At 39.3% G+C, this 72,089-nt stretch overlaps 2 protein-coding genes across 4 annotated transcripts in view; one reads left to right on the forward strand and one right to left on the reverse strand.

Annotated features, from left to right (window-relative positions):
- The first annotated feature begins 325 nt into the window (after positions 1-325).
- Positions 326-45,273, forward strand: DECR1 (2,4-dienoyl-CoA reductase 1). 2 transcript variants are annotated; one of them, XM_005888295.3, is made up of 10 exons: positions 326-466; positions 20,996-21,198; positions 22,377-22,434; positions 22,557-22,643; positions 23,580-23,727; positions 35,256-35,355; positions 40,542-40,614; positions 42,475-42,621; positions 43,102-43,164; positions 43,267-45,269. In XM_005888295.3, exons 1-10 carry the CDS (start codon positions 416-418, stop codon positions 43,324-43,326), a joined length of 990 nt encoding a protein of 329 aa, XP_005888357.1. In that variant the 5' UTR covers positions 326-415; the 3' UTR covers positions 43,327-45,269. The 2 variants fall into 2 exon arrangements, with proteins under 2 accessions (XP_005888357.1, XP_070239028.1); XM_070382927.1 differs by lacking the exon at positions 326-466 and adding an exon at positions 5,778-5,942 and having other exon boundaries at positions 43,267-45,273.
- A 10,728-nt stretch (positions 45,274-56,001) lies between these two features.
- The window catches only part of CALB1 (calbindin 1), a 21,589-nt gene continuing 5,501 nt past the window's right edge, over positions 56,002-72,089 (reverse strand). For both annotated transcript variants that reach the window (XM_070382814.1, XM_005888294.3), the window contains 8 exons: positions 63,620-63,703; positions 63,457-63,513; positions 59,949-60,026; positions 59,218-59,273; positions 59,089-59,128; positions 58,908-58,961; positions 57,969-58,040; positions 56,002-57,625 (listed from right to left, as the gene is read on the reverse strand). In XM_070382814.1, the coding sequence (XP_070238915.1) occupies positions 57,512-57,625; positions 57,969-58,040; positions 58,908-58,961; positions 59,089-59,128; positions 59,218-59,273; positions 59,949-60,026; positions 63,457-63,513; positions 63,620-63,703 (555 nt within the window). In that variant the 3' untranslated portion in view covers positions 56,002-57,511. The remainder of the gene's footprint in view (positions 57,626-57,968; positions 58,041-58,907; positions 58,962-59,088; positions 59,129-59,217; positions 59,274-59,948; positions 60,027-63,456; positions 63,514-63,619; positions 63,704-72,089) is intronic.

Here is a 72,089-nt window from a genome sequence, read left to right on the forward strand (position 1 = left end):
AAGTGCCTGTCTGGTTCTTTTTTCCGAACCTAGCCTTCTCTAACTCCCTTACCCTACCACCACAGTGCACAGGGGTGCCAAAGAGTCAGAGAGGACTTAGTCGCTAAATACACGTGTATCCATGTCTTGCATTTCTGCAATCTTCGGACTTTTCTGGCACAGTAAGTCGTGCACTCAGAGGGACAGATGAACCTCCATTAAATACCCTATTAAAACAACAACAACAATGGGGAAAATAAAGGTAATTAGAGCACGAAAAAAGCGTAGTTGAGGCCTGGGCTCTGACCCGGGGGGCGGGGAGCCCCAGCCGCCCAGGCGGGTCGGCTCCCTGGCCAGCCCAGTCTTGCCAACTTGGGGCTCTCTGACCCGCCTCCCTTCGCGCGCGCATTTCCGGCCAGACCTAGGGAGGCCAGACATGGCGGTGCTAAACCAGCTTCTCTTTTCTTGGGGCCGCGGTTCCCGGCGGGTAAGGCAGCGCCGAAAGGGCCGGGAGCCCTGCGTGTCCCCTGCAAGATCCCCGTCCAGGGAGCGCAGACCCGGCGTCCCGGGCGCGGGGAGGAGCGCCGTGGGGCCCCGCGGTCCCGGTGCGGGGAGCTAGGCGCGGGCGTCCTGCAGACGCGGGGCCGGGGTAGGGGGCTGTGGCTTCCCGGGACTGGGATGAAGAGGGGCGGTCACATCCAAGCTGCCCTCGGGAGAAGCCCTGGGGTACGTTTGTGCCCGTGTGGAGGGGCACGTTGAACGCCTGCGTGGTTCTCACAAGTTGCACATTCTTGTGAGTTTCCAGTGAAAGTCGGGCTTCCCTGGTGTCTCAGCTGGTGAAGAATCCGCCTGCAATGCAGGAGACCTGGGTTCGATCCCTAGCTTAGGGAGATCCCCTGGAGAAGGGAAAGGCTACCCACTCCAGTATTCTGGCATGGAGAATTGCATGGACTATATAGTCCATGAGGTCGCAAAGAGTCCAAGTTGCATGTAAATAGAGAGAAGGGCCCTGCACACACCTGCCGGCCTGGGGACGAGGGGGAAAGGGAAGGAGGGGTGGGGAGCGGGGCCCAGAGGAAACATTGGCCTTAGCTGGAGTCCTTTTTTTTTTAAACGAAGAAATTCGTTCTCCTGTTTGTTGTTCAAAGATCAATACCAACCTGGCGTGCGTGAGTGCTAAGTCCCGTTGGACTCGTTGCGGGCCCCATGAACCGTGGCCTTCCAGGCGCCTCTGTCCAGGGAATTTTCCAGGGTCTTTCCTGAGTGGGTTGCCATTTCCTACTCCAGGGGGTCTTCCCCATCTGCGGAGCAGAACGCGCCTCTCTTTAGCCTTTGCCTCCTGGATTGGCAGGTGGATTCTTTACCTCTGCACTACACCTGGGAAGCCCATATGAACCTATTCACATAAAAAAAAAAAATAGAAAGCAAATCGAGCTGTTTAAATTTCCCTGCCTGCAGTTAATGCTGGGAGCGCTGCATCTCGGGCTGGCTTCCACAGCTTTTTCTCTCCTAATTTTGTTTGGTTTTGTCAACATCTCTCCACTAGTCTGATAGTCTAAAGTGGTCAAGAGGAAACAGCTAAAGAGGGAAAGAAAGAGAAAGGAAAAAGAGACTAATGATATCCAAGACAACCCCTTTCCTCAATCAAATGAAAAGAAACCTTAGTGAGCTAAGCGAAACTAAACCTGAATTCACAATTTCCTTAGCCAAGTAGAAAAATCAGTGTGCCAATTGTGAAAAAAACTTTTTTCAGTTAGAATGAGTAGCCATGTTTTTATCTTTTTTGAAAAACATGGACAAATTTCAAATTCCAGTTCTGAACACAAGGGAATACTATGAGTCTATGACGTAAGAGAGAACTTCCTTTTAAAAAGTGAGATTTGTTCAAGGCCAGGGTGTTGTTGATAGTATTTTCTCTTACAAAGATTTGGGTTGTAGGTTGTAAAAGAAGGCTACACTGTCTGATGCTTCTTAAAGAACTCTTCATTTGGATCCTATAATGGCTCTGTAAAGTAGAGAAATCTTCAGAGATTTTTTAAAGAACACAAATTGTTAGAATTGTAGTAATAAGGTCACACAGACCGTGTCCACGATCTTCTGATGTCATTACGCAATATAGCATGAGAGGGAGAAAATGAACTAAAAATTAATTGTAACCTGACAGTTTGAAGTTCCTTTGCTTAAGAAAAATGGAAGTTTTGAGGATGGAGGTTTGAAGGCAAGAGAGTTCCTTGTAAGTGGTGTGTCTCCCTTTCCTGGCCCACACAAGCTTCGGTGTGAATTCCTGGGTGTAGAAAAGTTTTCACATCTGTGAAGTGGCAGGTTGTTCCTGGAAACATGATTTTGTGGGCAAATACAAGTTGTTACAATTAAAGCCCCCGATTTAAATATTTTAGTTATCAAGAATCTGAGAAATGTTTCATCCCTCATATATCTATTTATGAAGTGAGCTTCCCTGGTGGCTCAGATGATAAAGAATCCACCTGCAATGCAAGCAGGCCTGGGTTCGATCCCTGGGTTGGGAAGATCCCTTGGAGAAGGGACTGGCTACCCACTCCAGTATTCTGGCCTGGAGAATTCCATGGACAGAGGAGCCTGGCAGGTCACAGTCCGTGGGGTTCCAAAGAGATGGACATGACTGAATGACTTTCACTGTTTATGAATATGGTGATTGCAGCCATGAAATTAAAAGACTCTTACTCCTTGGAAGGAAAGTTATGACCAACCTAGATAGCATATTCAAAAGCAGAGACATTACTTTGCCAACAAAGGTCTGTCTAGTCAAGGCTATGGTTTTTCCAGTGGTCATGTATGGATGTGAGAGTTGGACTGTGAAGAAAGCTGAGCACCGAAGAATTGATGCTTTTGAACTGTGGTGTTGGAGAAGACTCTTGAGAGTCCCTTGGTCTGCAAGGAAATCCAACCAGTCCATTCTAAAGGAGATCAGTCCTGCGTGTTCATTGGAAGGACTGATGCTAAAGCTGAAACCAGTACTTTGGCCACCTCATGAGAAGAGTTGACTCATTGGAAAAGACCCTGATGCTGGGGGTGCTTGGGGGCAGGAAGAAAAGGGGACGATAGAGGCTGAGATGGCTGAATGGCATCACCAACTCAATGGGCATGAGTTTGAATAAACTCCGGGAGTTGGTGATGGACAGGGAGGCCTGGCGTGCTGCGATTCATGGGATCGCAAAGAGTCGGACACGACTGAGCGACTGAACTAACTAACTAACCAATATTGTGCTATGGGCTACTAGGGCTCAGTTCAGTACAGCATTTAATGAGAACTAGCTCTTTGCTTGGCTATGGGAATGCAAAGGTTAAAAAAATACAAAACTTGCTCTCAAGTTGCTTTCAGTTTTACTGAGGAAAACATTCACTCATTCAGTAGTTTATCAGAAAATGCTAATTAAGTGCCTACAAAGTGTTGGGCATTCTTTGACAATCTTTACTTGGAAACTATCACTACCATCCTTGAATTAATAGCTTCTTGTATATTTTTAAAGTTATGAATAATAACTCATGATTGGACCGTCAAATAATTTAGTGGAACAAAATGAGTTTAAGAAAAGCAAAATGGAATAGAATAGAAAATACAAGAATTCATCTTATATAGTAAGGTTAAGCATACAATTTGTGGAACTTTTAAAAATTTACAGTTCTTTGATATCTCTGATGCACATTGCCATCCTTTGCCTCCTCCCTGTTTTGGGGGGCTTCTCTTGTGGCTCAGCTGGTAAAGAATCCACCTGCAATGCAGGAGACCTGGATTTGATCCCTGGGTTGGGAAGATCCCCTGGAAATTTTTCAGGGGGAACTGCTACCCACTCCAATATTCTGACCTGGAGAATTCCATGGACTGTATAGTCCATGGGGGTCACAAAGAGTCAGACACAACTGAGGGACTTTCACTTTTTAAAAAAAAATAAAGAGTAATTAGTATTTTTATAAAAATGATACTGGGCCAATATGAATTCAAGTAATATATTAATAGTTAAATTAAACAAAATAATACATGTCTGCAAACTGGCCAGTCAGAAATAACCAGGGTTAATGTTTGACCAACTTCATCCCAGGCATCTGTTTGTACTGGCAAAGAGACGGCTGACTAGCCATGTTTTTGCTTGGCTGTATCACATTTGTTTTTCACATTGAATTTAATCAACATTGTTTCATTTTATTCTGATGCTGAATATTGTCAGTGAGAAGTATAAAGCCAGCTAGATTTTTTTCCCCCTTGTTTATGTTTCGAGTTTTCTTTATTTTATTTTTTTCTATCCAGAAAGCCTAAGAAATCTTTCTTTACCCAACTCAAAATTTCAGAATATAGGTTTCTTGGAGGCAGGCCTAGAATAGTGCCCAGTGAAGTGATAGTAGCTTAGTCATGTCTGACTCTTTTTGACTCCATGGACTGTAACCTGCCAGGCTCCTCTGTCCATGGAATTCTCCAGGCAACAATAGTGGAGTGAGTTGCCATTTAGCACAGAGTAAATAACTAACATCTGTTACACGACAGAATACATGTACTGTGCTGTGTGTAAGGCATATTTCATACTAGGTCCTCATCCAAAATCTGTCTGAAATACTGTATTCCAGTGGGTCATCATGAGACATCAACAGACTGTGAAAATGCAGATGTGTTATTAGAATGGACATCTGAACGAAACAGTGTGTTGCTAAAGGAGACAGGGAGGGCTTCATGAAGGAGGTGGCTCCAAGCTCACTTTTGGAATTGAGTTATATGGAGCCCCAAAGACAATCTAGATATTAATACAAGGAATTGCATGTTTCAAGAAGTGAAGGAGCATGGCCTGTTTTTAAAAAGCCAAGTGGTTTGGCACTGTGGAGTTTGTGAAGTTTTGGAGTCAGAGAGAAGTGCATGGAGATGATGAGGCTGAACAGATTGCCGAGGGCCCAAGGCATGCTGGGCTTCACTTATTTATGTGGCAGATTGAACATTTGCTATATATTAGGCACTATACTAAGCCATCCAAGCATAAGAAAGAACTGATTCTTGCTCACAAAGCTTAACAGTCTAGTAACATTATGATATAATATGGCACAAAGAAGGGGGAAATGTGGAAGCAGTGATAGAATTTATTTTCTTGGGCTCCAAAATTACTGGGGACAGTGACTGTAGCCATGAAATGAAAAGATGCTTGCTCCTTGGAAGGAAGGCTGTGACAGATGTAGACGGTGTATTACAAAGCAGAGACGTCGCTTTGCTGACAGAAGACCATGTAGCCAAAGCCATGGTTATTTCCAGTAGTCATGTACTGATGTGAGATTTGGACCACAAAAAAGGCTGAGCACCAAAGAACTGATGCTTTCAAACTGTGCTGGAGAATATTCTTGAGAGTCCCTTGGACTACGAGGAGATCAAATCAGTCCATCCTAAAGGAAATCAGACCTGAACATTCATTGGAAGGACTGAAGCTGAAGCTCCAATACTTTGGCCGCCTGATATGAAGAGCTACTCATTGGTAAAGACCCTGATTCTGGGAAACGTTGAAGGCAAAAGAAGTGGGTGGCAGAGGATGAGATGGTTAGGTTGTATCACTGACTCAATGGGCATGAATCTAAGCAAACTGGGAGATGGTGGAGGACAGAGGAGCCTGGTGTGCTACAGTCCATGAGGTTGCAAAGCATCATATAGGACTTAGCAATAATCACCTTAGGGGGAACATTTGCTTGCTGAGGGCAGCTAGCTCCCTAAGGTGATTATTGTTCACTTGCTAAGTTTTTTTTTTTTTTAATTTTAATTGGAGGCTAATTACTTTACAATATTGTGGTGGTTTTTGCCATACATTGACATGAATCAGCCATGGGTGTACATGTGTTCCCCATCCCGAACCCCTCTCCACCCCCCTCCCCATCCCATCCCTCAGGGTCATCCCAGTGCACCAGCCCTGAGTGCCCTGTCTCATGCAAAGAAGCTGGACTGGCGATCTGTTTCACATATGGTAATGTACATGTTTCAATGCTATTCTCTCAAATCATCCCACCCTCGCCTTCTCCCACAGAGTCCAAAAGTCTGTTCTTTACATCTGTGTCTCTTTTTCTATCTCGCATTTAGGGTCATCATCACCATCATTCTAAATTCCATATATATGCATTAATATACCGTATTGGTGTTTTTCTTTTTGACTTACTTTACTCTGTATAATAGGTTCCAGTTTCATCCACCTCATTAGAACTGATTCAAATGCATTCGCTTTAATAGCTGAGTAATATTCCATTGTGTATATATACCACAGCTTTCTTATCTGTTGGTTTGCTGATGGACATCTAGGTTGCTTCCATGTCCTGGCTATTGTAAACAGTCCTGTGATGAACATTGGGGTATCTCTTTCAATTCTGAACGTGTCTCTTTCAATTCTGGTTTCAAGAGGGAGAAGGTTTAAGAAGGACTACTCATGCCCTATTATTCTCTCAAAATTTTCTGGTCAGATAAACTATTTGTAGGGGGACAGAGTGAATAAAGGGGCAAAAGAAGCCTGGAGTTAAGGAGGGAAGACATCTTCCCTCCTGGGGGGAAGTGAAGCATCAGGACTGGGGAAGAAGACATTCCCACTCACAGAGGGGGAAGTGTACAGTTTTTAGGTGTATCATTTTGGAGTTTTACATTTAAACTAGAACCTGAAGGATCAGTGGAAGTTAGCCAGGGGAAGGAATAAGAGTAAGAAAGTTCTAGGCAGCAGAGTGACCTTCGTGAAGACCCAGACTAGAGTTATAGGTCCCAAGTAAGGAGGCGGGTTGTGAGAGACAGGCGGGGGAGGCCTGTGAGCCCCAGGAAGGAGTCAGAGCTTTGTCCTGAAGGCCTGAGAGCAGGGTGAGAATGGAGGAAACTTGGGCAAGACTCTCTCTGGATAAGAGACCGTGGTGGCCTCAACCGGGGAATGGCTGTACATGAGAGGCCTGAAGTCTGGTGATATTCAAGTGGTAACTGGAGAGTCCTTGCTGCTTGGTCCATGGTAGGAGGTGAGAAAGGAAGACTGGGCCAGGCTGAGGAGGCAAATGGCACCATCAGAAGTGGAAGCAGGAAAGTAATGTCATCAGGTGGGACTTGAGATAGGGATCCTAGAGTATAAGTAAAAGTGACAGGGGTCTGACCTAAGGGCAATTTTTGTTGCTATTTAGGACTAAAATGAACTCAGTGGATTGGGTGCATGGTGTGTGATGAAGTCCAAATTTCTATCATTGGCCCCTGAGCTAAGGAAAATGTTCCTCTCTGAGAGAATTTACAAGAAGAGCCAGAGAGAAGAGAGGGGTAAATGATGTATCTGGAAAATGTTAAGTGGCCTCTCAGTTCATTTCAGTTGCCCAGTCGTGTTTGACTCTTTGCGACCCCATGAACCACAGCATGCCAGGCCTCCCTGTCCATCACCAACTCCCAGAGTTTACCCAAACCCAAGTCCACTGAGTCAGTGATGCCATCCAACCATCTCCTCCTCTGTTGTCCCCTTCTCCTTCTACCCTCAATCTTTCCCATCATCAGGGTCTTTTCAAATGAGTCAGCGTTTTGCATCAGGTGGCCCAAGTATTGGAGTTTCAGCTTCAGCTTCAGTCCTTCCAATGAACACCCAGGACTGATCTCCTTTAGGATGGACTGGTTGTATCTCCTTGCAGTCCAAGGGACTCTCAAGAGTCTTCTCCAACACTAGTTCAAAACCATCAGTTCTTCGGTGCTCAGCTTTCTTTATAGTCCACATCCATACATGACCACTGGAAAAACCATAGCCTTGACTAGACGGACCTTTGTTGGCAAAGTAATATCTCTGCATTTTAATATGTTGTCTAGGTTGATCATAACTTTCCTTCCAAGGAGAAGCATCTTTAATTTCATGGCTGCAATCACCATCTGCAGTGATTTTGGAGCCCAGAAAAGTACAGTCTGATACTGTTTCCACTGTTTCCCCATCTATTTCCCATGAAGTTATGGGACTGGATGCCATGATCTTAGTTTTCTGAATGTTGAGCTGTAAACCAACTTTTTCACTCTCCTCTTTGACTTTCATCAAGAGGCTCTTTGGTTCTTCTTCACTTTCTGCCGTAAGGGGGGCCTCTAGGACTTCTAAACTGGTATACAGGTGATTTGATTAAGTTGTAGAGGTGGTGGGGAGAATGATAAGTCTGTCAGGAGTGTTAACGAAGGCCTTAGCCTTTGAATGATGCATGTTGAGTGTTGGTGGAGATCCGTTTGTGTAAAGATAGAGAGGTGGACACAGTTGGTATTTGGGGAACCTTGAATATTTTGTTTATCTGAGTATAAATTTTAAGGAGGGGAAAACAAAGGGAGATAAGGCTGGATAGATGGAGAAGAGCCAGGTCATGATGACTTGCTGTGCTGGGTGAAGCTGAGGAATCTGAACTTTATGCAGGGAATCCCAAAGAGAGAAGTGCTACAAGCAGGTTTGTAGTACTCTGGAGAGCAGTATCGCAGATGTGCTGGGTAAAGGGGGACTGGAGGGCAGAGACCACCTAAGAGATGATGTAGCACTGACCCTTAGTATTTGTGAATGGTGGAAGATAGGAGTCTTTGAAGTCAGACAGTAAGCAGAGAGGAAGGATACTGACTAGGGAGGTAGAATACGGGCAATTAGAAGGCATTTCATTAATACTTGGCAACCCTTAGTTTTTTTTTTTTCTTTTAGTTTTATTTATTTGTTTATGGCTGCACTGGATCTTCATTGCTGAATGCAGGCTTTCTCTAGTTGCAGAGAGCAGGGGCTACTCCTTGTTAAGGTGCTCAGGCTTCTCCTTGCAGTGGCTTCTCTTGTTACAGAGCACCGGTTCTAGGGTGCATGGGAGTCAGTAGCTGCAGCACATGGGCTCAGGAGTTGTGGCTCCTGGGCTCCAGAGCACAGGCTCAATAGTCGTGGCACATGGGTTTAGCTGCTCCCTGGCATGTGGGATCTTCGTGGGCCAGGGATTGAAGCTGTGTCTCCGGCATTGGCAGGCAGACTCTTTACCACTGAGCCACCAGGGAAACCCAGCCCTAGCCCTTAGTTTGTAAAGAAAATTCCGGGTGGAAAATAGTCAGCAAACTTAACTGTCCTATATTCTCTTCCTAAAATGATAACTTACTTTGACAGTAGAAATGCCTGGGTAAGTTAAGTAAGTTAAGAGTAAGGGGACAACTGTACTGTGATCCCTTCCAGAATGGGAAAACTCCCATGCTATCTTGCATCAAAAGCTGTGATAGAACTGTAGGCTTTCACAATTTGTGAAATGATGTTGCCATTCACCTTTAGCCCTGATTTATTTTGCTTATGCTTTAAAATTATATTTTTAACTCCAGATTAGATATCTCTACCTGACTATTCCACAGGCATGCCAGGTGAAACATTTCTGATACAGAACTGGTTATTTTCAATTCTCCAACTTGAGTCTTCTCAGATCAACCGAGTCATTTCAGTTACTATTTATACTATTTAAACTCTGTCATCTTCAGCTCTCCCCTTCTTGCTTCCCATTTCCAGTTGGCTGGCTTCTGAGTTCAGGCTAACCAACATGTTAAATGTGTGGAAAGTGTTGTCTTGCCTTGATTTCTGCTGTCCTCATTATTTCTTACCCAGACTAATGACTTTTGTCTGACTCATCCCCACTTCCTTCTAGTTCACCGTTAAATCTTATTCTTTCTAAAACACAAAGGCAACGCACAAAGTAGCTTCAGATACTGAGATGAAGGTGGGAGAAGCAGAAAATTTTGGTCCACCAAATAGCCTTGATTAAAGAGAGAGCCCTCTTTGTCTTCTTTTAGTGATATGGATCAAGGTGTGCTGAGGTTGGACTTTAAGGCAAGAGGAAATAGTAATTCACTGCATCTTCTTTTTCTGGGACCTTCTCACCCACAAGTAGTTTTATTTGTTGACTTCCCACTCCTCCTATGGTGGCGTTCAGTCAAGGTCGTCATCTCTTGCCTGGCCAGCTACAAAACATTACACCTACTTTCCCTGCTTTCCATTTTGCCTCCTACATTTTCTTCTCAATTTAGTAACCAGAACAAATCTCTACAAACCTAAGGCAGCTCATGACAGTCCTGTGCTCAAAACTTTGGAAAGTTTCCCACACAACTTGAGTAAGAATGTCAGTCCGTGTCGTGGCTGACTCAGCCTTTGTGATCCCGTCCTCTATGCCTCACTGACTTCACCTCTCTCCCTCTTTCTCCTTCCTCCATCTTCTTCAGCCATGCTGGCCCTCTGACTCTTCATGTGCTCGGTAGGCTTCCTTCTCAGGGGCTTTGCCTTTAGCTTTTCCTTTGCCTGAAAGAACCATGTGACCCATTCCCTCACTCCTTTTGGGTCTTTGTTCAGATGTCACTGCAGTGAGACCTTTGCTGACCACTCTATTTAAAATAGCAACATTCTACCCATATTCTATGCCTTATTTTTTTCCCACAGCAACACATTAGCTTTTACTATACTATATATTTCACTTAATTTATCTGCCCTCGTCCCAAAGATAATCTCTCTGTGGATGGAATAGTGTATCTGTTTTGCTCACCACTATATTGCCATTGGTTGGAAGAGTGTCTTGGGTATAGCATATGCTCAGTAAAAACTTGCTAAAAATAAAATGAGTTAACAGTATACCTAATTATAATATCATATTTGTCTCTAGTACTTTTTCATAGAAGCAAATTCCCAAATCACAACAAATCTCTTTCAAGCGCAGGGTTTATATTTCTTGGTTCAAAAAAGTTAGTCATATTAGTTTTGGCTAATGTGATAGGGATCAACAGGAGATGACTTGAATGAGAGGCAAGCAGGAGTGAAAACTCCACTTGAAAATTTCAAAGTGCCTATTAACTTATCTCTTTGATTTCATCTTCCTTGATTGCATAGTGTGGGTGAAACATCTATTTAGTCTACATCTAATTGCATACAGATAAGAACTGTAATAAAAATTAGCAAGTACACCCTGTAACACAGAGCAGCTACTTTTTCAAGGACTGATGTTCATCACTATGAGACATATCATCACGCAAAAATGTAATTTTTGTTTTGTAACTGGTAACAACCACATAATTCAGCCTAGCCACTGAAGCTTGGAGTCAGCTAACTTTCTTTTATATTTGCTTAGCCTTACCTTCATGTTGCTGTGGCAATGAGATCTGTGTTCTGCAGAAGATTAGAATATCAGAGGCCTCTGTGCAGTGCCCGGTTTAAGAGAAGGAGCAGGTAGAGGTGCTCAAGCAAACCACACAGGTGTGGAGTTTGAGTTTAATAAAGCCTGTGGCAAGAATGGAATGGGTAGAATTTGGGCTCTTCAATTTTGTTAAAGTTTTTAGTATACTGACACTATTGGCATTAGCAGGTGGGATGATCTCTTTATTCTGCAGGAAATAACGTCCTGTCTGCCCCTTATATTTCCAGACACTATGAACCATGTCAATTATGTGGAAGTGACAGTAGGGTCTGGGCACTGAAAAGAATGCATGCATGTCACAGGCTTATGCCTTCTAGCAACTGGATAAAATAAATTCCAAAGTAGTTATTGTAGGCTTACTCTGTTTGTGCACTATATGAATTCCTTTAGAAATGCAAAAGTGTGCACTTTCAAAGTTGCTTGACAAATAAGATTGTTTGGTCTTCACGAAATCGACATTTAAAGAATTACTTATTTCTGATTGGAGGATAAGCACTTACTGTACTGTGTTGGTTTCTGCCGTACATCAACATGAATCTACTTTAGCTGACGTGAGTGTTGCTGCACCTGCTTTCTTTTGATTTCTGTTTGTATGGAATATCTTTTTCTAGCCCTTCGCTTTCAGTCTGTATTTGTGCTTAGGTCTAAAGTGAATCTCTTGTAGATAGCGTATATAGGGGCCTTGTTTTTTGTATCCATTTAGCTAGTCTGTGTCTTTTGGTTGTAGCATTTAGTCCATTTACGTTTAAGATAATTATTGTTATGTCTGTGCTCCCCTGGTGAATGAGCAGTAAAGAATCTGCCTGCAGTGCAAGAGATGCAGGAGACATAGGTTTGGTCCCTGGGTCGGGAGGATCCCCTGTAAGGAGGGCATGGGGACCCACTCTAGTGTTCTTGCCTGGAGAATCCCATAGATAGAGAAGCCTGGCAGGCTATAGTCCACAGGGTTGCAAAGAGTCAGACATGACTGAAGTGACTGAGCATGCACACCCATGATCCTATTACCATTTACTGTATTGTATTTGCTTTTGTAGACCTTTTCTTTCTCTTGTATTTCCTGTCTAGAAAAGTTCCTTGAGCATTTGCTGTAACGTTGGTTTGGTGGTGCTGAATTTTCTTAACTTTGGCTTGGCTGTAAAGCTTTTGCTTTCTCCTTCAAATCTGAATGAGATCCTTGCTAAAAAGAGTAATCTTGGTTGTAGGTTTTTTTTCCTTTTATCACTTGAAGTATAGCCTCCCATTCCCTTCTAGCCTGCAGAGTTTCTGTTGAAAAATCAACTGTTAGCCTTAGGAGGATCCCCTTGTAAGTTATTTGTGGCTTCTCCCTTGCTGCTTTTAGTACTTGTTCTTTGTATTTAATTTTCATTAGTTCAATTAATATGTGTCTTGGGTTTTTCTCCTTGGGTTTAGCCTGTATGGGCTCTCTTGGTAGGAGAGAGCCTACCTAGCCTACCTGTCTTGGTAGGCTAGTTCCTTTCCAATGTTAGGGAAGTTTTCAACTCTAATCTCAAATATTTTTTTCGTGCCTTTTCTTTTCTTCTTCTTCTTCTGGAACCCCTATAATTCGAATGTTGGTCCACTTAATGTTGTCCCAGATATCTCTGAGACTTCCTCATTTCTTTTTATTCTTTTCCCTTTATTCTGCTTTGCTTCACTGATTTTTACCGTTCTACTTTCTGATTCACTTGTCTGTTCTTCTGCCTCAGTTATTCTGCTGTTGGTTCCTGCTCTCAGTTATTGTGTTGTTCATTGCTGATTGTCTATTCTTTAATTCTTCTAGGTCCTCTTTAACTTTGTCTTGTATCTTCTCAATCCCTGCCTCGAGTCTGTTTATCTGTGCCTTCATTTTATTTCCAAGATTTTGGATCATCTTTACTTTCATTACTCTGAATTCTTTTTCAGGTAAGCTGTTTATTTCCTCCTCATTTGTTTGGCCTTGTTTTTCTGTTTTTGTTTTTACCATGGCCCTTAAATTTGCTGCATGTTTCTGTCTTTTTATTTTATTTAACTTACTGAGTTTGGAGTCTCCTTTCTGCCTGGTGGTAGGTCATAGTTCATCTCAGTTGTGAAATCTGCCCCTTGTGGGTGGAGTTGGACCAGTGCCTTATGAAAGTCTGTTGGTTGGGGGAATGTGTGTCTGTGTTCTGGTGCATGGAGCTGGATCTTGTCTCTCTGAAGGGTAGTGCCGTTTCCAGTCGTGTTTTTTGGGTGTCTGTGCCTTGGTGCGGCTTTGGGCAGCCTTTCTGCTCATGAACAAAGTTGCGTTCCTGTTTTGCTAAAGTACTGGCATGACACGGGCTTGCTAGCTTTTGGGTGGGCTTGGTCTTAGTGTTGAGATGGGAGGCCTTTGGCAGAGCGCTCACGATTAATGTTCCATGAAGTTGGGAGTTCTCTGGTGGTCCCAGGTCCTAGACTCGGGTCTCCCACCTCGGGGGCTCAGGCTCGACCCCTAACTGTAGCAGCAAGACTTCATAGGCCATGTGGGACAAAACTCCAAGACTAATGGTGAAAGCAACACTCAGTAGCCAGTAACACCCAAAGAAACTCGCACACTTATAAAAAGAAGAGAGAAAACAGAGAAAAGGATAAAAACTAGAGTCAAAACATAAGAGAGCAATCAAGCCAATAAACAAGCCCCTAAGTGAAAATGTGTAGTAAAAACATGACTAGCAAAAATGCAAAATGAAAGCATGGCGGAAAATGCAATATAACTACATAGTACCCTCAAAACAGGAAAAAAATGAAATGAATTAAAAAAAAAATAAGATGTTTTAAAACTGGAAAAAGTAGGTTAAAAAGTGAAAGTTAAGGGAATAATAAAGAAAGGACAACATAAGAACGTATGAGAAAAAAGAGAGAAATATATGGAGAGTGGCAGTATGAAGAATATCCTTGTGATTCCTTCATTTTCCTCTGCCCACAGTTTTCTTCAGTCAATCTCCCTGCTCAGAAAGTCATCCAATATTTGTAGGAAGGTCTCTGGACTTGTTGTGGGCAGTGTTGAGTCAACTCAGACTCAGGTGTTACTCCACCTTTTGTGTGCATGCATGCTAATCAGGGTAAATTGGATGTGGTCAAATAGGAGATGGCAAGAGTGAACATCAGTATTTTAGGTATCAGTGAACAAAATGGACAGGAATGGGAGAATTTTAATTAATTTTAATTCAAGTGACCATTATATCTACTACTGTGGGCAAGAATCTTACAAGGAATGGAGTAGCCATCATAGTCAACAAAAGAGTACTTGAATGCAATCTCAAAAATGACAGAATGATCTCAGTTTGTTTCCAAGGCAAACCATTCAACGTCACAGTAAATAAAGTCTATGCCCCAGCCACTAATGCCGAAGAAGCTGAAGTTGAATGGTTCTTTGAAGACCTACAAGATCTCCTAGAACTAACACACACACACACACAAAAGATGTCCTTTTCATCATAGTGGACTAGGATACAAAAGTAGAAGGTAAAGAGATACCTGGAATAACAGGCAAATTTGCCCTTGGAGTGCAAAATGAAGCAGGGCATAGGCTAACAGAGTTTTGCCAAGAAAACACACTTGTCATAGTAAACACCCTTTTCCAATGACACAAGAGACAACTCTTCACATAGACATCACCAGATGGTCAATACCAAAATCAGATTGATTATATTCTTTGTAGCGGTAGATGGAGAAGCCCTATAGAGTCAGCAAAACAAGACCTGGAGCTGACTGTGGCTCAGATCATCAGCTCCTTATTGTAAAATTCAAACTCAATTTGAAGAAAGTAGGGAAAGCCATTCAGTTCAGTTCAGTTCAGTTCAGTTGCTCAGTCGTGTCCGACTCTTTGCGACCCCATGAATCACAGCACGCCAGGCCTCCCTGTCCATCACCAACTCCTGGAGTTCACTCAAACTCACGTCCTCGAGTCTGTGATGCCATCCAGCCATCTCATCCTCTGTCGTCCCCTTTTCCTCCTGCCCCCAATCCCTCCCAGCATCAGAGTCTTTTCCAATGAGTCAGCTCTTCGCATGAGGTGGCCAAAGTACTGGAAAGCCATTAGGACATTCAAATTGCTTATGATTATACAGTGGAGGTGACGAATAGATTCAGGGGACTAGATCTGGTAGACAGAGTGGCTGAAGAACTATGGATAGAGGTTTGTAACATTGTATAGGAGGTGATGACCAAAACCATCCCCCCAAAAAAGAAATGCAAGAAGGCAAAGTGGTTGTTTGAGAAGGCCTTAACAAATAGCTGAGGAAAAAGAGAAGCGAGAGGCAAAGGAGAAAGGAAAATATATATCCAAGTGAATGCAGAGTTCCAGAGAATAACAAGGAGAGATAAGAAGTCCTTCAAGGCTTTGTCAACATGAAACTAAAGGAAATATAATGACCAGCTTGGAAGATGACCAGATCTGCACATTTTTCTTTATCATTTATCACATTTTCAAATTTTATCCTTCAGTAACTTTTCCCCCCTGGTTTAAAAATCAAATCAGACTAATATTTATTGAATAAAATTTGAAATTACTCAAAATCAACCAACCTAACAAAAAGAACAAGTAATCTTCTATTATCCCATTACCTAGTCATACATAATGACTGTGAAAGGTAATGAATGAAGTCAGATACATCTTAGATTTGAATCTTTACTACTTTCATTATTTGCCTCTAAAAGTTAGTTACTGGACCTACCTGTTTGCTTCAGTTTTCTCATCTATAAAGTTGGAGTAACAGTGTTGTTGTTGTTTTTGTCCCCTAAGTTGTCTCCAACTCTTTGTGACCCCATGGACTGCAGCATGCCAAGCTCCTCTGTCCTCAACTATCCCCTGGAATTTGCTCAAATTCATGGCCATTGAGTTGGTGATGCTATCTAACCATCTCATCCTCAGTTGCCCACATCTCCTTTTGCCTTCAGTCTTTCCCAGGATCAAGGCTTTTCCAATCTCTTTACATCAGGTGGCCAAAGTATTGGAGCTTCAGCTTAAGCATCAGTCCGTCCAATAAATATTCATGGTTGATTTCCTTTAGGATTGACTAGTTTGATCTCCTTGCAGTCCAAGAGATTCTCAAGAGCCTTCTCTAGCACCATTATTCAAAAGCATCAGTTCTTTGACTCTCAGCTTTCTTTATGGTCCAACTGTCACATTCATACATGACTACTGGACAAACCATAGCTTTGACTAGATGAACCTTTGTCAGCAAAGTAATGTCTCTGCTTTTTAATACACTGTCTAGGTTTGGCATAACTTCCATTCCAAGGAGCAAGTGTCTTTTAATTTCATGGCTGCAGTCACTATCCCTGGTGATTTTGGAGCCCAAGAAAATAAAATCTGTCATTGCATCCACTTTTTCTCCTTGTATTTGCCATGAAGTGATGGGACTGGATGCCATGATCTTCGTTTTTTTTAATGTTGAGTTTCAAGCCAGCTTTTCACTCTCCTCTTTCACCCTTATCAAGAGGCTCTTCAGTTCCTCTTTTTATAGTGTTACGGTCCGCATATCTCAGGTTGTTGTAATTTCTCCTGGAGATCTTGATTCCAGCTTGTGATTCATCCAGCCTGGCATTTCTCATGATGTACTCTGCATAGACTTAAATATGTAGAGTGACAATATACAGCCTTGTCATACTCCTTTCTCCATTGAAGCAGTGGAGAACTCCATGAACAAGTCAGTTGTTTCATACCCAGTTCTAACTATAGCTTCTTGACCCACATACAGTTTTCTCAGGGGTCAGGTAAGGTAGTTGGTACTCCCATCTCTTTAAGAATTTTCTACAGTTTGTTGTGATCCAGTCCATCCTTTCGCATAGTCAATGAAGCAGATGTTTTTCTGGAATTCCCTTGCTTTCTCCATAATCCAACAAATATTGTCAATTTGATCTCTGGTTCCTCTGCCATTCTAAACCAGCTTGTACATCTGGAAGTTCTTGGTTCACGTACTGCTGAAGCCTAGCTTTAAGGATTTTTAACCTTAACCTTACTAAAATGTGAAATTAGTGAAATTGTACAATAGTTTGAACATTCTTTGGCATTGCCCTTCTTTGGGATTGCAATGAGAACTGACCTTTTCCAGCTGTGTGGCTACTGCTGAGTTTTCCAAGTTCACTGACATACTGAATGCAGCACTTTAGCTGCATCATCTTTTAGGATTTGAAATCACTCAGCTGGAATTCCATTACCTCCACTAGCTTTGTTCATAGTAATGCTTCCTAAGGCCAGCTTGACTTCACATTCTAGGATGTATGACTCTAGGTGAATGACCACACCATCATGGTTATCTGGGTCATTAAGACCTTTTTAGTATAATTCTTTTTTCTGTATTCTTTCCACTTCTTAATCTCTTCTGCTTCTGTTAGGTCCTTGCTGTTTCTGTCCTTTATCATGATCATCCATGCATGAAATGTACCTTTGATATCTGCAATTTTCTTGAAGGGATCTCTAGTCTTTCCCACTCTATTGTGACAATACAGTTTACCTTATAGGGTTGTAGAAAGTCCTAAGTAGACCTGGCACTTGGCAAATATCGAATCCACTACTTACTGTTGTTATTTCCTTCCAGTCATTTTTCTAAGCATGTATTTTTATTTATAGTTCAGGACATCCTGTATATTTCTCTCTCTTTTTTTTTTTTACATCATATTATAAGCATTTTCTTATTCAATTTCTACTTGTGAATAGCCTTATCCTAAGTTATTGATTATACAGTGGAAGTGAGAAATAGATTTAAGGGCCTAGATCTGATAGATAGAGGGCCTGATGAACTATGGACAGAGGTTCGTGACATTGTACAGGAGACAGGGATCAAGACCATCCCCATGGAAAAGAAATGCAAAAAAGCAAAATGGCTGTCTGGGGAGGCCTTACAAATAGCTGTGAAAAGAAGAGAAGCAAAAAGCAAAAGAGAAAAGGAAAGATATAAGCATCTGAATGCAGAGTTCCAAAGAATAGCAAGAAGAGATAAGAAAGCCTTACTCAGTGATCAATGCAAAGAAATAGAGGAAAACAACAGAATGGGAAAGACGAGATCTCTTCAAGAAAATTAGAGATACCAAGGGGGCATTTCATGCAAAGATGGGCTTGATAAAGGACAGAAATGGTAGGGACCTAACAGAAGCAGAAGATATTAAGAAGAGGTGGCAAGAATACACAGAACTGTACAAAAAAGATCTTCATGACCCAGATAATCACGATGGTGTCATCACTGACCTAGAGCCAGACATCCTGGAATGTGAAGTCAAGTGGGCCTTAGAAAGCATCACTACGAACAAAGCTAGTGGAGGTGATGGAACTCTAGTTGAGCTCTTTCAAATCCTGAAAGATGATGCTGTGAAAGTGCTGCACTCAATATGCTAGCAAATTTGGAAAACTCAGCAGTGGCCACAGGACTGGAAAAGGTCAGTTTTCATTCCAATCCCAAAGAAAGGCAATGCCAAAGAATGCTCAAACTACCACACAATTGCTCTCATCTCACATGCTATTAAAGTAATGCTCAAAATTCTCCAAGCCAGGCTTCAGCAGTATGTGAACCGTGAACTTCCATGTGTTCAAGCTGGTTTTAGAAAAGGGAGAGGAACCAGAGATCAAATGCCAACATCCGCTGGATCATGGAAAAAGCAAGAGAGTTCCAGAAAAACATCTATTTCTGCTTTATTGACTATGCCAAAGCCTTTGACTGTGTGGATCACAATAAACTGTGGAAAATTCTGAAAGAAATGGGAATACCAGATCACCTGACCTGCCTCTCGAGAAATCTGTATGCAGGTCAAGAAGCAACAGTTAGAACTGGACATGGAACAACAGACTGGTTCCAAATAGGAAAAGGAGTACGTCAAGGCTGTATATTATCACCCTGCTTATTTAACTTATATGCAGAGTACATCATGAGAAACGCTGGACTGGAAGAAACACACGCTGGAATCAAGATTGCTTGGAGAAATATCAATAACCTTAGATATGCAGATGACACCACCCTTATGGCAGAAAGAGTAGAGGAACTAAAAAGCCTCTTGATGAAAGTGAAAGTGGAGAGTGAAAAAGTTGGCTTAAAGCTCAACCTTCAGAAAACGAAGATCATGGCATCCGGTCCCATCACTTCATGGGAAATAGATGGGGAAACAGTGGAAACAGTGTCAGACTTTATTTTTGGGGGCTCCAAAATCACTGCAGATAGTGACTGCAGCCATGAATTAAAAGACGCTTACTCCTTGGAAGGAAAGTTATGACCAACCTAGATAGCATATTCAAAAGCAGAGACATTACTTTGCCAACAAAGGTCCGTCTAGTCAAGGCTATGATTTTTCCTGTGGTCATGTATGAATGTTAGAGTTGGACTGTGAAGAAGGCTGAGCACTGAAGAATTGATGCTTTTGAACTGTGGTGTTGGAGAAGACTCTTGAGAGTCCCTTGGACTGCAAGGAGATGCAACCAGTCCATTCTGAAGGAGATCAGCCCTGGGATTTCTTTGGAGGGAATGATGCTGAAGCTGAAACTCCAGTACTTTGGCCACCTCATGTGAAGGGTTGACTCATTGAAAAAGACTCTGATGCTGGGAGGGATTGGGGGCAGGAGGAGAAGGGGACGACAGAGGATGAGATGGCTGGATGGCATCACTGACTTGATGGACGTGAATCTGAGTGAACTCTGGGAGTTGGTGATGGACAGGGAGGCCTGGCGTGCTGTGATTCATGGGGTTGCGAAGAGTCGGACACGAATGAGCAACTGAACTGAAGTTATTGACTACATTTCTGTTTCCTTACAGTAAATTTCTAGATATCTCAAGACAAATAATGACAGCCCATTTAATGTATAAGAATGCTCTAGTGGGAAATTATATATTCTGAAGTTTTAATCTTACAACCATGACCTGATGGGGAATATCAGATACCCGAATAGTGTGATCATTAAACTCAGTAGTATCTCAGTGAATATAAAGAGACAACATGCAAGGTTTTATAATCTTGGTTTTGCAACTTGGGCAACATATTTAACTTCTCTAGGCCCCTCCTGTACAATGGGGTAGAATTAATACCTATTTCATGGGGTGGTGACAATTAGTTTCTAATCCTGATACGTGGTAAACACTTGATGAATATTGTTAGCTCTTTATTTGTTTCTGTGTTTAACACTTAAAAGTTTGTCTTCATAATTAAAAAAGAGAGAATAGCAGTGTTTTCGATAAGTAATATGAGGGTAAGCTGTAAAATACAAAATAGGGCAGTCCAAATACTTTTTTAGTTGAAAATGGTTTTATAGTTTCCCCCATTTTAATTATAAGAAGTATTTTTTTCCTGTTTTAAATTTATTATTCAAAGACAACATGAGAAGAGGCATTTGATTTGATAAACCTTATAAAGGATTTTTATAGTGTTCTTAAGTGATTCAAAAGATGGAATGTGATTTTTTTCCAAGTTGTTCTTGTTAAAAGACAAACATGCTTTAAGCTTTTTTAAGTTAAATTTAAGCTAAACACATGAACTAACAATGCCAGCATTTATAGAGTGTTTTCTATGTGCTATCCAATTTCCTAAGTATATTATTTATATTGTCTCGTGAAACCCTTATAATGACCATGAGGAAGGTTCCGTCATTATTTCCAATTATAGAAGAAATTGAGGCAAATGGAGATTAAATAACTTGCTGAAGGTTGTATGACTAGGGAGAAAGTTCTCTCCTAGTCTAGCCCCAAAGCCCTTGCTATAAACCATTCTACTATGCTACTTAACATTCCAACAGAAAAAGTACAAAAATTGGTTAAATACAGTACCAATATGTTTACAGTGTTTGTGTTAATCCACGAATTTGACCAATATTAAAGAATAAGTTTAAAATCTCATGTCTTTTGTGGGAACACAAGTATGCCTATTTCAGTTTTTTTTCTTCTATTAGTTTTTCAGTTATGGAACAAAAACATTATATCAAAACAATGAAGCTTTGCAGTCTAAATTCTTTCCACCTTTTCCAAAAGTGATGCTACCAGCCAATAGTTTTCAAGGAAAAGTAGCATTTATTACCGGGGGAGGCACTGGCCTTGGAAAAGGAATGACAACTTGTCTGTCCAGCCTGGGTGCACAGTGCGTGATAGCCAGCCGGTGAGTGAGTCTCAGTAAGTTGCCTGGCGAGAGTCTGTGATGGAATAAGTCTGTGCTACAATGTTGAAAACACTTTTTGCCAGATTTGTTTGATTTGCATCTTAATCTCTATGAAATAGTCTTTAGATGATTTAAATCTCCTTGGAAAAAGTCAGTTATTATTTGTGATGATAGAAGTAATGATTGATGATGGAACTGATAATGTACTTCACAAATTCAGCGACAGAATTTTTTCTGTGTATGAAGTAATAAAGTACTATATTGAGGCTCCTTTGTTTTCAGTGAGAGTGGTTATAATTACTGATTCAGTAGATAGTTAACCTTGCACCAGGATAATGGATAGAATGCTTCCATTTCCTATAAGACGGGCAAATATTTCAAAACATCGATTGTGATGAATATAGGAAGGGGGAGGCCTTGTGGAAAGAATTTATTTAGGCATGTCCTGGTATCTTATAGCTATTTAAGTTAGAGGTTTAGAGACTGGCCAAAAAATCTATCCTTTCTTTCAGTTTGGAATACTGTAAAATTTTTAGATAGGCTAAATAATAGTCTGAATGATAAGTCACTGTATAATTTATAAGGGCCCAAAGGAGTTTCTTTCAGATGTTTCTTTTAATGCAAATTGGCCAGAACATTTTTTTTTTATGTTGCAATGTTTTTAAGTGTGTTAATATATTATTTTCTTTGTAATACTATGTGATTTACATTGCTTTTGTGTGTTTGTTTTTCTGAAGCGTGTAAGATTCTGAGTACATCTAGGTTGTCCAAACCCATCAATTTGGTATAAAATCTGGTAACATAGATTTATATAGAACATAGATTTTTTAAAAATAGTTTAACCTAAGCTTACATCATTCCAGGAATGTATTTTCCTTCTAAAGCATGCCTGGACAAGAAAACACATAGAAAAGAATATAATTAAAGAAATAATTTAAAATTTAACTGGCTTAAAACTAATTCTATCAATTAATGTCAGATATATGAAAATTGCTTAAATTTAACTTCTGGAAAATAAATGCACTCAAACTAACTTGTTTATAGATTTAGCTTTTCTATTGTCCTCAAAATACATGTCTTTAAACTGTAAATTCTTTCTTAATTTATGAAATTAAAAAGAAAAATATAACATGAAGTTATTTCAGAACTCATGCAAAGTACCATGTGTTTCTTTCTAGAAAAATTGATGTTTTGAAAGCAACTGCAGAGCAGATATCTTCTCAAACTGGAAATAAGGTACATTAAAAAGTTATTTAAATCAGATTTCGGAATGATAACATGCTTAAGTAAGTGACTCATGCTTCTGGATTAAGAAGTCTGAAAAATGTAGAAGTCTTTTTGTTTTTGTTGTTTTGCAGGTTCATGCAATTCAGTGTGATGTGAGGGACCCTGATATGGTGCAAAACGCTGTGTCAGAAACCATCAAAGTCATCGGACATCCTGATGTAAGTGTGATGGTGATGAGGCGACAGTATGAGGTGTTTGATGTTGATAGCACCTACCAAGGTGTATTAATGAAATAAAATATTGATGCTGAGCAAGTGCTGTGTTAAGAAGCCCCTGTTTTCCTCTGCTAGCAAAAAGCCAGCTCTTTTTGCTAGGGAGTAGAGTAGGTAGACTGCTATACTATTTCCTTTCAGGAACACTTTAAAAATACATTTATAATCATATAGAACAAACTTTATTTCACTATATTTAATAAGATTATGAAATAAGAGTAGCTATCCAAGAGCACAATATTTAGTTTAAATGATTCATGCTCTTTGCTTTTCTTTATAATTTTGGATTATCTCTGTCCATGGAGGAAAATAATACAAACAAGGAAACGGACAAAAAAGCTCCAGATTTCTCCTTATAAGACCTGAGATATACATGGATGTTTTGCTTTTGTTTGGTTCGCATATTGGAAAGAAGCCTTTTCTCCAGTAGTCTCAAAGAGAGCACTTTTCTATGTTAAAGATATTTTTGGACAAATCAATATCTACTATAGAACTAAGTGGAATTTTTATTGTTATTGAAGAAGTTGGTCATCAACCAAGAATTTCATTAGCTAAGTTAAGCCAAAATGATATCAGAAATTAAAGGCACTTTAATTGAGATTCCTTGAAATAAATAATCACATCCTAGACATGCTTAATCTATATGTATATTTTTAGTAATAGACTCTACCCTAATTTTGAGACACGGATTAGAATTCCAAAATTTGGTAAACAATAATAGGAAATTTTCAAAGGCTCACAGAAAGTAAAACTGAACCAAATCTCACAGTATTGTTCCTAACAGACTATGGACTTTAGCTTTAAGTTTCAGAAATAAAAGCTCTTTAGGAAAAATATTCCTCCTCATCTAAGTTTCTATAACTTGCCTTATTCACTTGTTAGATTGTGATAAACAATGCAGCAGGGAATTTTATTTCTCCCTCTGAAAGACTCTCTCCTAATGCTTGGAAGACAATAACTGACATAGTTCTGAATGGCACAGCCTTTGTGACTCTAGCAATTGGGAAGGAACTAATCAAAGCACAGAAAGGTATGTTTATTTATTTTTCACATATTAATTGGATCCCTACTGCGTGCAGGTTCTGTGCTAAGCCCTGGGATACTCAATGATGCAATGTCTGTACTTGTACAGTCAGTTCAGTCACTCAGAAAAACCTGATTACAGGTTTTTCTATTAAATGCTACTTTTGGTGATATGGATTTCTATTTTCTGTTGACCAGTCGTGATGCAATGGTATCAAGTGAGTCAGTTCAATTCAGTTCAGTTCAGTCGCTCAGTTGTGTCCGACTCTTTGCGACCCCATGAACCGCAGCACGCCAGGCCTCCCTGTCCTTCATCAACTCCCGGAGTTCACTCAAACTCATGTCCATCAAGTCAGTGATGCCATCCAGCCATCTCATCCTCTGTTGTCCCCTTCTCCTCCTGCCCCAATCCCTCCCAGCATCAGGGTCTTTTCCAATGAGTCAGTTCTTCACCTCAGGTGGCCAAAGTATTGGAGTTTCAGCTTCAGCATCAGTCCTTCCAATGAACATTCAGGACTGATTTCCTTTAGGAAGGACTGGTTGGATCTCCTTGCAGTCCAAGGGACTCTCAAGAATCTTCTCCAACACCACAGTTCAAAAGCATCAATTCTTTGGTGCTCAGCTTTCTTTACAGTCCACCTCTCACATCCATACACGACCACTGGAAAAACGAGTATGTCTAGAATCAGTGTACAGTTACTCACTTAACACTCACTGATGACTTTTGTGTACCATACCCTGTGCTACATGTCCAAATGACAGAGGTGAATAAGACACTGTCCCTGATCAGACTGTGGCTGGGACTTGAAGGGTGCAGGTATTTTCTCAGAGAGGTGATAGAGTATTGCGAACCAGGACAAGGAGGAAGTATCCTTGTGTTACTTGAAGGATGCCCTTTGGGGCTTGAGGGGAGTGTCATGGAGCTGATCAGTTTCCTTCTGTTGGTTCAAAGCTTTTGTCTCATTAGATTCAATTTCTTCTTCTGTACAGCGTGGATAATTCTCAAATCAGCTTGAGAAAGGATCTAGGAACAGACAGAAGGATTCTAGAGGGGCATTAGCCTTTTTTCTACACGTGTGCTAACAACTTCCATCTTTTCCCTGTTCTCTTATTGAAGTTGAAACCCTATGTTTTAATTCCTATTATAGCAAAGTGAATATGATTGAGATAGGGAATTTGCTTTTTAAAAAATTTTTTTTAAAGAAGGATGATTGAGTGGGGAGATAGAGAAGTGTGGGCTGACTTCTCTCTTTTCTCTCTCCCAGGATCCTTGTATCTCTTTTATATGTCTTCTTACTATATCCTTTTTCAAGTGTATTTGAGAATTAACCACACTGTGTCTGATTTTCTCTCTCCATACCTCTTACTCATTTCTCTGTTTCTCTCCATATGTCTGTCTCTCTCTCACTCTCTATCAACTCTTCACTTTTGTTTCTCTGTTTATTTCTTCATCTTGGTCTCTCTCATCACTTGGTATTTCCCTGTCTTGTCTGTTTTCTTTCATCCCCTGCCCGTCTTTGTTATTCTTGATTTCCGTCTGACTCTCCTTTCTTTTCTCATTATTGTCTTTCATTGTAATATAGACTTTGATCTATTTTTACTCATCACATTGGATTAAAATTAAAATTCTATGGACTTCATTAAAATTATATTAGCTCAGGCTTCTTAAAAGATGGAGCCAGTTTTTTTCTGCCAAAATTCCTGTCAGTTATAGATGCTGTAACCTGACAGTTTTCAGTTCAGTTCAGTTCAGTCGCTCAGTGGTGTCCAACTCTTTGTGACCCCATGGACCACAGCACGGCAGGCCTCCCTGTCCATCACCAACTCCCGGAGTTTACCCAAACTCATGTCCATTGAGTCAGTGATGCCATCCAACTATCTCCTGTGTCACCCCCTTCTCCTCTCACCTTCAGTCTTTCCCAGCATCAGAGTCTTTTCAAATGAGTCAGCTCTTTGCATCAGGTGGCCAAAGTATTGGAGTTTCACCTTCAGCTTCAGTCCTTCCAATGAACACCCAGGACTGATCTCCTTTAGGATGGACTGGTTGGATCTCCTTGCAGTCCAAGCGACTCTCAAGGGTCTTCTCCAACACCACAGTTCAAAAGCATCAATTCTTCTGCACTCAGCTTTCTTTATAGTCCAACTCTCACATCCATCAATGACCACTGGAAAAACCATAGCCTTGACTAAATGGACCTTTATTGACAAAGTAATGTCTCTGCTTTTTAATATGCTGTCTAGGCTGGCCATGACTTTCCTTCCAAGGAGTAAGCGTCTTTTAATTCATGGCTGCAATCACCATCTGCAGTGATTTTGGAGCCCAAAATAATAAAGTCTGCCACTGTCTCCCCATCTATTTGCCATGAAGTGATGGGACTGGATGCCGTGATCTTAGTTTTCTGAATGGTGAGCTTTAAGCCAACTTTTTCACTCTCCTCTTTCACTTTCATCAAGAAGCTCTTTAGTTCTTCTTCACTTTCTGCCATAAGGGTGGTATTACTTGCATATCTGAGATTATTGATATTTTTCCCGGGATCTTGATTCCAGCTTGTGCTTCCTCCAGCCCAGTGTTTCTCATGATGTGCTCTGAATATAAATTAAATAAGCAGGGTGATGATATACAGCCTTGACGTACTCCTTTTCCTATTTGGAACCGGTCTGTTGTTCCATTTTGCTCTACCTTTTTATTATTGATTTGTAGAAAATTTTCATAGACTCTGTACTGAGTACTTTGTGAGATATAGTATGTATTTAGAATATCTCCTCCTAGTCTGTTGTTGTTCAGTCACTTAATTGTGTCTGACACTTTGCGACCCCACGAACTGCAGAATGCCAGGCTTCCCTGTCCTTCACTATCTCCTGGAGTTTACTCAAAGTCATGTCCATTGAGTCAGTGATACCATCCAACTGTCTCATCCTCTGTCACCCCCTTCTCCTTTTGCCCTCAATCTTTCTCTGCATCAGGGTCTTTTCCAATGAGTCAGCTCTTCACATTAGGTGACCAAAGTACTGGAGCTTCAGTTTCAGCATCAGTCCTTCCAATGAATATCAACCTTCAAGGTTGATATCCTTTAGGATTGATAGGTTTGATCTCCTTGCAGTCCAAGGGACTCTCAAGAGTCTTCTCCAACACCACAGTTCAAAAACATCAATTTTGTGGCTCTCAGTCTTCTTTATGGTCTAACTCTTATATTTGTACATGACTACTGGAAAAACCATAGCTTTGACAATAGAGACCTTTGTTGGCAAAGTAGTGTCTCTGCTTTTTAATATGCTGTCTAGGTTTTTTAATAGCTTTTATTCCAAGCAGCAAGCATCTTTTAATTTTGTGGCTGTAGTCACTGTCCACAGTGATTTTGAAGCTCAAGAAAGTAAAATCTTTCATTGTTTCCAATTTTACCCCATCTATTTGCCATGATGTGATGGGACCAGATGCCATGGTCTTCATTTTTTAAAAGTTGAGTTTTTAAGCCAGCTTTTTCACTCTCCTGTTTCACCTTCATGAAGAAACTCTTTGGTTCCTCTTCACTTTCTACCATTAAAGTGGTATCATCTGCATATCTGAGGTTGTTGCTATTTGTCCCAGCAGTCTTGATTCCAGCTTGTGAGTATACAGCCCAGCATTTTGCATGATGAACCCAGCATATAGGTTAAATAAGCAGGGTGACAATATATGGTCTTGATGTACTCCTTTCCCAATTTCAAACTAGTCCATTGTTCCATGTCCTGTTCTAACGGCTGCTTCTGGCCCTACATACAGGTTTCTCAGGAGACAGGTAAGATGGTCTGGTATTCCTATCTCTTTCAGAATTTCAGAATTTTCCAGTTTGTCGTGATCCACAGTCAAATGTGTTAGCATAGTCAGTGAAGCAGATGTCTTTTGGAATTTTCTGGCTTTTTCTATGATCCAGAGGATCATAGACCCTTTCTAGGTAATAACAGAAGTAACGATAAAAGAGTAGGTTATCAGGTCTCTAGCTGCTGCTGCTGCTAAGTCGCTTCAGTCGTGTCTGACTCTGTGCAACCCCATAGACGGCAGCCCACTAGGCTCCCCCGTCCCTGGGATTCTCCAGGCAAGAACACTGGAGTGGGTTGCCATATCCTTCTCCAATGTGTGAAAGTGAAAAGTGAAAGTGAAATCGCTCAGTCGTGTCCGATTCTTAGCGACCCCATGGATGTAGCCCACCAGGCTCCTCCATCCATGGGATTTTCCAGGCAAGAGTACTGGAGTGGGGTGCCATTGTCTTCTCCATCTGGTCTCTAGAGGTTGTAGTTTTTACCAAATATAGCACATTTGTAGTCTTTATTTCTCCAAATGATTTTTCTGTTCCTTTATTCTGGGACTTCAATTATATATATGTTAACATGCTAGATACTTCCACAGCTCATTGACATTCTGCCTTTTTTTTCCCCTCAATTTTTATCCCTTCTTTGTCCTTTATTTTCCATGCTTGATATTTGTGGTATCTTCAAGAGCATGGATCTTTTCTTCTGCAACTAAGACCATTTATTTGATTTTTCATTTCAGATGTTTTTTAGTGTTAGAAGATCTATTTGGTTCTACTTTTGTATTTCTAATTATACTCATGTTTTCCTTGAAATATTTTAGAATACTTACAATATCATTTTTTCTTCCATCTTTTGTTTTTTTAAACAAAAATGATATTTTTAATGATAAAAGGTACAATTCACAAAGGAGATAGACATCATAAATCATTACACACCTACCAACAGAGAAACAAAGATATATAAAGCAAAGCTGAGAAGAAATGTAAGGGAAAAGGAAAAAATATATAATCATAGTGAGACATATTAATATTTCTCTGAGAATATTTTATCAGTTACAGAAAAAAATAAGAATAGATGTGTCTTGAATGATGTCATTAATAATTTAAATATAATAGTTTTATATTTATATTAATCTTATATCCTACAGAACTATATTTAAAATTTTGTATTTCATTTGTTATTTGGTTTCCATAGGACATTTAGAAAAACTGACAAAAAGGTAAACATTACTAAATTTCAAGAAGTAGAATTCCTTTCTTGTGTGATTCAGTTATACATATACACATATATTATTTTGGAAATTATTTTCCATTATAGGTTATAATAAGATATTGACTTTGTTCCCTGTGCTATGTAGTAAACCTTTGTTTCTTGTTGCATATCTATTTTTAAAATTAGAAATCTAGCATTCTAGTCACACTAAGTCAATCAGGTGAAATCAAAATGTCATAAATTTTTTAGTTAGGCAAAAATTCATAAATCTTCAAAAATATATATATTATACATATGTGAAAGTGAAAGTCACTCAGTTGTGGCCGACTCTTTGCGACCCCATGGACTCTATAATCCATGGAATTCTCCAGGCCAGAATGCTGGATTGGGTAGCCTTTCCCTTCTTCAGGGGATCTTTCTGACCCAGGAATTGAACCAGGGTCTCCTGCATTGCAGGTGGATTCTTTACCAACTGAGCTATCGGGGAAGCCTTGTATACAAAAGATTTTCTACTATGCTTGTTAAAGGCTTGAGAAAGAACATTAGAAAAAAAAAGAGAAGGTGGAGAAACTGGAAAACATAAACTAAATGAAATGGGAGCACTGAATGTACAATAGAGAATGTGAAACAAGCTAGATAAAAGTAAAAGATCCTCATAGAGTTCAGTTGTCTTTAAACATGGCTGCTCATTAGACACATATCTGAAACTGGCAAAAAAAAAAAAAAAAAACAAGTAACACCTGGACATTTGTATTTTTCAAAGAATTCCAAGGTAATACTGATATGCATCTGGATTTTTAAAAATGATTACAGGTTTTTCTATTAAATGCTACTTTTGGTGATACAGATTTCTATTTTCTGTTGACCAGTCGTGATACCATGGTACTAAGTGAGTAATGGTTACATAGTCACAATAGTAAAAGATGTTGATCAGTTTTCACAATCAGTAGCCAAATAAAAAATGAAAGATAATTACTGTTGCAAGCCATAATGGGAACATGATTAACCTAACAATATAAAATAATTACATACAATTTGGGGGATCAAGCAGAGTGATGTGGTGAGTGGAAGTGCCTACATGCACATGTTTTCATCTGCTCAGCCAGTCTATGTCTTTTGGTTGGTACATTTACTCCATTTACATTTAAGTTAATTATCAATATATATGATCCTATTACTGTTTTCTTGTTTTGGGTTTATTTTCTATAGGTAGATCTTTTCCTTTTCTTGTTTTCTGCCTAGACAAGTTCCTTTAGCATTTGTTGTAAAGTTGATTTGGTGGTGCTGAGTTCTCTTAACTTTTGCTTGTCTGGAAAGCTTTTGATTTCTCCATCAAACACGAAGGAGAGTTTTGCTTGGTAGAGTATTCTTGATGGTAGTTGCTTCCCTTTCATCACTTTAAATATATCATGCCACTCTCTTCTGGTTTACAAGTTTAGTTAAGAAATCAGCTGATAGCCTAATGGGAGTTTCCTTGTAGGTTATTTGTCATTTCCCCCTTGTTGCTTTTAACATTTTATCTCTGTCTTTAATTTTTGTCAGTTTGATTACTGTGTCTTGGTGTGTTCCTCCTGGGGTTTATCCTGCCTGGGACTTTCTGTGCTTCCTGGACTTGGCTGACTACTTCTTTTCCCATGTTAGAGAAGTTTTCAGCTATTAGTTCTTCAAATATTTTCTTAGATCCTTTCTGTCTCTCTTCTTCTGGGACCCCTGTAATGCAAATGTTGATGTGTTTAATGTTGTCCTTAAGGTCTCTTAGGCAGTCTTCATTTCTTTTCATTCTATTTTCTATATTTTGTTCTGTGGCAGTGATTTCTACCGTTCTGTCTTCCAGGTCATTTATCTGTTCTTCAGCCTCAGTTATTCTGCTGTGGATTCCTTCTAGTGTATTATTCATCTCTGTTTGTTTGTTCTTTAGTTCTTGTAGGTCTTCTGTTCTTTTTCCAAGATTCTGAATCATATTCACTATCATTCTGAATTCTTTTTCTGGGAGGTTACCTATCTCCACTTCATTTAGTTGTTTTCCTGGGGTTTGATCTTGTCCCTTCATCTGGACACAACTTCCTGCTTTTTCATGCTGATTAACTTTCTGTAATGTGGCTTTTGTTTTAGTCACAGTGGGACTGTGGTTCTTCTTGCTTCCTCTGTCTGCCCGCTGATGGAGAGTCTTGTGTAAGCTTCCTGATGGGAGGGACTGGTGGTGGGAAAAACTGGTCTTGCTCTAGTGGGCAGAGCCTTGCTCAGAACAGCTTTAATCCAATTATCTGCTGATGAGTGGGATTGCGTCCCCTCCCTGGTCGTGTTTTGGCCTGAGCCAATCCAACCCTTGGGTCTATGGGCTCTTGGTCTGGTTACTGGTGACCTTCAAGAGGGTTTACATCAAGGGGGACCTTCTGAGACTGCTGCTGCCTCTTCCCTGCCTCCTGTCGTGAGCTTCTGCTGACCCACACATGCACAGGAGACCCTCCAACACTGGCAGGTAGTTTTGCTTCAGTCTCCTGTGTTGGGGCGTGGGGGGTGGTGGTTACTGCTGCATTTCTCTGAGTCTTGGTTCACACAAGATTTTGTTTGTGACCTTCAAGACTGGAGTCTCCGTTTCCCCCAGTCCTGTGGAAGTCTTGTAATCAGATCCCTCTGGCCTTCAAGGTCAGATTCCCTGGGGATTCCAGTCCCTCTGTTGGATCCCCAGGTTGGAAGCCTGATGTGGGGTTTAGAACCGTCACTACAGTAGGAGAACTTCTTTGGTATTATTTTTCTCCAGTTTCTGGGTTGCCCATCCAGTGGGGTTGTGATTTGATTTTATCATGATTGTGCCCCTCCTACCACCTCCCTGCAGCTTTGTCCAAAGACAAAGAATATGCTTTGGAGTATCTTTTTCTGGTGGGCTCCAGTGTCCTTCTGTTGAGGGTTGTGCAATTACTAGTTGTGATTATGGTGGTCTCGCAGGAGGAGATGAGCGCACATACTTCTATTCTGACGTCTTGAACAGAAGTCTTTTCTACTATCTTTAAAAAAAAATTGTAAGTATAGTTGATTTAAAATATTCTGTTAGTTTCAGGTGTATAACATAGTGATTCAATATTGTTACGGATTATACTCCATTTAAAGTTACTACAAAATAGTGGCTGTGTTTTCCTGTGCTGTGCAATGTGTCCTCATTGCTTATTTTATACCCAGCAGTTTGTGTCTCAACCCTGTATTCCTATCTCACCACTCCCTTCTTTTTCACCTCACTGGTGACCACTAGTTTGGTCTCTATATCCATGGGCCTGCTTCTGTTTTGTCATATATATTCATTTATTTTAGATTTTGGAGAAGGAAATGGCAACCCACTCCAGGATTCTTGCCTGGAAAATTCCCTGGACAGGGGAGCCTGGTGGGCATCAGTCCATGGGGTCGCAGAGAGTCAGACACAACTGAGCACACGGTATGGTCCATGTTAGATTTTAGGTTCCAAGTATATGCAATAACGTACAGCATTTGTCTTTCTCTGACTTATTTCCTTAAGCATGATACTCTTTCGGACCATTCATGTTGTTGCCGATGTCACAATTTTGTTCTTTTTTATGGCTGAGTGATATTCCATTGTGTATATATACATCACATTTTCTTTATTCATTCATCTGTTGAGGAATGCTTAAGATTGCTTCCATATCTTGCCAATTGTAAATAATGCCACTATGAACATTGGGGTGCAGGTATCTTTTCTAATTAGTATATTCCTTTTCTTCATTTCATTTCTTTCCAACAATGGAATTACTGGATCATGTGGTAATTCTACTTTTAATTTTTTGAGGACTCCATACTGTTTTCAATAATGGCTGCACCAATTTATAGTCCCATCAACAACATATTAGGGTTTCTTTTTCTCTACATCCTTGCCAACATTTGTTATTTGTAGACTTTTGGTGATAGCCATTCTTACAGGTGTGAGGTGATATCTCATTGTGGTTTTGATTTATATTTCTCTGATGATTAGTAATGTTGAGCATTTTTCTTATGCCTGCTGGAGATCTGTATATCTTCGTTGGAAATAGATTATTCAGGTCTTTTGCCCATTCTTTAATTGAGTTGTTTGGTTTATTTAATATTGAGTTGTATGTGTTATTTACTTATTTTGGTTATTAGCCCCTTATTGGTTATCTTATTTGTCAGTATTTTTTCCCATTTAGTAGGTTTTTCTTTCATTTTGTTCATGGTTTTCTTTGTTGTACAAAAGCTTTTAAGTTTAATTATGTCCCATTTGTTAATTTTTGCCTTTATTCTTTTGTCTAAGGAAACAGATCTAAAAAAATATTGCTATGATTTATGTCAGAGAGTGTTCTCCCTTATTCTCTTCTAGGACTGTTATAGTTTTAGGTCTTACATTTAGACCTTTAATTCATTTTTGGTTTATTTTTGAATACAATGTGAGGATATGTTCTAATCTTTTTTTTTGCATGTAGCTGTTCAGTGTACAATATCATCTGAAAGGTCTTCATCTGCTGATTCTCTCCTTTGTGTCGTTTCTGAGAGACTGTCTATTATCTGATTTTTTCCCTGGTTGTTTCTGTGTCTTTTCGTGTGTAGTGATTTTGGGTTGTGTGCTATAAATCTTATGTCATTGAGCTGTGTGCATGTGTGTGTGTGTATGTGGTATGTCCATATGTGTATGCACTTCTATTTCCTTTTGAATTAAAAGCTTGTGGATCAGGTGAGTCTAGAGTAGGCTTTATTTTGGGCTAATTAAATCCTCCTACTTTGGCCACCTGATATGAAGAGGCAACTCACTGGAAAAGATCCTGATGGTGGGAAGGATTGCAGGCAGGAGGAGAAGGGGGCAACAGAGAATGAGATGGTTGGATGGTGTCACTGACTCAGTGGACATGAATTTGAGCAGACTCTAGGAGTTGGTAAAGGATAGGGAAGCCTGGGGTGCTGCAGTCCATGGGGTTGCAAAGAGTCGGACACAACTTAGCAGCTGAACAACAAACACCCTCCTACTGATGCACAGCCCTTCTGAACTTTCCACTGAAAGCTCTGATACTCAACAAGGCTACGTGGACTCGCTTATCTCCCAGCCTATGTGTACTCAGGGAATTGTTCCGTTTATGACTCCCAGGTAGCTACTCTTCGCCTGGCCTTATGGACGCTCAGCCTAACAAGTACATTTTGGTGTCTGACCAGACTCAAGGATAGACTATGCCGATTTATGAGGCTCTGTCTTTACATACTTTTCTCTTTGGGGTTAATCTCCTCACAAATTCAAACTTCCTCATTCTCCCCAAACTCCAGTCTGTCTCCTAAACACAGTGATAATGCTATATTTTACTGTTTTCCCACTCCTTATGCCACAGTCTGGAGAAGGCAATGGCAACCCACTCCAGTACTTTTGCCTGGAAAATTCCATGGATCAGAGGAGCCTGGTGGGCTGCAGTCCTTGGGGTCGGGAAGAGTTGGACACAACTGAGTGACTTCACTTTCACTTTTCACTTTCATGCACTGGAGAAAGAAATGGCAACCCACTCCAGTGTTCTTGCCTGGAGAATCCCAGGGACAGCAGAGCCTGGTAGGCTGCCATCTATGCGGTCGCACAGAGTCAGACACAACTGAAGCGAGTCAGCAGCAGCAGCATGCCACAGTCTATATGACATATGTATATATGATATATACTACATAGATTGTAATATACACTATAATATGTATATATATATGGAGTACATACTGTAGTATATGTATAGTACCTTTATGTAAAATGTGATCTTAGGGCTCATTTCATTTGTTTTTCTTCTCTCAGAAATTGCTGTCTTCCCTCCCTGCTAAACAGTATCTGAAAATAGTTGTATCATATACTTGCTACAGTTTCTTTATGTTTCAGGAGGAAGGCAAGTCCATGGTGCTGAAGGCAGAAGTCCCTGCTAATTTAGTTTTAGTTCTGATTTATTCCTGTTTAAATGGGTGGATCGGAGAAGGCAATGGCACCCCACTCCAGTACTCTTGCCTGGAAAATCCCATGGATGGAGGAGCCTGGTAGGCTGCAGTCCATGGGGTCGCTAAGAGTCGGACACGACTGAGTGACTTCACTTTCACTTTTCACTTTCATGCATTGGAGAAGGAAATGGCAACGCACTCCAGTGTTCTTGCCTGGAGAATCCCAGGGACGGGGGAGCCTGGTGGGCTGCCGTCTCTGGGGTCACACAGAGTCGGACACGACTGAGGTGACTTAGCAGCAGCAGCAGCAAATGGGAGGATAGCTAATGGAAATCCTATCCAGCTGTATGCAGGGCCTCTGAGATTTGAGCCTAGGTATTGACTCAGCTGGTATAGAATTTTGATTAAGATTGGGCCATCCTGAATGACAGCAAAATTACTAGCAAAGAAAGATGAGACACTTTTATTAGATTACTGTTTCATTAATTTAGCCTTAGTAAAGTTTTAAAAAATTCTTCTGTTTTGGTTATACCCTCTTGAACCAGATCCCGTTATTTTAAATGTTTTCCTGATGTGAATTGGTTTAGCTGTATTGTTAATTACTGTATCATTTAAAAATATTAGGAGCATCATTTCTTGCTATTACCACCATCTATGCTGAGACTGGATCAGGTTTTGTAGTACCAAGTGCTTCTGCCAAGGCAGGAGTGGAGGCCTTGAACAAGTGAGTACTATCTTGTTAATCTTCTATTACTGGGTATATAGTAATCTAATAAGTACTTTCAGGTTAATCTTGTCCCTGAAGATGACATGCTTTGAAAGCCTGTGCAACTAAATTCCTGCTTTTTTGTTTCTTTCCAGAGAAAACTAAAACAATGACTAATTTGGATTTGCCAGGAGACACTGGGTCTCATGAATAGGTCTTATTTTTCTATTAGCTGCACTGTCCATTAGAATTCTCTGTAGTGATTAAACTATTCTGTAGATCTGTACTCTTCAGGAGCTACAAGCGGCCATTGAACCCTTGCATTGTGGTTACTGAGACTGAGAAACTAATTATTACTTAATTTTAATCACTGATCCAGTACGACTATATTATAAAGTTTGAGAAAAGGGCTGATAGGAACTTAGACTGGAGTGTCCATGTATCTCTACTTGTACCCTCTCTGACCTCCCTTAAATATGCTTTCATCCTTCTATTGTACTGACTATACTATTATACAGGATTAATAGACTAGCATAGACAGTGACCACTTATCAGGTCTTTCAGCTTTTTCTCAGCAGTATATGATTGCTTTTTGAATCTGTTCCCCATTGGACTTCCCAATGTCTTTGTTTTAATGTAAGTTCTTATCATTGCTTTTCTTCTTATTGTAATAGCCCCATAATATGCTTCTCTGCTGCCAGTTTATTTTTTATTCATGTTCCCACCAGATTCATCTTTCTAACAATGTATGTCTGCTGTTACAATTCCCTAGCTAAAAACCTTATATCATATTTCTATTCATCTTTGGAATAAAAGCCAAAACTCAGTATGATATTCTAAATGGACTTGCCTTTGGCCTTTCTGTATTCATTGGCTTGTTAGATCAATATCTATCGTGTACCTTTTGTGTACATGGCACTTCTACCAGGTAGAGGGATATGGTAGTAATGGAAATAGAACAATCCTCATTCTCACCGAGCTTGTATTCTTTTACCATTTTTCCTCTGCTTTAATCACTGATATTTCTGAGCTCTATACTTACTTAAACACATCATGCACTTTCATATATCTATGCCTAGATTGTGCTGTTGTTAGAATTTGCTATAATAGATTTCACCTCCCTTCAGAGCTCTCATATCCCACCTCTTCTGGGATATTTTTTCTCATTTCTTGGAGTAACAGGCAAGCTTGGCCTTGGAGCACAAAAGGAAGCAGGACAAAGGCTAACATAATTTTTGTCAAGAGAACGCACTGGTCATAGCAAACACCCTCTTCCAACAACACAAGAGACCACTCTACACATGGATGCCACCAAATGGTCAATACCAAAATTATATTGATTATATACTTTGCAGCCAAAGATGAAGAAGCTCTATGCAGTTAGCAAAAACAAGACCTGGAGATGATTGTGACTCAGATCATCAGCTCCTTATTGCAAAATTCAGACTTAAATTGAAGAAAGTAGGGAAAACCACTAGGCCATTCAGGTATGACCTAAATCAAATCATTTATGATTATACAGCGGAGGTGACGAATGGATTTGAGGGACTAGATCTGGTAGACAGAGTGTCTGAAGAATTATGGACGGAGGTTTGTAACATTGCACGTGATGAAGTGACCAAAACCATTCCCCAAGAAAAGAAATGCAAGAAGGCAAAATGGTTGTCTGAGGAAGGCTTATAAATAGCTGAGGAAAGAAGAGAAGCAAAAAGCAAGGGAGAAGGGGAAGGACACACCCTACTGCTGCTGCTAAGTCACTTCAGTCATGTCCGACTCTGTGCGACCCCATAGACGGCAGCCCACCAGGCTCCCCGATCCCTGGGATTCTCCAGGTGAGAACACTAGAGTGGGTTGCCATTTCCTTCTCCAATGCATGAAAGTGAAAAGTGAAAGTGAAGTCGCTCAGTCATGTCCGACTCTTAGCGACCCCCTGGACTGCAGCCCACCAGGCTCCTCTGTCCATGGGATTTTCCAGGCAAGAGTACTGGAGTGGGGTGCCATCGCCTTCTCCGAGGATACACCCAACTGAATGCAAAGTTTTAGAGAAGAGCAAGGAGAGATAAGAAGACCTTCTTAAATGAACAATGCAAAGAAGTAGATGAGGAAAACAATAGAATGGAAGTGACTAGAGATCTCTTCAAGAAAATTGGAGATATCAAGGGAACATTTCATGTTAGGTTGGGCACGGCAGATGATGGAAACAGTAAGGACCTAACAGTAGCAGAAGAGATTAAGAAGAGGGCGAAAGAATACACAGAAGAACTATACAAAAAAGGTCTTAATGGCTGGGATAACCATGATGGTGTCACTCACGTAGAGCTCGACATCCTGCAGTGTGAAGTCAAATGGACCTTAGGAAGTATTCCTATAAACAAAGCTGGTGGAAGCAATGGAATTCCAGCTGAACTATTTCAAATCCTTAAAGTTGATGTTGTTAAAGTACCGCACTCAGTATATCAGCAAATATGGAAAACTCAGCAGTGGCCACAGGACTGGAAAATGTGTTTTCATTCCAAACCCAAAGAAGGGTGATGCCAAAGAATGCTCAAACTACCGCACAATTGCGCTCATCTCACACGGTAGTAAGTGATGCTCAAAATTCTCCAAGCCAGGCTTCAGCAGTACATGAACTGGGAACTTCCAGATGTACAAGATGGGTTTAGAAAAGGCAGAGCAACCAGAGATCAAATTGACAGCATTCAATGGATCATAGCAAAAGCAAAAGAGTTCCAGAAAAACATCTACTTCTGCTTCATTGTCTGTGCTAAAGCCTTTGACTGTGTGGATCACAACAAACTGGAAAATTCTTAAAGAGATGGGGCTACCAGACTGCCTTACTTGTCTCCTGTGAAACCCGTATGAGGGTCAAGAACCAACAGTTAGAACCTTACATGGAACAAGTAACTGGTTTACAATTGGAAAAGGAGTACGACAAGGCTGTATATTGTCACCCTGTTTATTTAACTTCGATGCAGAATACTCATGCAAAATGCCAGACTAGATGAATCAGAAGCTGGAATCAAGATTACTGAAAGAAATAACAACAGCCTCAGATATGCAGATGATACCACTCTAATGGTAGAAAGTGAAAAGGAACTAAAGAGCCTCTTGATGAAGGTGAAAGAGGAGAGTGAAAAAGCTGTCTTGAAATTCAACATTCAATAAACAAAGATCATGGCATCTGGTCCCATCACTTTATGACAAATAGGGGAAATTGGGAGCTGTGACAAACTTTATTTTCTTGGGCTCCAGAATCATTGCAGATGGTGACTGCAGGCACAAAATTAAAAGCAAAGACATCACTTTGCTGATTTAGGTCAATATAGAAAAGCTATGGTTTTTCCAGTAGTCATGTACAGATGTGGGAGTTGGACCATAAAGAAGGCTGAGCACTAAAGAATTGATGCTTTCAAACTGTGGTGCTGGAGACGACTCATCAGAGTCTCTTGGACTATATGGAGATCAAACCAGTCAGTCCTAAAGATAATCAACCCATTATTGGCAGGACTGGTTTTGAAGCTGAAACTCCAATACTTTGATCACCTGATGGGAAGAGCTGACTCATTGGAAGAGATTCTGATGTTGGGGAATATTGAAGGCAAAAGGAGAAGAGGGGTGGCAGAGGATGAGGTGGTTGGATGGCATCACTGACTCAATGGACATAAATTTGAGCAAACTCTGAGAGATAGTGAAGGACAGGGAAGCCTGGTGTTCTGCAGTCCATGGGGTCTCAAAGAGTCAGATAGGACTTAGTGACTGAACAACAATAAACCTTTGCATGTTTATGCTAATCTAACGAGAAGAGTAACACATTAATAAATGCCATCTTGTGTTATAGATTCTAAAATGAAGGTGCACAGAAAAGGGCATGGTAGACCATTTTTAATATATTATTAAAGCTGTATAACTTCCCCACGAGGATCTGTGTACTGTGAGAGAAGAAAGCAGGTCTTATTCATCTTGCTCATTGCTCAGCAAGATCTGGTACATAACCAATGCTCAGTTCCTGCTGAGCTACACAATTCTCTTTTTTGAGTAGTTTTAAGGTACTTTGTAACATATAAACTAATAATACACATTTCTTTGGGAGACAAAATTGTACTTTACTCAGCAGTTTAAACTTAGTCTGAATAGAGATAATTACCATTTTTAAGGTCAAATGATAGTGGAAATAAGAGCTTAGAACTTGACTATTTTGACACCATTTGTACAATATCTATATTTGTTTTGTCTAGATCTTATTAGATATTTCAATTTCCTGTTCTTTAAGGGCCATGAGCCTGTGCTGCTTTTTTGATATTATATTACTACACGGTGAATTGCACATAATAGATGCTCAATAACTCTGTATGTTCTTCCCCAGCCTGAGTTCCCTTCAGCCCTCTTCCATACCTTGTAGCACAGTCACACCAGATAAGGTCTTTTAGGTCCTGGAGACTGCGTGTTGTTATGCCTTTGTCCTGCATACCCACTGGCCCACATACCTGGGCAGTCTTCTTTTCTCCACCCTCCCTTCCAATATTTTCCATCCTCTTCTCTTTTCCCCTTACTCCCACAAAAACCTCCTAATCCTTCTTCAAGTGTCAGCTCAATTACCACCTCCTGAAGGAAGGCTTCCCTCTTACTCCTGGTAGAGATGGGTACTTCTTCCTCTGAGTCATATTGGCACATATTGCACAGTTTCCATCTTTTACTTGATGAAGGCACTTGTAATGTTGCAGACACTGTGATCTAATGTACTGTAAGTAAAGTTGCATTGAACGTTATAGGTGCAGGACTGAACTCCAGAAAATGTGAGGAAGAGACATGATCCTTTCAGTTCTTTATGCTAAATAATGATACCCTTTTTAAATATGTATACTGATATTGGTCTTCATACTAAAATGTGAATGGTAGGTAGTCTAGCATAGTGCTTAGGACACTAAAATGTAAATATTACGTAGTACAGAAGAGTGTGATTAAGGGCACAAACTCTTGCGCTAGACTGCTAGAAGTTGACTCACTAGCCATACGACCCAGAGCAAATGATTTATTTTCTCTGTGCCTCAGTTTCCTTGTCTGTAACATAGGGAATAATAGTAGTATTTACCTACTGGAGCTGTAGTCTCTGGCATGTAGTAAGCATGTATTAAGTCTTGGTTAATAGTATTTGTAATTTATAGTATAGTATTTTAGAAATCTGTACTGTTTGTTTTAATTTTTAGGTCTCTTGCAGCTGAATGGGGTAAATATGGAATGAGATTCAATGTGATTCAGCCGGGGCCTATAAAAACCAAAGTAAGTTTTGGTTTGCTTATGATCACATTTTGAGTGATTAAGAAGTGGACGACTAATAGATACATTCTGAAATATGCAGCATTTTCCAAGGATACCGGAGTTTGGAGCCCTGGTAGAAGGGAAGAGGGTTTTGCTATTATCCAACATAAGAAATAAGGAGCTGGGAAAGAAAATAGTAGTTACACAACTCCTTCATAAGGTCTATTTCAGTGTCTTAATATAATATTTTTGGGATCTTCTATGCCTTGAATTTTGGTATTTTGTCTGATTTGCTTTAATGATCTGTTATTATATTTCTTATTTTTTACTATATTTTACAGGTTCTTACTTCAACGTCCTTTTTTAAAAAATCATGGAAATGTAACTATATTTTAAATTTAAGAGATGCTTTCTAAATTGATCATATAAGCTTGGTCTTATATGTAGAAAATAGGTAGCATTTTCTTTGAGTCATATCTGTGCCTTTTCACTTTAAACTCTCAGTTACGTATGTTATCTAAGTCCCATGTCTCTGGGATTAAAAATTCTTCTGATGGCATACATTTTACTTGTAATCAGATATTCATTGCAATTCATAATTATCACTTATGCTGTTACAGACATTGCTCAAAAGTTCACAGGCTCTCTGTTCTCTCACATTATCCCAAATAACTTCATTCTCACATCTTTTTGTTTTCATGTAAAGCAGGAATTTTTAATCCCACCTGGAATGTTGCTTTGAAGGCCCAAGTGAAATTTGCTAACTTTAACTTAATAAACTGAGGGGGCTTCCTTAGTGCCTCAAATGGTAAAGAATCCACCTGCAATGCAGGAGACCTGGGTTTGATCCCTGGATCAGGAAGATCCCCTGGAGAATGGAATAGCTACCCACTCCAGTATTGTTATATAAATGGAAAATAATGCTAAGGAACATTGGCCTTATAGGTGGTTCTGGGTTGTTAAATATTAACATGAAGATGGTTGTATTAATTAAGTAGTTTGAAGGGTGGAAAATAGAAACACTGCCTAAGTGAAACTTGACTGAATATCTTATTTGGCACTTAAATTATAAAAAATGATAAAATTAATGGAAAAATAATCCAAATGCACATATTAAAATACTTGATTCAGAGTATCACTGTGTTAAGCACTGTCTGAAAAGGACTAAACAGTCATCAAAACTTCATTCTAGGACGTCAGTATCTAGGGAAGTCATCTGCATTTTATTATTTATTTAACGTATATTTACCGAGTGCCTTCTGTGTGCAAAGGTGCTGAGAAAGATATAAAAACAGTTGTGACAAGATGCTTGCCATCAAGGAGCTTTAGTCTAGCAGTCTAGGTATGAGTTTTATGCAAACGACAAGCATATAATTTTAAAGAAATTAAAAGAAAATTGAAGTATGGAAACTCTGTAGCCAGAACTGATAGAACCAGGTTTGAGACCTTTGTCTATGATTTTCTTTATACCTGTCTTAGGAAAATCCCATGGAATGAAGAACCTGGTGGGCTGCAGTCCATGGGGTCGCTAAGAGTCGGACACGACTGAGCGACTTCACTTTCACTTTTCACTGTTATACATTGGAGAAGGAAATGGCAACCCACTCCAGTATTCTTGCCTGGAGAATCCCAGGGACGGGGGAGCCTGGTGGCCTTCCATCTATGGGGTCGCACAGAGTTGGACACGACTGAAGCGACTTAGCAGCAGCAGCAGCAGCAGCATTAGGCAAAATGAATATGGAAGAATTTGGCAAAACTTTTTGCTTATAGGGAGTAAGATATGAACAGGGCTGCCTTAGTAACATTCCATTTATTGCAAATTTATTTCTTAAATAGGATTTTTTTTTTTTAAGTTACCTAACTATTTTCTTAATTTCTAAGGGTGCCTTTAGCCGTCTGGACCCAACCGGAGCATTTGAAAAAGAAATAATTGACAGAATTCCCTGTGGTCGGCTGGGAACTGTAGAAGAACTTGCAAATCTTGCTGCTTTCCTTTGTAGTGATTATGCTTCTTGGATTAATGGAGCTGTAAGCATAGTTTTCTTTCTCAACACTTTTGGGAGGTGGATTTGGGGTGGGGAGGTGGATTTGGGGTGGGAAGGTGGATTGTAGAACCAATCCTTATGATGTTGAATGTAAATATGATTTAAAGTATTTAATTAGCTGTATTTAGTATGTTATTTATAATATAGAAATACTAATATAGTTTAAGCTTATGGAGTTGATTCATTAATAAATTAATTTTATTAAATGCAAATAACTCTGGTAGACGTGCCTTTAAGCTGATCTTTAAAATTGGGTAGAATTTGAAATCATAGAAATGATGGAGAGAGGATTTTTAGGAGGGTAAATCAATTTAGGTTTAATTGTCAGTTTTGTCTTTAAAACTTGTGCTTGGATTGAAAGTGTCAAAGAGATATTCCAACCAGTTAGGAGGGAGAAGTGGCTAATGGTTCAGAAAACTTTTTAAAAGAAGTTAATTTCACAGCTTTTATTATCATTTTTTAGGTAATTAGATTTGATGGTGGAGAGGAAGTACTTATTTCAGGGGAATTCAACAGTCTGAGGAAGGTAATGCCATTTTGTGAATATAATACAATATTAACAGTGAGGATACTAAGCTTTAAAAACACACAAGAACCTCATTAAATTGACTTTTTCTTTTTGTGGTAGGTCACCAAGGATCAGTGGGACATAATAGAAGGACTTATCAGGAAGACCAAAGGCTCCTAAGACTACTCTGGCCTCATCTTGGTTATAATGGAAATTATGCAGACAATCTATAATGATTTGAATATTTTCAGGTCTAATAAATTGTTAATTAGCACGCATTCCTGGAATGTGTATTATATGCTAGGCCAATGGTAGGTAGATCTTGTACATTAAAAGATGAATAAGATGGGATATTGTCTCTTCAAAGAATTTTTAAACAATAAAAACAGGAAAGTGAAAGGCTATTAATAGAACTGAAAAGTGCTTAGAAGTGCAGACAAAGGGACAGATATTTGTAACTGGAGAAAATCAGGAGAAACCTAATGGTGGAAGTAGCATTTAAGTTACATGTTAAACCTTTGTCTTCAGTGACACAGTGACATGGGGACAGTGTCTAAAAGAAAACAGGGGATTTACAATAAACCTAATAATGGACTCTGTCCTTTCAAGGTATTTCCTTTTCATTGTACTTAGGAATTGTCTTCTTTAACTCAGTATTAATTCAGTTTTAACTCCATTAACTTAGTATTGATTCAAACAAGTTTTTGCCAGGACCTATTTTGTAACCAGAAGTTTTATTTGGCAGTAAAAATAAACCATGAATAATCTACAGCATTTGTACTCTTAAAACTCATTATCTAACAGGATAAATAAACTTGTAAATAATTATTTATGATTCATTGTGATAAATGAATCACAAGGTTCCAGCAGGGTTATGGAGGGGGAAGTAATTCATTCTGTTTCTAGAGTTTAGAGAAAGTAACGCCTAGTAGATAGCATTTCATCTCAGCGTTTAAAGTATATATTCTCTATGACTTACAATTATCAGAAGGGAAGGATGGGGTGGGGAGGAATAGACTGGGAGTTTGGGATTGACATGTATACACTGCAGTATTTAGGATGGATAGCACAGGGAACTCTGCTCAGTATTCTGTAATAACCTAAATGGGAAAAGAATTTGGAAAAGAATAGAAAAAAAAATTTTTAATAAAATGCTTATTTTGAAAAAAATAAAATTACTAGACTAGGAAATGCTAAAAAAAATTGTGTGTATTCTCTGTGTAGAAAAGATGAACAAAGCTTATAAAAACTTTTTGTGTATAATTTCATTTTATTCCATATTTAATTTGACTAATTTGTCATCCTAAGAATCAAATAGCAAAAAATCCACAGTTTCAAGTTTATATAGATATAATTTTGAGTTTATATTAAAAAAAGTAGTTTGCTTTCATTATTGTTGTTTAGTCATTAAGTCATGACTGACTCTTTTGTGATTCCATGGACTGCATAGCCCTCCAGACTCCCCGTCCACAAGATTTTCCAGGCAAGAATACTGGAGTGGCTTGCCATTTAGGAATCATTCATTATATGCTCACCAGACTGACTTTCTCCATTGCCTAAGTTACTAAGAGAGGGCACCAGCAGCTTCCATCTTACCTCCTGCAAAAGCATCTAGTTTTCCTGTTTGAACTTATATACTATAAGCCTGATATACAAATCCTTATTACATTGGCAGTTAATTATATGCATTAATTACATTAAATTGTGTACATAAATGGTTTAGAATGAGTATCCTTTACATGTATGATAATTTTGCCTTTTACTGGGACCCCATACCTATCTCCATTTACCTTTAAAAATAACCATTTCCTCTCTTCTATCCACATCTTTCTTCTTTATTTTTAAATTATCGATACTTATTATGGTGTAGGAAAAAAAAGTGACAGTAGTTACATAAATGACCTTTTGTAAGTTTCATCACTCAATTTCTTCATGATAAAATTCAAAATTGCAGTATCTGCTTCACGGGGCTGTGATGAGGATTAAGTGAGATAACTAAAAACACCATGTTAAGTGTCAAGCACACAAATGAAAGAAAAGGCCCTTCTGTTTTTCTGCTCTTTGATTTTTAAGAAACTATTATTGTAGAAAATGTGAGAATAGAAAAGAATAAAAAATTTGAAAGCTAACTTCCTAAAGAAAACTTCTGTTAACATTTTGGTATATTTATTTTCAACATTTTGCCTTTTTTTCATTTAATCTTTATTTTTTATGAAAGTAATTTGTTTATATAATTTGTACAGGAAGGAGTACACTGAAATCCCCACTCCAAAGCTGTCTTCCCATGTAACTATCTTCAGTTCTTTTAGTTTTTTTTTTCTGGAATATACCTGGGGTTGCAAAGAGCTGGACATGACTGAATGACTAACATGTCTTGGGCTTCCCTTGTGGCTCAGCTGGTAAAGAATCCACCTGCAATGCAGGAGACCCCAGTTCAATTCCTGGTTTGGGAAGATCCACTGGAGAAGGGAAAGGCTACCTGCTCCAGTATTCTGGAGAATTCAATGAATTGTATAGTCCATGGGGTCACAGAGAGTCAGACATGACTGACTTTCACTTCTGCTTCATTGGCTATACTAAAGCTTTTGAATGTGGGGTCACAACAAACTGTGGAAAATTCTTCAAGAGATGGAAATACCAGACCATCTTACATGCCTGCTGAGAAACCTGTGTGCAGGTCAAGAAGCAACAGTTAGAAGTGGACATTGAACAATGGACTGGTTCCAAATTGGGAAAGAAGTATGTCAAGGCTGTATATTGTCAGTCTTTTTAACTTATGCAGAGTACATCATACGAAATGCTAGACTAGATGAATCACAAGCTGGAATCACAGTTCTCAGGAGAAATATCAACAACCTCAGATATGCGGATGATACCACTTTGATGGCAGAAAGGGAAGAGGAACATCACCTCTTGATGAAGGTGAAGGTGAAAGAGGAGAGTAAATAAGCTGACTTGAAACTCTACATTAAAAAAAAATGGAAAATAGAAGGGCAAAAAGTGGGAACAGTGACAGATTTTATTTTTTTGGACTCCAAAATCACTGTGGACAGTGACTGGAGCCATGAAACCGAAAGATGCTTGCTCCTTGGACGGAAGGCTATGAAAAACCTAGACTGTGTATTAAAAAGTAGACACATCAATTTGCCCACAAAAGTCTGTATAGTCAAAGCTGTGGTTTTCCCAGTAGTCATGTATGGATGTAAGAGTTGGACCATAAAGAAGGCTGAGTGCAGATGAATTGATACTTTCAAATTATGGTGCTGGGGAGTCTTCTTGGACTGCAGTCCCTTGGACAGCAAGGAGATCAAACCAGTAAATCAATCCTAAAGGAAATCAATCCTGAGTATTCATTGGAAGGACTGATACTGAAGCTGAAGCTCCAATACTTTAGCCACCTGATGCAAAGAGCTGACTCATTGGAAAAGACCCTGATGCTGGGAAAGATATAAGGCAAAAGGAGAAGCGGGGGCAGAGGATGAGATAGTCAGGTAGCATCACCAACTTGATGGACATGAATCTGAACAAACTATGGGAGACCGTAGAAGACACAGAAGCCTTGTGTCCTGCCGTCCATGGGGTCACGAGGACTTGGACACGACTTAACAACTAAACAACTCCAGATTTCTTTTGATTTCCAGTTGCATGGAATAGCGTTTTCCATCACTACACTTTCAGTCTGTATGTGTCCCTAGGTCTGAAGTGGGTCTCTTGTAGGCAGCATATACACAGACCTTGTTTTTTAATCCATTCAGCCAGTGTGTGTCTTTTGGCTGGAGCATTTAATCTGTTTACATATAAGGTAATTATTAATATGTACTTACTACCGTTTTGTTAATTGTTTTGTTTATGTGATTCTTTTTCTTCTTTTGTGTTTCCTACCTAGAGAAGTTCCTTTAGCATTGTTTTTCAGGCTGGTTGGGTTGGGTTGAATTCTCTTAGCTTTTGCTTATCTGTAAAGCTTTCAATTTCCCTATCAAATCGGAATGAGATTCTTGCTGGGTAGAGTAATCTTGGTTGTATGTTTTTCCTTTTCATCACTTTAAATATATCCTGCTACCTACCCCCTTCTCTCCTGCAGAGCTTCTGCAGAACCTTATGGGGATTTCCTTGTATATTATTTTTGCTTTTCCCTTGCTGCATTTTTTCTCTGAATTCAATTTTGAATTAATTTTTGTTAGTTTGATTAATATGTGTCTTGATGTGATTCTCCTAGGGTTTATCCTTTATGGGACTCATTGGTCTTCCTAGACTTGGGTGGCTATTTTATTTCCCATGCTAGGAAATTTTTTTCTGTAATATCTTCAAATAGTTTCTCACATCCTTTCCTTTTCTCTTCTTCTGAGATTCCTCTAATTCTAATGTTAGTGCATTTAGTGTTGTCCCAGAGTTCTCTAAGACAGTCTTCAATTCCACCCCCCCGCTTTTTTTTTATTCCACTCTTTGGCAGTTATTTCCACCATTCTATTTTCCAACTCATTTATCTGTTCCTTTGTCTCATTTATTCTGCTATTAATTCCTTCTACGGTATTTTTTATTTCATTTGCTGTTCATCTCTGTTTGTTCTTTAGTTCTTCTAGGTCTTTGTTAAACATTTCTTTTATTTTCTCAGTCTGTGCCTCCATTCTATTTCTAAGATTTTCAAACGTTAATATTATTAGTCTAAATTCTTTTTCAGGCAGGTTGCCTATTTCCTCTTCATGTATTTAGTCCTATAGATTTTTACCTTGGTCTTTCATCTGTAATGTATTTTTTTGTCATGTCATTTTTGTTTTTTTTTGATAGATTCCTGTCTTCTGGTTGTTTGGCCTGAAGTTTCTAGCACTGGGAATTGCAGGCAGTTGGGTAGAGCTGGGTCTTAGTGTGAGACGTGGACCTCCAGGAGACCTTACTTTGATTAATAGCCCCTGGGTGCTGATGTTTTCTGTTAATCCAGGAGTTTGGACTTGGCACTCCCAGTACAGGAACTCAGGCCTGACCTCTGGCCTAAGAACCAAGATCCTGCAGGTTGTGCAGTGTGGCAAAAATAATAATAAATAGCAGTAACAAAGAATACCAAATAAATTGAGAAGGTTAACATTAGAAAATATATATATGAAACAACTGGAAGGTAAAACTGAACCCCAATAACAAAAACAAAAAACTGCTTCTGTCCTTGGAGTATCAGGCTTGGGGCCTCCGCAGGCTGCCCTGGGCTCAATGCTTGGGGGAATGCCAGTAACTTCTGATATCTGTTCCCTGAGGGTCCCTCCCCATCCAGCTTGTCTCTTCCTCCTCTGTGAGCAGAGGGGGCCTTGGAAGGTGGAGGACCAGGTGCAGGGCCTCAGCAGGTCCCCCAGGCCAAGTTGCTGCGGGGATGTGAGCCATGTTCCTCTCTGGTCCTCCAACCCCCATACCCTTCCCGACCCCACTGGCCCCTCAAGGTAAGTGTGCCTCTTCAGGTGTATGGATACCTCCGCTCCTCCAGCTGCCCCCAGGGGTGCTGACCACCTTCGGCCTCCCCTTCTTCCCCCTCCCTCCCCACAAAGTCCTGCCCTGTTGCTCAGGGATTCATTCCATCCGCCTGGGTGTTGAGGTCCCCACAAGCATCTGGCAGTGTCTTGGCTGTGCAGAGATGTTGACTCCATGTGCTCCCTCTCCTCCATCTGGACTCTTCCCCTTTCACCCCTTCATTTTATAAAGAGAGCTGAAGCTCAAGGAAGTTAGGACTTGACCAAGGTCATGTATGGATGTGAGTGTTGGACAGTGAAGAAAGCTGAGCACTGAAGAATTGATGCTTTTGAACTGTGGTGTTGGAGAAGACTCTTGAGAGTCCCTTGGACTGCAGGGAGATCCAACCAGTCCATTCTAGAGATCAGTCCTGGGTGTTCTTTGGAAGGAATGATGCTAAAGCTGAAACTCCAGTACTTTGGCCACTTCATGCAAAGAGTTGACTCCTGGAAAAGACTCTGATGCTGGGAGGAGGAGGGGGGACAGGAGGAGAAGGGGACGCCAGAGGATGAGATGGCTGGATGGCATCACTGACTCAATGGACGTGAGTCTGAGTGAACTCCGGGAGATGGTGATGGACAGGGAGGCCTGGCGTGCTGTGGTTCATGGGGTCGCAAAGAGTCAGACACGACTGAGCGACTGAACTGAACTGCAGGTCGTATGATTAAGCTAAGCTTATGTTTCCTGCTCAATTGGACCAGTTTTGTGGGATCATCATTTAAACCAGGAGACAACAATAAGGTCTTTATGAGATACAATTCTATCACAAAAGCTTTGAAAAGAAAAAGGCCCATTAATTTTTTGGAATGGGGGAATTGGTTCTTGATCAATTTTATTTTGTTGTAACTGAACATAAAAATATTTGTTGTATTTTCATAAATTCATTCACAGCCTCAGTCCCTTTAACTTCAATTTCCTTCCAAGGTCTTGCAGTTCTCAAGTGTACAGTAAAATAACCCTTGGGTCTGGAGACAGAAAACATGGTGCTTAATACAAAATCTCAACTCCTTACACTGTGATCTTGCCTGCTCTATCTTATACACCATCTCCCCTCACCCAGGCTCACAGCAGCTTTCTTTCTATTCCTCAGAATTATTCGGCCTATGGCCTTTGCACTTGCTGTTTATTAATCCTATGAATGTGCTTTTCCTTATCTTTATATATCTGGCTTTTTCAGGGATGCTTTGGACACCATTAATTTTTCAAAAATAATTTTAGCTGACCTATGATCGCTAAAAATACTCAGATCATGAATTTTCACAAAGAGAATTTGGTTGTATAACCACTAAGCAGGTAAGAAACAAAATATCACCAGGGGTTCAGAACCCTTGCTTATGTTCCCCGCTGTCACTCCATTTTTCTCCCTAAAACTAACCGGTATCTCGACTTCCAACATCTAAGTTAAGCTGATTTGAAGTTTCTATTTAGAATTATAAAACATGTATTCTTATATTTTTGGATTTTTATCTACATAGCAATTGCTTTGTCATTGTTCAGTTGCCAAGTTGGGCCCAATTCTCTGCAACCCCATCAACTACAGAATGCCAGGTTCCCCTACCTTCACCATCTCCCTGGGTTTGCTCAAACTCATGTCCATTGAGTCAGTGATGCCATCCAACCATCTCATCCTCTATTACCCTTTTCTCATCTTGCCCTCAATCTTTCCCAGCATCAGAGTCTTTTCCAATGAGTCAGCTCTTCCCACCAGTTGACCAAAGTATTGGAGCTTCAGCTTCAGCATTCGTCCTTTCAATGAATATTCAGGACTGATTTCCTTTAGGATGGACTGGTTGGATCTCCTTGCAGTCCAAGGGACTCTCAAGAGTCTTCTCCAACACCACAGTTCAAAAGCATCAATTCTTCAGCACTCAGCTTTCTTTGTAGTCCAACTCCCACATCCATACATGACTACTGGAAAAACCATTGCTTTGACTGGATGGATTTTGTTGGTAAAGTAATGTCTCTGCTTTATAATATGCTGTCTAGGTTTGTCATAACTTTTCTTCCAAGGAGCAAGTGTCTTTTAATTCCACAGCTGCAGTCACCATCTGAAGTGACTTTGGAGCACAAGAAAATAAAGTCTGTCACTGTTTCCACTGTTTCCCCATCTCTTTGCCATGAAGTGATGGAACTGGATGCCATGATCTTCATTTTTTGAATGTTGAGTTTTAAGCCAGCTTTTCACTCTCCTCTTTCACTTTCATCAAGAGGCTCTTCAGTTCTTCTTCACTTTCTGCCATAAGAGTGGTGTCATCTGCATGTCTGAGGTTATTGATATTTCTCCCAGCAATCTTGATTCTAGCTTGTGCTTCCTCCAGCCCAGCGTTTCTCATAATTACTCTGCATAGAAGTTAAATAACCAGGGTGACAATATACAGCCTTCATGTTCCTTTCCCAATTTGAAACCCTTCTGTTGTTCCATGTCCAGTTCTAACTGTTGTTCCTGACCTGCAAACAGATTTCTCATGAGGCAGGTAAGGTGGTCTGATATTCCTATCTCTTTTAAGAAGTTTCCACAGTTTGTTGTGATCCACACAGTCAAAAGCTTTGGCATAGCCAATGAAGCAGAAGTAGATGTTTTTCTGGAACTCTCTTGCTTTTTCTATAATCCAATGGATGTTGACAATTTGATCTCTGGTTCCTCTGCCTTTTCTAAACCCAGCTTGAATATCTGGAGGTTCTCAGTTCATGTACTGTTGAAGCCTCACTTGGAGAATTTTAAGCATTACTTTACTAGTGTGAGATGAGTGCAATTGTGCAGTAGTTTGAACATTCTGTGGCATTGCCTTTCTTTGGGAAGGAAACTGACTTTTCCAGTTCTGTGGCCACTGCTGAGTTTTCCAAATTTGCTGACATATTGAGTGCAGCACTTCAACAGGATCATCTTTTAGGATTTGAAATAGCTCAGCTGGAATTCCATCACCTCCACTAGCTTTGTTTGTAGTGATGCTTCCTAAGGCCCACTTGACTTCTCACCCCAGGATGTCTGACTCTAGGTGAGTGATTGAACCATCATGGTTATCGGGGTCATGAAGATCTTTTTTGTATAGTTCTTCTGTGTATTCTTGCCACCTTTTCTTAATATCTTTTGCTTCTGTTAAGCCCATACCATTTCTGTCCTTTATTGAGCCCATCTTTGCATGAAATATTCCCTTGGTATCTCTAATTTTCTTGAAGAGATCTCTAGTCTTTCCCATTCTATTGTTTTCCTCTATTTCTTTGTACTGATCACTGAGGAAGGCTTTCTTATCTCTCCTTGCTATTCTCTGGAACACTGCATTCATATGGGTATATCTTTCCTTTTCTTCTTTGCCTTTCATTTATTGTCTTTTCTCAGCTATTTGTAAGGCCTCCTCAGACAACCACTTTGGCTTCTTATATTTCTTTTTCTTGAGAATGGTTTTGGACACCACCTCCTGTATAATGTGGCGAATCTCTGTCCATTATTCTTCAGGCACTCTGTCAGATCTAATCCCTTGAATCTATTTCTCACTTCCACTGTATAGTCGTAAGGGATTTGATTTAGGTCATACCTGAATGGCCTAGTGTTTTTCCCTAGTTTCTTCAAATTGAGCCTGAATTTTGCAATAATGAGCTGATGGTGGAACCACAGTCAGTTCTCGGTCTTGTTTTTTCTGACTCTATAGAGCTTTTCCATCTTTGGCTTCAAAGAGTATAATCAGTTTGATTTTGGTGTTGACCATCTGGTGGTGTCCATGTGTATGCCAGTCTCCTGTGTTCATTCTCATAGTTATATAACATTTCACTGTATGAATATACCAGTTTATTTGCTCTACTGTTGGTAGACATTGGATTATTTCTAGTTTGGGTTATGTCAAATACAATGCTGCTTGCTATAAAGCATCCTTTTTTTTTTTGGAAGATACATGCACCTTTCTCTGTCAGGCTGCTAAGCCTAAAAGTGAAATTTCTGGATTGTGAAGTGTGTGTGTGTGCTTTGTCACTCAGTCGTGTCTCTTTGCAACCCAATAAACTGTAGCCCGCCAGGCTCTGTTCATGGAATTTTCCAGGCAAGAATACTGGAGCTGGAGCGTGTTGTCATTTCCTACTCCAGGGAATCTTCCTGACCCAGGGATTGAACGTGCATCTCTTGCATCATCAGGCAGATTCTTTACCACTGAGCCACCTGGGAAGCCCATGAAGTGTACACGCATTCAAATTTAGTAGATACTTCCAAATGGCTTTTCAAGGTCTTCACAACTTAACTGCCCACCAAGCAGTGCATAAACATGTTCACTGTGCCACAACCTCACCAATACTTGGCATTCAAAAATCTCTTTAATTTAGCTTCTCTGGTGAGTGCATGCTAGTATTCCACTTATTTTAATATGATTTCTCCTGATTACTAATACCACTGATCATTTTATTTTTATTTTGGATAGTTAGATATCCTTTTATTTGTGAAATGCCTGTTCAGCCTTCTTATACATATTTATGTTGTGTTGAATATAAACATTGTTTTCAGAAATAATGTTTATATATTTGTACCTTTGTCAGTGTTACAAGTCATTGAAGGCGGTCATCAAGTGGACGTAAGTGCAGGTTGACCCAGGAGCTGAGTCTGGGCTCCTCACTCCCTCCTTCCTCGAATGTCCATTTGACCTACCCTTCCTACCACCAGAGCTATTTCAGCCACGAGTACGTAAGGTACTGTGAGACCACCTGGGTTGAATGCATGACTGAACCCAGGGTCAATGCTCTATAGAAACTCTCAGATTCAGGTGGGTGAGTGTGGAGGTCTAGTCACTTAACACCCAAGCCAAACCTTGTATGTCAATTTCCTTCCTTACTAAAACTGCCACCTACCAGTCTGGAGTGGTCTGCCTCTTTCTTAGGTCTCTCCACGCCCTCTGTGTACTGGGGCCAGTTTCGGGTTTCACCTGGGAAACTCTCAAGACTGAGCCAACACAAATACCTTTTCACATGCTGGTGTTTGGTTTTCAAGCTACAAGCAACTTTGTTCTCTTAATAGCATATTTTTGGGAACAGAGTTCCTAATTTTAATAGAGTCCAATTTTTCAGTCTGCTTTTTCATAATTGGTTAAGGAATTTTTCCATGCTTGAAGTATTAGAGATATTCTCTTGCTGTCTGCGTACACTTCCCATTTAGACTGGTAACATACTTGGAATGGATTTCGTGATATGAGGAAGGTGCTATATGAGTTATCTTACATTTGTTCTTTCAGATTCATTTTCCATTCTTTGTTCTGTTCTCTGCTCCGGGAGGCTGGCCTGTCACCTATATGCAATTGTGACTAATTTAGCTGAGTTGTAAGAATTTTCCCTGGGAGTGCTTAGGAGTTAAAGTCCACCCTGATCGGCCAGGTGCTCAATTTGTGGCCCTTATAACTGTCAGCACTCTAGGAAGTTCCCTCAGACATTCTTCTATAAGAAGTTTTGCTGTTGCTTTTCTTTCTTTTTCCTTGCTATTATTGTAAGAGTACCAAACCTGGTCTAGTTATGGTTTATACTTCATAATAAACACCTGTTCACCCACGGATGAAATGTAGGGAAATTCTTGCCGGGAGCCAGTGTGAGGAACTCTGCCCATGGCAAAGGTCATGAAGAAGGAGGCTTGGCATACACAAAGGCGGGATCGAGCCTCAGAAGTCCCCCTGGAAATTCTCGAGCATCTACCCCCAAAACCAGAGTCTGCCTACTTTACTGCTTTGTGCTCTCACCTACACCTCTGACTTCACGGGGGGCTGTCCCCCACCACCTCTTTTGGAGAAGGAGTTAACTTACAGCTCCAGTTAATAATAATTCCTGGGCATGATAGAAGTGTTTCAACCTACAAACTCCTCTGAAGGTTCTCTAGCCTGCCTGACAGGCTTGTCCTGCCACATGTGATTGTTCACAGCCTCCCAACTGTGAGAGGCATGAGATGCTTTAAACCTTATAAAAACAGGTTCTTTAGAGAAGTTAGAAAACTATTAGTATAGTTTAGTGGGCTGATTAGAAATTGTACTGGTGAAGGGTTTTTCATTTGTTGAGCCAATGTTTGCTGCTAAGTCTCCACATCCCCTGCCCTTATACACATTAATGAATACATAGAAGAAATAAGTATTAACCTTCGATATGAATCACGTTAGACCTTAGGCTAAGCAAATTCTTTCCTTAATTAAAACCCACTACACCCTCACCCTATAGGAATGTAACTTTATCTGGTACCTTCAGAAGGTGGTGTCTGTTTTAAGAATAATCACCCCTGGAGAAATAAGTGCTCTGGTTGACTGACCGCTGTCACAAGGAGAGGGTCATAAATTGTCAGCAGGCCCCCTGGCCAGAAGATGATGTAACACCCCTAAGACCTCTGTATTCATTTGTATGAAGCACCTGACTTTAATAAAAGTCAGGACTGCTGACCCCGCGTGACTTTTGTATAACATCTCAGTGTATAAAAACAGACCCTGGAAAAATAAAAAATGGGATAAATTCCTCGAAAGACTGGTCTTCCCATGTCGTTCTTTCTCTCACCTTCTGGCTGAATCCCCATCTGGAACGTGGAGGCTCGTCAAGCCTACTTATTATGCCTGGGCTTCTAAGATCTGACCAGGGAGGACTTAGTGTCTCCTTCTGGAGAATGGGAGGATGCCTGTGGCCTACATAGGTGACATAAATTCCTTATTTTGGAATTGTATTAGCTTTCCACGTAAACCAAATTATTCAGCCTCTTTTCTCCACTGAATTTTCCTGCTGAGCTATCCTTATTCTATTACTCTTTATATCTCTAATTAATATTTAATTAAAGCTATCGTATCCTGATTGCTGAAGCCGTCTCCCCTTCGAATTTCCCTGGATCCACTGGGGCTGGACCCTGGCAAATTCTGTATATTGTTTCTATGCCTCTGGAGAATATCTTTCATAAAGAAATATTTGATTATGTTTGTTGAGATTTCTTTGTAAATCTTAATGTCAGAGACACCTATTAATTCAATGAGGCATCCCATAATTTGATAATAATGGGTCAAGCAGGTTTACATTTATTTAAATGTCTTGTGCTGTGCTTAGTCACTCGGTCATGTCCAACTCTTTGCACCCCCATGGACTGTAGCCCACCAGGCTCTTCTGTCCATGGGATTCTCCAGGCAAGAATACTGGAATGGGTTGCCATTCTTCTCTAGGGGATCTTCCCAACTCAGGGATCGAACCCAGGTCTCCCGTGTTGCAGGCAGATTTTTTACCATCTGAGCCACCAGGGAAGCCCGTGTAATAATTTTGATAACCTACATTTCCCATGGATTGATCATGGGTTACGTGTTCATTGACTTTTTTGAGGAAGAAAAGAGAAGTACAAGAAATTATTAAAGTTATTTCTGTTTTTATTTATTCTTAGTAGTTAAATTCAGCCTAAGACCAGTGCTTCCATTTACACACTAAAAGCAAAGCCAGTCTACCACTGAAATCACATGATAAATTTTATTTTTTGGCAATCTCTTTTCTGTTCATTCTTGGGGGAAAGAAATACCTCACTTTTTGTTACTTATATGAATTGAGGAAATCAGTGCTGAATTTATAGAATGGCAACATTCAAAGTGACCCAGAACCATTAACTCTTTGGTAGTAACTATAAATTTCAGAGACACATCTCTCATAGTTCCCTGCTTCACAATCAAAAAATGAGAAATCACCAAGCATTACATGTCAACTATAACCAGTATAGTATATTCTAGCTACAAATATATGAAACTGTGGCTTGAATGTGTGTCAAGAGAATGTTTTAGAATTACCCTTGCTAAATAAGATAAATGACTGCATTAGCATTTCTTTTCAGATGTTCTTGTTAACTCATTTGAAACTATCTGCAGATAGAAATAGAACTAGTTTGAATGCTGATCTCAATATGAAATACAGAATTCACAGAATAGACAAAATTGTTGATGTAACATTCAATAATCAGGGTGCTATGAATTTTACATTAAAATTCACTTCTGTAGTAAAAATAGAGCTGTCATAGCTAGAAAAAATTATTTTCAGAGACAGCAGTTACCCTGGGCGGAAAAGAACAGTTCTACATAGAAAGAAAATCCAAGAAGTATGCAAAGTAAACACCAGGATACGTGATATATATAATTTAATCAGATAGTACATAGACTATGACATAAAACAGCAGTTTCCTAGAATAATTATAGGCTGCAAGACATGAAACCAGTTAGAAAATGGGTTGAGGTCATACTCTTTGACAGTAGACTTATAAATACAAATGTAGAATTAGGTAGATCTATGCATTGTCTGCTTTTCCTTGTCATCAAATCAACTTGAACCAGTAGACTGATAAGAATTCAAGCAGTAGATGTATTGCTGATTCACTATATCTTGCCCAGTGAAGTGAGACTATTAACCTCATAGAGCCGCGATTAACTATGGATTAATAGTTTGGTATTTTAGATGCAAAAGCACATTTCTTCTAATTGGAAATACAGCTTAGAACTATTTTGTTGGGCAGACTTCAGATTGTCTGAAATAAGAATACTTAGCTTGTTATTTATAATCCTTCTATTCAATAGTGACAAACATCAGAGACTAGGATTTTAGAGACTAATCCTGGTGGATTTTTGAGGGAAATCTTGTCCAATGACATGTATGGAAGGAGGAATATGTTAGGTTATTTTTTTTTTAATTGAGTGTATTGACTGGCCTAAGCATAGACATCTTCCTTTTCAGTCATATGGTTACAAAAACTGTACATTATGAAGAGTATAGAAGCAAACTGAAAAGAGTGCCACAGATCTTGGATAGTTATCTATATGCAGTTAAATTTACAGATAGAAAAGAAAATACAGCCTACATCCTTATGGTGCGCAGTTATTTTTTAGATACAATGTATCACTAATAAGTGTCATGGTCATCAACCCTAGTTGTCACCAGCAGAGAGAATGAGAGCAAGATCCGTTCGGTATAGCTTCCCTCCATCCGATAAAGCCATTATACTTTTCTTGTATGTTGGAATATTATTAATATCCAGATCCTAAATAGGACATAGATGGTATTACAATCCAGTTAAACATGGAAGTGAATTAACCACTGTCAAGTAATAAAATATGAGACAAAACTGCTTGTTATACCAATCCATTAAGAAGAGTTGGATTAAATTCTTATACAAATGTGAATAAATCACAAGGTTGTTTTTAAAATCTATTTATCTCAGTTAAGCACTGATTCAGACCAGTATGAAATCAAGTTAAGAACTGAAATCTACTTCTTCTCCTCTATAAAGTTTTAAAGTAGATTCTCCAAAGTAGATGTGTGGTTGCATCTGGATGGATCCATCAAGTCTGCTTAAGAAGGAAATGGCAAGGTAATGACATTACCTGTTTATTTTTCTCACACAGATCCTTCAGTAAAGCATCCAGTTCATTTTCATCTATGTATCCATTGCCATCCTACGGTAGGGGTAATAAAACAATATATAAGCAACTTCATCCACAAAAAAGGCAAAGGTAGTAAAATGGAAATAATTGAAATCCTCAGAAAATCTGCCTACTGCAAATTTGGCAGATATACTAACCTTGTAGGTCAGACCCTCAAATTTTGAACTGCTCCAAAGTCCCAAAACAGATACGAATTTCCTCTCATTCAGACCTTATATTTGTAAAATGCTTCGAAATTTTCAAAGTGATTTTACATTTACTGTTTCCCTGTATGTTAATAATATCACTACCTCTTGTTGAAGTAAGAAATTAATCACAAATGTTTTGATGGAGGGAGGACATAGGCATGGGGGAAGTATATTCCCGGCCTGTAATAGAGGCGGGCCGTTATCACATCATGCAGTGGGAGAGCTGTACTAGGGTCTCCAGAGGACTGGCTTGGTCCAGGAGGAAAGAAATGAGCAGAAACAGAGCATGTTGACTACTGACGTCATACCCAACCTTTCCTCACACACGTGATCTCACTATACCCTTTGTGGGAGAATCCCCGCCGGATATTTTCATCCAGCTCAATCTTCATTCCACCCTGCGGAGTGAGTATTATTATCTCTTGGTTACAAATGAGGAAATTAAGGGTCAGAGGAGTTTGGTATCTTATTCACAGTTCACAGGAGATAAATTGTAGCGTGGGATTTGAATCAAATTCGTCTAATTTGGGATATAACGTAATTCATTTCCTATGACAAGAATAAATTGGCTGAGTAATTTTAATAGCTCATGTTTCTTTAAATATAACCTTGAGATTGAGGCTTTTTTTCCCTTTTTCTGAATTTTTCTAAAAAATCAAATTACAGATAAGAAACACTTTTTTTTTTTTACCTGATCGTATAACTCAAAAGCTTTATTGAACTCTTTCCCACACATTTTGACTCCCTAGATGATAGAGAAGAGGGCAAAGATTAAAATGCTACAATTACATTTCATTGTGCTTCCCTTGGCAGATATCCCACATTTTACCCTTTTGAGAAATATTATGTATGGTAGAGAAAAAGAGAAATACCTGAAATTTAAGAAGAAAATTCTCCTGCACGGGTAGTAATCTTTTGAGAGAAAAACATTATATAATTGCATTAGATTTTTGACAAAGGTCAGCTTATAATGGTTATATTTGCATAGCTCCTAAACTCACCTGGCCATCTCAGTTAATTCCAGCTTCCCATCATTATTTGAATCAAACAATTTCAACTGAAAGACAGAAGGCATTATTTTGTACTGAAAAAAAGTACTTGTTGCATAGAGAAGGAAATTCAAAATAAAGAAGTTTGAGTAATCAATTACCTATATAGATGGCAAAATTCTAGAAACTAGCATTTATTAAACTTTCAGTGAAAAATTTCAATTCTATGACTTGTCAATTACAAAAGTTTATCACAACAATATAAAACAGAGTAAGAGTGATCTTACACTAGACTTCTGGAACATCATTGTTTATTTTTCTTGCAAATATGTGTTTATATGTATCAAGATGTGGGAGATATGGTGTCTGGCAGTACACATCCTGAAACTTTCCAAATAATAGTAGGAAAATAAATATTTGTTTTCCTCTTTTAGAGCATCAAAGAGTAAAGCAGATAATATGAATAAATCCTTACAGAATAAATTTTTGAGTAAGTGATCTTTTGATAGATGAAAATTACCTAACTCCACAAGAAAGGAAAAGCTCATACACGGAGCCCTGAAGCTAGCCTTACAAGGTAGAAGCTTTGTAGGTATTTCACTTTTCAAGTGAAATGATTCATGTGTGCATACGATGCCCACACCATGGTTTATTCATTTCATCCTGTGTAGTCTTGGGAATTAGCCAGAACACAGTAATATTTCATAGGCTCTTGGCTATAATCTTTTCAAGATCAGTCTTACCATTAGGTCTGTATACTCAGCTAGTTTTGTATCATCAACAGTCTTGTTTGCTTTTTCCAGCAAGTCCTTTAGAAAGTTCTGTTAAGACAAAAAAACATAAATTTCGTCAATAACAATCTGCTTTCTTCACAGCCTGCCTTGAGATGGAACACCCCAGGAATACAACGAAAGTCTCTTTTTGAGACTAGGACTGGATAAAAGGAGGACATTAGAAGAGAGGTCCTCTTGGCATTCCAGCAGTGACGCTGCCTTTGACGGGTGTGATATCTGCCTTTTACTGAGAACTGATCTGTCAGACCATGCTATGGTATGCTATGCTTTTATGATTTCAATTAAAAGAGAAGTTAGATTGTGCACCATGTAGGAATCAGAGTAAAAACTTATAAAGCCAGCCAGCCCAATGGATGCATTTCTTCCCAATGGTATCTTCACAGATACTCATGCGATTCTTCTCCAAGAAATAAGAAACACTGTGCATGTGTGTGTGCTAAGTCATTTCAGTCGTGTCCGACTCTTTTGCAAGCCCATGGACTGTAGCCTGCCAGGCTCCTCTGTCCATGGGATTGATTCTCCAGGCAAGAATACTGGAGTGGGTTGCCATGCCCTCCTCCAGGGATCGGTCCTGCGTCTCTAATGTCTCCTGCACTGGCAGGCAGGTTCTTTGCTTATGAGCCACTTGGGAATCCCAAGATACAGAATGGACCCCCTTATACCTTTTTGAGGTATGTGAATGATTATTAGTATACAAGGTGGAGATCTACCCTTAATTTCAAGTGCATTTTCTGCCCTTACAATCTGTATTTCCATATCAGTGTATAGCCAGTATGAAGCACATTTCACTAGAGACTGGGTTAGCTTTTAGGTTTGATGCAGTCCAAAGCACCTTGGTTAGAATGTTTCACCTGACTGTTCAAACTAAAATAGTTGGCTGCAGGCGTTACCTAATTCTTGAAGGATATGAATCACACCAAAGTAGAAATTAATATGGGAAGGATGAAAAAAAAGATGATTATTAATTTGACAGTTGAAGTTTAGGAGTGATTTTAATTTTTCTACCACAGAAATAAATCAAATAAAAGCTTTCAAAACCTTGCCATATAAATGACAATGTAAGTACTTAAGAATATAATAGTTTTTCACTTTGTCTAGTGCTGTTCATTTGCAACTTCTTTATTTGTTCAGAAAAATGAATTACTGCAATTATGGAAAACTGAGCTGATATGTTAAGACATTATTGAAGGATTGGGTTTCTTCAGCTTTGCTGTCATATATCTCCCTCCCAAATTTTCTAGTTCTGCTGGGATGATTTAACTTCATTATTTTCAATGGAGACTTTTTTCTTGGTTTCATAATTTTATTTTCACTTCAAACATTCCACTTAAAATTCAAAGTGAAGCATGAAAAATTCAAAGTTATCTGTTGGGGATGAATTTTATTTTTGAACCATATGAGGCTTTTGTCAGAGACTAATTGGGTTAAAAATCCTCATCAGAGACTAAAATGGTGGTCACAAAAATAGCCTGGGAGAAACTTCAGGACGCTGAGATTCAAAGTCATGTCTGAGAGCAAGCAATGTTTTACTCCATTATGGAATCTTAAAATTAGCTTTCTTGAAAGATCCATTAAAAAAGAATGCCAACTTATCTTCAAAATTCCCCAGACAGAAGTACTTCTATTTAGAATCTCTTCTGAGAATAAAATTTAGAACAAAGAAGGTCAGTATTGGAAATGAGCTAAAGTTTCTTTATAAACTTGAAATGATTTTTAAAAGAATTTTTTTGGTCCAGTGGAATAAAAACACAATAATTTAACTGTCACCTTGTGGGTTGCTGAATTACAAATTTGTGAAAAATATAGTTTTTGTTGATTTCACGTGAAAAATGTTTACATTTCTAAGTGTTGTTAGTCCCACGTGCTTTAACGATTTTGCAATTATACATGTGTGCTAAGTAGCTTCAGCCTTTGTGACCCTATGGACTGTAACCTGCCAGGCTCCTCTGTCCATGGAATTCTCCAGACAAGAATACTGGAGTGGGTTGCTGTGGCCGCCTCCAGGGGGTCCTCCCGACCCAGGTACTGAACCCACATCTCTTGAGCCTCCTGCACTGGCAGGCAGGTTCCTTACCACGAGTGCCACCTGGGAAGCCCTCCATTATACAAATACGCGTAACTCAGACGATGTTCAATTACGACCGGGAAACCATGTTTGATATTCCTGTTTCCCTACAGAACAGCAGAAGAGGTAACTCTTAGTGACTAAAGCTGAAAACTTTTGATGTTGTGGGAAAGAAAATCATTGCTATTATCAGATATTCTGTGGCCAAAGCCAGGTTCTCTTCCCGAGCAGCTGAGTACTCTTGAGAAATTATCTAATTTCTCTGAATTTCAGTGTGTTTGTTTGTATAATGGGAATTATAATACCTCCCCTGCAAATTTTCTTTGAGGATTAAATGTTAAAATACATGTTAAGCATCTAGTATTATGCCTGCCACATAGCAGGTGCTCATTAATTATTAATTTGTTTCCCTTCTAGTTACTCTATATCCTAAAGATAGAGAAAATAGAGTCTTTCAAACTGAGAAGTGTTGAGGTCAATTTTAAAAAATGAGAGATGGTTTTGTATTTCTGAAAGGCTAGTAAATTATTGAGTTCATGAATAATATAATTTATATTGTACCTGTATTTCACAAAACCTCTCAGATGCAACATCTTACTTGAGCCTCACAATAAATTGAAAGGTAGGTGTTATTACCCTCATATAAAGAATGAAAAAGTGAGGCAGAATGATAAAGACATTTGTCCATAGACAAGACTTGATTTCAGATCTCTTTACCTTTTCCTTCCTATCTTCCTCCTCTCCTACCAGCTCCTATGTACGCTTCTGAGATACGAATTGATAAATTCATTTCCAAAGTTACAGTTTTTCAGAAATTTGATTATATTAGGACTTTGTAAGCCTGGAGTCTTGGAAGCAAACTAGTTCAGAGATCACAGCTCAATGTCCTGTTTCCGTGTAGACTTCAGTTCATCACTTAACTTCTCTTCACTTTTTTCCTTACTGCAGTAACATTAATCCCACAGAACTCACATAAAGGTTAAATAAGATGTGTATAAAGTGCCTGGCATACAACTGGTGTCCAATAGTTGTTTCTTTATCTTTAAAGGGAAATCTATATAGTTGTTTAATTTATAAGGTAAAATGTCAAATTTTAATGAAAATAATCTGACTTATTTGGCTTAGTGTACCATTATATATCTATCTATCATCTATCTATCCCTTATTAACAATTGGTACACACCACAGAAAATGCCAGCTGCTGAACAGAATTTCAAAAGGTACTTGAAGTCTCTTTTTTGATGTGGTACTTTATTAACCACGTGGAAGAGTGGATGAAAATGTGCCATTGCTTAACGTTAGTTTCTTTTGTGGGAAGTTTTTTTTTAAAAAACCCACAAAACTCATAATTGCATTTGAAAGGGAAAAATGTACACATTTTTCTTTGCTTACCTTAAGCTCCTCAGTTTCTATGAAGCCACTGTGATCAGTATCATATTTTCTCCATGTCTGTAAGTAATTTTGGATAAGGAAGACCAAACACATTAGAAAAGGTCACAATTCCCCCACTTTCAGATATCTGAAGATATCACTCAGTGACAAAGGTTTCCTATACCTTCATGAATTCCTCACAGGACTTTAGCTGCTGGCATCGGAAAAGCAGCAGGAAGTTCTCTTCTGTGGGTAACACATGAGCCAACTGGAAAAGATCGAAGAAGCTGGTGTGAGGAGCTTGAAAGCAAGTCTCTCTCATTTCCTGCTCTTAGTTGTGCTTGACCATGATTTTATTACCCAGAAAACTAGGAGAGGAGAAACATGGCAATCGATTTTCCCTTTCGGATACTTTGTCCCTACAAAGTGCCATCGTGTTTTGCAGGGCTTGCTGCCCTTTGAGGGACCGGTTCTCAGGTCAGGGAGGAGGCTGCAGCAAGCATGCCTAGGGAGTGCAGGGAAGGGTGACTGACACTTCTCGTCTGCTAGACACACAAGCAGACTCATGCCGCTGGCTCGACCCCTGCATCTTTCCTGTGCCCCAGATCAGGTCTTTTCCTGTGAAGGCCCAGAAGATGGCACACGTGGGGCCATACATTTCATAAGAGAAGAAGCTGAGAGATATGAATGTAGCAGAGAGGACAGAAGGCAAAAAATGAATTCTGAAAGTCGAAGGAGAAAGCTTATTAAGAGATGCAATGGAATATAAACTAAGGACAATTGTAAAACAAGAGGAAGAGAGATGGAAAAGGACACTTTACAGGGAACAGTGGAAACTGAATGGTAATAGGGAATATCAGTTCTCAAATGTTTGGTGTCTGCTAAAAGGACATCTGTTGCTTGAGTCCAGGGCTTAAATTTTATTTGATGATCTCCCTTGAATGACCCGATGACATTTCTCCTAAGATCTCATTTTGTAACTTCAATGCTCCTTTTTTTTTGGTGGAAAGAAGGACTCCAGATCCCATTTTAGGACGAATACAATCTATCTATTGTGCGCAGGGAATGTGGGAGCTGGACTGATGTCCTAATGAAGGTGTGTGCTCTATTCCTGGGCAGCTGCTAATTAGCTGTGGTCCCCAGCAACTCCCTCAGCCATTTCTGGAACTTAGCATGCTCATCACTTAAAATGAGGAGTTGAAATAGAAACCAGTGTCTCTTAAATGTGTTGGGTTCAAAATGACTTTGAGAATCTGTTAGAATCACTGTGTCTTCACCATTAAAGAATGAACCTAAACACTATATTTCATCTAATTTCCAGAAGTTGATGAATCCCTGAAGTACAGGCAGGGACCCTCATCTGTGAATTTTAAACTAAAAAACCCGTGGTCTAGATTAACCTTTAGGTCAGCATAAATGCCAAAAGTCTACCAAATTATAGAACAGACTCACACTTAAAAAAACCATATTGTCCTTTTAGGTCCATTTAAAAATTTTAAATATAAAATGTATCATTCTATCTTATATGCAAGTAACCTCAGCTTCTTTATGCTGTATATGTCCTTTAACATCTTATTTTTAGATCTTTGAAATAATATTTCAAATTAGAATCATTCAGGCACTAATAATGGGATGAAATGAAGGGGCAGAGCCAGATATCTTATTAGGATGTTTGGTATGACTATCAGAAAACATTTTCTTATTTCCAAAGGTCAATAGTATGGTTATGCATTAATGCAAGCATTAATTTAGGAAACAGAAAATAGCCAATGCCAACTCTTTCTTTACTGGTATGTAAATTGTCAGATACCCCATTGTAAGCTATTGGTAGACCTACCCATAACCCACCCATTTCAGGAGGGCAAAGACTATTCTTTGTCTGCATCCCCTGAATACTTAGTGTGGTACTCAACATGTTAGGTGCTTGACATAAATGTTTGGATTTGGTTAATAATTTTACTTCATTAAAAGTACCTACTTAACATGATTTGTAGTGAGCATATTTTTTATCTTTGTTGTGATTTTCTATATTGCTTGGATTTTCAAAATTACTGTACATTGTTTTGAACAAAATAATAATTTTTATTTAAAAATCTATTTATCAAAACCCACGAAATAGATAAGAACCGAAAAACTAGAAGACTGAGCTAGCAAGCAATGACCACATGTAAAAGTAGGGAAATTTTAACCTCTTTTGTTTCAAAAATCAAACTTTACGTAACTTGCATGAAGTTCAGAGGTCTCTAAGAATGTCCAATATAGAGATGGCAAAATTGCTTTTTATGTTTAGTATAAATGTATATTTCTTCACCCACTATTTTGGTCCTACTTGGTTTAATTATAATAAAATACATATTATATCTACATGCAACATAGTCAATCTTTTAACTTAATTGAACTGTTAATGTTAAATTCAATATAGTACCATCATATTTTATAGATGTTAGTAATGAGTCTTAAACACATAAAACACTGTCAGAAGACAAACCAGCCACTAAGAAAGAAGTAAGTATGTGTAGAGAGGATGTGGCTATGTGCTCAGTTTCTAAGTTGTGTCTGACTCTCTGCAACCCCATGGACTGTAGCCCGCCAGACTCCTCGTGGGATTCTCCAGACAAGAATACTGGAGTGGGTTGCCATTTCCTTCTCCAGGGGATCTTCCCAACCCAGGGATCAAACCCCAGTCTCCCACATTGCAGGCAGACTCTTTACTGACTGAGCTATGAGGGAAGCCCCTTCACAACAAACAGATAACATAACAAATCATCTTTTGAGTATTTTTTGCCATGTCATGTGGTTTGTGGGATCTTAGTTCCTGGACCAGGGATTGAACCCAGACCCTTGGCAGTGAAAGCACTTAGTCCTAATCAATGGACCACTGGGGAAAGCATATGAATCAATATTCAAATTTCAGAGCTGGGTGCCGTAACTCCCCAGCTGTTGACTCTAATACCACATCTACAATGTGACTGAGGTCTTTTATAGAAGCTGTTAAGTAGGGCTGTTGTTGCCTCTCTTTTGCTAAATCACTCTTGTCAACAGTAGTAGCCTGTATTACTTGTTCCAAGATTATTGGTGATTTCTTAATTTTCAGTCCACCAGCCTGCTTTTTTATAAACTCTCAAAACTTTATTATAAGTTGGAGAAGAGAGTTAAGAAAAGCAGAGAAATGAATGGAAGGCAGGTAACTGTGGCTACTAGGAGAATCTTTCAAAGCTTCTTTTATGAAAATTGCTTGCTTGTCACTGAGAGTGGGGAGGCAAAAATTTCTCTCTACTTGCCTGTCTTCTGTTTCAGTCTATGTACATCTAGAGGAAAGGGTCTGTGACTTAATTAATGTTTCTTTGCCTGGCACCTGCAAGAATTTCCATAGATATTTTACTCAACCAATAAATGAAGGCAGTTGACTATCCAGGGTCAGCACAGGCTGCGAGAATTCAAATAGCTTGCTACTAAGCAGTGGATAGGGGTTGGGGTGGCCACTGTGACTGCCATCCAGAGTTCTCTTAGGCGCTGGGGGTGTTGTCGTGGTCTCAGCTGTCAGGTCTCTTTGGGAGATTACCTGGGCTGACAAGACCTATGTTCCCAAGATGCACATAGGGATATAAAACCTTGCTCTCTCACTCAAAACTTGGGACATCTCCCAAGGGTTGTCCCAGTTCAGAGCTCACTGTAGGGTCAGCCAAAGTTGAGACTGTTTCACAGCCCAACGTCTCACTCTGCCCAGCTTTGTTCTTTTATTTCCCTCGGACAGGCACTGATTCCAAGAGCACTTCCTAATAAACTTCCTCATTGCTTCTCTTCAGCTCAGATATGGTCCCCAAAGGAACCAACCTGTCCCAGGACAGGGATCTTTACCACCTCTCTTCTATTACTAGCCATAATATGGAGCTCTTGACTATGTTTTGGATTAGGTTGAAATCCCTTGCTGTGGCTCATGTGGCCATGATTCAGTACCTATGAGGCACTGGACTGCAGGCTGGGGATTCATAGTCACTGACAGTAAGAACTTTACAGGGAGGCAGATAATTAAAAATTTTGTTTCAGACAATTTCAAAGCAAGAGATAACTACAGTGGTAAAGCTACACTCTAGGTGCTGGGAGAGAACACGTGAAGGACAACTTTACAAGAAATATAAATGAATGAGGTATATATTTGAAGACAATCTTGGTGCACGTTAGATTCTTTCGACACATATTAGTAAAACATTTACTTTCTTGGTTTGGAAGCCAAAGAAATATTTTTCTAGCCAGTGAGAAGTGAGTCCAGGAAATTGGGAAATTTAAAAGGCAAATAATCTTTTCACACAAATTAAAGGCTGCTGCTGCTAAGCTGCTAAGTCGCTTCAGTCATGTCCGACTCTGTGCGACCCCATAGACGGCAGCCCATTAGGCTCCCCTGTCCCTGGGATTCTCCAGGCAAGAACACTGGAGTGGGTTGCCATTTCCTTCTCCAATGCAGGAAAGTGAAAAGTGAAAGTGAAGTCGCTCAGTCGTGTCCAACTCTTAGCGACCCCATGGACTGCAGCCTACCAGGCTCCTCCATCCATGGGATTTTCCAAGCAAGAGTACTGGAGTGGGTTGCCATTGCCTTCTCCGTTTTTTAAAGGCTAGTTGAATTTAATAATTCGAATTTGACAAGTTGTAAGAATGGGGAAAAGATTGACATTAAGAAAAATGGCAAAGATTTTCTAATGAAATACTTTTATTTTTAATAATAATAGCAAGTACATTTACTTAGTTTTTATAGTGTACTAGGGCTTGTCTATTTTTGACATGTGTTACCTGATGTTGATATTCATGTCATCTGTGTTCACAACCAAGGAAACAGAGGCTCAGAGATGGTAAATGACCTGCTATCACATAGCTTACAGTTGGAGCCAGATTTGAAATCAGTCTGACTTTTTGATTTTGAGACTCTTGTCCTTTAACTATCACCCTCCATTAAAATCTTCAGTCTTAATAAACTATTTTAAAAATCTATCAAGAATGAAGTTCTAAATCAGGTTTTATTGTCAGTCATTTCCCCAAACTCTGAAGTAGAAAACTGTGTATGCTTAGTCACTCAGGCATGTTCAATTCTTTACAACCCAATGGACTGTAGCCCGTCAGGCTCCTCTGTCCTTGGAATTTTCCAGGCAAGAATACTGCAGTGGGTTGCCATTTCCTCCTCCAGGGTATATTCCTGACCCAGGGATTGAACCCTCATCTCCTGCAAGCCTCCTGCATTGCAGGTGAATTTTTTACCACTGAATCACCAGGGAAGCCTGAGGTAGAAAATTAGCTTACTATTTACAAAATTACATTTATTATGGTTAAACTTGCATGCTCAAATCCCACTATCAAGAAAAGAAGGAAAGTCCAGAAAAATGCCTGCTGCCCTGGGAGGGTTATTACAATTTTACAACTGAAATAGCTTTCCAATCTATTTTTTTCCGGTGGATGCACTGACCTGGACAAATAGACACAGAAAAACTCGAGAGGACACTGTTTTCTCACACAGTGCTCAGGCAATCAGGTGAAAAGTTTGCAGATTTGACATCCAGCTGAGGGAAACATCTATACTTAATGTGAGCACCAGAGACGGAATTTCTATTATCTGCTAAATCATTCAGTCTCCCTCTTTGACTATTTTAATCAATCTTCTCTGCAATAGAGCTATTAGTCTGAATAAATTTAGAACATTTGACTGTCATGGTATTTGTTAAATTATCTCAGAATTTCAGAGTTCCTGTTTTGAGTTTGTATCAACAATCTCTTTATATCAAGCTGTATTTGTGTGAATTTGAAAATTTATTTAAAAGACATGAAACTTAAAAGTTCACAAGAAAGCATATTTGTACATTACCCTTCTTTTTACACGTTTTCACATGTCTAGGTAGTAACAGCATGTTGTTGGAAAGTGTCAGGCAACTTCGTTAAAACAGAAGTTTGAAAGTTAACCACTATATTTTCTGTTTTTTTGAACAACACGTTTCAATTAGAGCCAAGTCAATTTGACCTGGAAAGCAAACTACCACATAAATACCATTTGGTTTACTTTGATTAGATTTTGATGAGCCCCTGAATACACCTACTAAGCGGGCAATACATAAGCAAATCTAATCTCTTTTCCCTTTGAAAGTGAAAGTTATGGTATACTTGATGTGAGCGGATGGGAATCTGTAAACTATTATAAATTTTGGAAAACCTGGGTTTTTTTCATTCTTTCAAAGCTGGCTGAAATTCATGTATTTATGTTCCATGTTATATATAGGATTTCTTAGCAAGTGATATATGTCAGATTGGAAAACAGAAAGGGTGAACTTGATTTAATACAACTTACTGGTGACACTAGAGGGCATATTATAAATTCAGGCATTCCCCACTCTCCTCCATTTTGTACATGTAATCTGTAGCTTTCAATTCCTTTTTTCCAATGATTTTTCGGAATCTCCTTTTTTCCTATCCGTCCTCCTTAACTAGGTTAAATACAATCAACCTGCATGTGAACTATGGCAGCAATCTCTTCCCTGTTCCCCCATTCTCTCCTTCTTGTTTCTCCAAGTACGGACCCTCCTCACTTCCTTCGTCTTGGCTGATAACTCTGATCAATAAAAAGAATTCTGGAATCAGAGTCAGATCTAGACCTGTATAAATGTTCTGTCACTCCTTGCCAGTGGGACCTTAGACGCATCATTCAACCTTTCTGGGCTTCAGTTTCTTTACCCTTAAAGTGAGAAATCTTGGCTAGCTTTTCCTCTGGGTCCCATGCAGCAAAAAGTTCCATGTCCTGGAATAATTAAACTTTCTAATTAAGTCTTATGTGTTTAACTTCTCTTCTTTTAAACTCTTTCTGCTTTCACTGATTGAATGAGTGAGTGAGTGAAGTCTCTCAGTCATGTCTGACTCTTTGGACTGTAGACCCCATGGACTGTAGCCTACCAGGATCCTCTCTCCATGGGATTTTCCAGGCAAGAGTACTGGAGTGGGTTGCCATTTCCTTCTCCAGGGGATCTTCCCAACCCAGGGATTGAACTCGGGTCTCCTGCATTGCAGGCAGATGCTTTACCCTCTAAGCCACCAGGGAAGTCCTTTTGCTGATTGAAAGTGGTTCCCAAATCATACTTCAAGTGATTGGGTCAAATAACTTCTCTATACTTTGTGCATCCCTGTTCAGCCAGGCTAAATTTAAGCCTTGCCATAAGTAACCAATGAACTGAAGCTTGAAAATATTTTCTTTTAATGCAGAAAATATGTGGATTATTAATTGCAAAAAAAAAAAAAAGGCTGAGTGGTTTAGAGGAAAGCGGCTGAAATTCTATTTAAGCTACAGCTTTCCTCAACTATAAATTTATTTTGTTATTATGAGGATCAAATGAGATCACGTGTTTGAAAACACTCAATAATTGTGTGTGTGCTCAGTCCCCTCAGTCGTGTCCAACTCTTAGGCCTGGACTATAGCCCTCCAGGCTCCTCTGTCCAAGGGATTCTCCAGGCAAGAATTCTGGAGTGGGTTCCACGTTTGTGTAATGTCATACAAATAAATGAAAATTCTCTTTCTTACTGTTATTGCTATAAAAGTTCCTCAAGTCTTCATTTCGGTCTTCATTAACTTCTTCATTCTCTTCTGTTAACTATTTCTATCTTTCCCCACACAGAAATCCTTTTCTTTCATGTAACAGTTTCTTTCCCAAACTTCTGTGGAAATTCCTTACATCAAATCTCTAGGAAAATGTATTTGGTAATAACTCCTAGCTTCTCATTCAAATTAGACCTCAAATAATACTTCATAAATCATTATCCCATATAATATACAGTAAAATATAGATTCAAAATCGCTTTTTTCATCTTATCCTTTTAAAAATATAGAATCTATGTGAATCAGATCCATGCTTTTTGTGCTACTGTTAACAACCTAGGGTCACAGAAGAAATTTAAAATAGCTGAGCCCATTGGAGTCCTTAAGGTTAAATACATTAAATATAAGATGACAGTCTTTCCTGTACTAGAATTACAAAGTATGCCAAACTCTCAAATAGCCACATCTATAATTTCACTGATTTCAGAATTTCTGACTAGTTCTGAATAATTAGATTTATGTCATCTCATTTATGTTCATTTCAATGTTATTTTCTTATCCTTGATGATTCATATCTTGATTAGTTGGCTTCTATGTCAATCTATAAGTCCCATTACTATTAATTTATCTATTTATATAGTAATGAGTTATGCATAGGCAAAGGGAAAAGTGTATACTCCAGGGGAATATTTTAATTACAAAGATAATAATAGTATGTCCTTCTTTAACTCTATTTGTAGTAGCTGTTTAAAAATAAGTATATTTCACATTGACATCACTGGTGTCCTATAACATCAATTTTTGAAAACCAGGTTAGTTCTCTGAATCAAAGGTAAATTATGACTAAGAATACTTCACAATCTAATACACTAGGAACATTATATAAAGAACATAATTATGCCTATTATTTGATATATTTTAAACTATGACCTTATTAATTTTTCTGGACAAAATTATCCACTCAATTTCTTTAATGGGTTGCAGAGATAAAGAAAGTAGCTAAGACATTAGATTTTATAAAAGTAAAAGTACTGTTTCACATATCTGAAGAATGCAAAAGAGTTAATGTATAGTCAAAGTTTTGCTTCCTTGA

The sequence above is a fragment of the Bos mutus genome, chromosome 14 (assembly GCF_027580195.1).
Source record: "Bos mutus isolate GX-2022 chromosome 14, NWIPB_WYAK_1.1, whole genome shotgun sequence".
Taxonomy (NCBI): Eukaryota; Metazoa; Chordata; class Mammalia; order Artiodactyla; family Bovidae; genus Bos; species Bos mutus.

Coding starts and splice junctions, on each gene's coding strand:
- DECR1 (XM_070382927.1), top strand. CDS start 5,793: ATGAATCAGCCATGGGTGTACATGTGTTCCCCATCCCGAACCCCTCTC. Junction 42,622..43,101: donor CTTCTTGGATTAATGGAGCT/GTAAGCATAGTT, acceptor ATCATTTTTTAG/GTAATTAGATTTGATGGTGG. Junction 43,165..43,266: donor AATTCAACAGTCTGAGGAAG/GTAATGCCATTT, acceptor TTTTTGTGGTAG/GTCACCAAGGATCAGTGGGA.